The sequence below is a fragment of the Phoenix dactylifera genome, chromosome 3 (assembly GCF_009389715.1).
Source record: "Phoenix dactylifera cultivar Barhee BC4 chromosome 3, palm_55x_up_171113_PBpolish2nd_filt_p, whole genome shotgun sequence".
In the NCBI taxonomy this organism is placed as follows: Eukaryota; Viridiplantae; Streptophyta; class Magnoliopsida; order Arecales; family Arecaceae; genus Phoenix; species Phoenix dactylifera.
The window spans coordinates 674,952-747,040 of NC_052394.1; the positions used below are offsets into that span (position 1 = coordinate 674,952).

Sequence of the window (72,089 nt, forward strand, 5' to 3'; positions counted from 1 at the left end):
GTCAACCATGATAAGTCTCTGATTTCGGCCATACCTCCGACACCAATGCAATGATTCGCCTGGTAGCGTACTGGTTCGGGTCGTACGACGCCCTCACCGCCGACATCAGCACAATGATTCGCCTGACCGTGCGCCGACCTGAGCCACATGCCGAGCCGTACTATGGCCTCGCCCTGTTACATCACAGGTAAACCGACCCCCACCTATAAAAGGGAGCCTTAGCTTCTCAGGAGGGGGTTGGAAAATTCCGCGCCTTACAAGCACTGTTCATCTCCTCCTTACACTATCTGCCTCCTCCCTGACTTGAGCGTCGGAGGGCCGGCGCCGGAAAACCCGGCCACCGGTTTGTCTGCAGGCACCCAGACGGAGGACGCCGCCCGCTGACGGATCGCTGCCCCGCCGTGAGGACCCCAGCTCCCTCTCTCCGGCCACCCCAGACGAAGGACGCCACCCGCCGACTGGTCGCCGCCCCGCCGTGGTGACCCGCAGCTCCCTCTTCCTCGACCGAAGATTGTCCCCGGGTCCAATTTCCAGCAACAGCATCAAAGAAAGAGGAAACCTCCTGGCTCTTCAAGGCCGCAGCCAGAGATGGTTAGTTGGACATTTGACCCCACCCGCCCCCGCACCCCCCCCCCCCCCCCCCCCCCGCGCCGAATAAAGGCGTGATTCGCGACAAGAAAAACTTAGCGCGCACCTCCCCCCCCCGCGCCGAATAAAGGCATGATTCGCGACAAGAAAAACTTAGCGCGCACCTCAAGCCTCCACCTTCAAATCAATCTCGGCAACTCTGGTGCGGCCTGTTCCACCACAGAATCCAAGAATATTAAAGAAAATCTAAAACATGTAAATCATCAATATCAAAATCTATCACTCTCTGATACAATATAAAATTATAAAAATACAAACTATCACGGTCTAAAATCAATATAAAACGGTATACCATTCAATATAGATCAAATGTGCAGATCTAAAATCTAGAATAATCACCGACCTAATTAAGCAACAATGATGCAAGAAATTTTTTTTGAAAAATAAATTTATTTTAAAAAATAGAAGTCGAAGTAATAAGTTCACCTCCCCTCAAAAAACAAGTAATATTATCTCTCCAGAACACCTAAACCTTGGCAAAAAGGAATTCCCTCCTACGTTTTATATCTAAATTATATACAATTTTGAAGAGATTCCCATATGATTTTAATACGTGTTTCAACTTGCAGGCCTCGTTTAAGTGCTCCAAGATTTCGGTGTCCGAATCTGTACTATTTAATTGTCACGCAGCACAAATCACAACTCTTCCAGAGCGGAAAGCGGCTCAGATCAGCCGCTGCAAAGAAATAAGAGTGGGGTTATGATGTGATATTTTCTTCTAGATAAAACGGATAAATTAAACCATTCCAGCGCGGATACAATATTCATTCCACCAAGGGAAAAGAAGAAGAGAAAAAAGAAGAAGACTCTAGCAAAAAAAAAAAAAAAAAAAAAAAAAATCGTCAAAAAATCTTATATTGTAGTCCTGATAAGGTTGACCATACAAATACGAGGTGTGATATGCCTGCGGAAGCCGGATTGGGAAAAGTGTTACGAGGATCGCACTTTGGAGAGCTCTCTCGTTCCATTTCGGGCAGGGCGTCAATGGCCAATACCGTTACCCCCAGGTCATATGTAACTTCCTGTCTCTCTTATTCTCCTTGATAAATTAACGCATTACAGACAAAATGCTACAGAGAGGGAGAAATTAAGAGACCGAGCCAACCTCCGTTGCATGAGAGACCATGTCAGAGCGTCAAAACATCATCAATAGTTTAACCGGTGGTTCAGCCCCCATGCTGCAACAGTTTAAATTTGATGGAGCTTGTTGCTTCAGCTGCCGACCGATGATGATCATCCTAGGTACCAATATATTGCACCGAGATTCATGTGATATGCCCAAAAAGATTGACAATATTCCATTTAAATATGGAAATTACAAGCACTTCGTTCCGTTTCCATGATCTAGGAACGTTTCATAACACTTCATATATTTAGAGTTAGGTTGTGAGTCAATGCATGACAGATGCTTAGAGAATTAAGATGGGTGAATAAGATATTCCAAGTGTGGACAAAGGAAGAGACGGAGCAGCAGCTTGTGACAGGAATGCATGGTGACTGCTGTTTTCCAACAGCTGTTCAGAGAGAGATTCAAAGACCTTGCTGACTGATAATGATCATCCCTACATGCCAATTGCACCGAGATTCATGCGATATGGCCCAAAAGATTGGCAGTATTCCATTTAAATATGAAAATTACGACTGCCTGGATCAGTTTCATGACCCTGGAAAGCTTCATAACGCTTCATAGAGGTAGGCTTTGTGGCAATGTCAGACGCTAATCAGCCAATTAAGATGGGTGAATAAGATATTCCAAGTGCGGACAGTGGAAGAGACAAAGGGAGTGGTTTATTGAGCAGCAGCATGTGACATGAGTGCAGTTGGAGACAGTGACCGATAATTTAATGGCACCGAGAGGCATCAAAGAAAGAGGAAATCTCCTGGGCCATGAGACCGCAGTGAGAGATGGCGAGTTGGAGATGTGACCCCACCCAGCCACCCCCGCCGAGTAAAGGCATGATTCTTGGGAAGAAAAGCTTAGCGTACGCCTCAAGCCTCCACCTTCAAATCAATCTCAACAAATCTGGTGCGGCCTGTTCCACTATAAAATCCAAGAATATTAAGGAGAATCTCAAACATACAAATAACCAAATATCAAAAATCTATACATAGTAGCTTCAAAATTAACTTGCATACCAAAAATCTTGTCAAATACTAAGGTAGTACATAAATCAACCATACCAAGTAAATCTTTTTGCTGCTAGATCTATGATATTACTTCAAATTTAGTTGACTCTTCATCTTCATGGCTAGCTAAATCTCCACAAGAAATATTCATATGTTGGATAGCTTCAACGTCAGACTTTTTTTTGCATAATTTGACTCCTTAGCATGGATCTTTATAATTAGATCACCTGTATCATTCTTTGACTTTTGCTGAACAATTTCAAAATTAGTGGGTTATTCAATCATAATCTCTTCTTAAATTGATGCAGCATCTACTTGATCAAGCTCCTCTTGCTCTCAAATTTTTTCTTCACCTGATTGATCCTCGAGTACATCAACTTTGCCATGCTCTAAGTTTTTGAAACTTAATCCAAGCTCTAACTGATTAAACTCCTCCTACTTCAAATCTTCATCTTCGAACCAATTATGCCCTTCTTTCGCATTTTCAAGAAAGCCTAAAACCAAAAATACTTTTCAAGCAACTTTTGTTTGAGATGTCTTGCCCAGCTATATCTTGAGTGAATAGTTATAAGAATATCCTATGCTTTCTTCGGCTCCTTTATATTTTAAATATGGAGATAATTCTCTCTATCCATCATAGCTTGAAGAATCCACATCATCTTCTTAGATCTCATATTTTACTTTCTTCTCATAACCTCATTATTAAGAGTATCTATTGCTATCTTCTCTAACTCTTCCAATATATCCTACAAATTTTGTCCCTTCTGATAAAATTTGACCAAAAACTTCTAAATTGGACAATAAATATTATTCAAAAGTAACCATATTGACATTGGTGAAGTTAGTGAGGTAAGTAGTGGTATCAAAGTAGCCATATTGATGTTGGTGAAGTCGGCTATCACATTCTAAATATCAAACCATAATAGAGTTCTTATATTTGTCTACATGCACAGTGAATTACTAGAAGCTCTAGAACCAAACCTGACAATCATCTTTAAACCATCAACAATCAAGTCGCCGCTCGAAAGATTGTGCTTTAAAAAATCTAACAAAGCCGTACACTATGTTGCCACACTCTAACCTCACTCCAATATCATATAGAACCTCAAACACACAAAACTATCAATCTCCAAATCGATAGCTCTGATGCTATATAGAACTGCAAACAAGCGAACCACTAATCTCAAAGTCTATATCTTTGATACCATATAGAACAACATGCTACTCAGCATAAATCAAATACGTTGGCTCAGGATCCAAAACAACCACCAATTAAATCAAATAAATTAGTGGTTAAGAAAAAAATTTGAGAGAGAAAAATAAATTTATTCAAAAAAAATAAAGATCAAATCAATAAAGTTAGCTCCTCTCATAAAGAAGTCTCACCACTCTCTAATATGCCTCACCTTACTAAAAAGAATTCTCTCTTACTCACCGGCCACTCTCTCCCCCTCTTTATAAAACTATACACTCCGTTACTATAAGACAAACATAAATATATCATACTAAAAGCTCAATCTAATTATAATGCATAAGTGTTAAAAATAAACTATGTCAATTAGAATTGGAATAAAAAAAAAAAAAAAAAAACTAGGCATAGAATTCTAGTACAAGAAAAAACAATATACCATACTCTAGCAGCTGATCGTAGGCTCTTAAGCCTTACCCAACCAGTAACATAAATAAGATTTCCCTGACAAGTAATTGTATAAGGCGATGGAAGTAGCATATAACATAGCCTTCTTGGCATTTCCCCCTCAGTGAATACCACACCACCATCATCAAGTGTTTTGAGTCCATTGGTAGAGTAGCAGGTTCATGACCACACAAAAAATAAATAAATAAAGGAAGGAAGAGCGATGCTCTTCTAATTATCTCAACAACTCCTAAACAAATATCGATGGTTCATTTCCTATCCCGCGAAGGGAGAGTTTCATGGAGTGTTGTGGTACAGGAGGAGGACAAGCAATTGAGTAGTCACTTTCCCGTAATTGCAATCAGAGTCCTTGTCGCTGTCCCACCCTGCGCCCTATTCTCCCCGGTCCCACTCTATACTTCTGCTTCTCCTTGTCTGCGTCGCATTGTTTGAGCATCGGATTTCTCTCCCTACCGCCTTGAGGTTGAGGACCCCCTCCTGTACTCTGCAAGATGAGAAATTACACCCAACACTAGGTGCGCTACATTAGCAATGCACCATGCCGATCGGGATTCTTATTACTGTAGGCCTCATTCATACTGCGCCTTGTTTCGGATTGCCGCCCCCTCTCACCTTATCTTAGGTTGCTTCTTTCTCCATCTCGGTTCGGGCATGAAGCCTCACACTCTATAGTACCTCAAGTTGGATCTTTTTTTCCCAAGTTAAACCTATTTTCGGCCCTCTTAGCTTTCTTATTATATATTTGGGTGTCAGGTTATTACCTATGGGCTTTAATAGCTTTGAATAGGTTTGAGTAGCTTGCCCGATTGAACTTTTGAGGTTCAAGACGAAAAGAGATAAGCAACTCTGATACTCTTTATTAGTTTTTAAGCTTGTAAGTAGTCCATGTATTCTTTATTAGTTTTTAAAGTACCACTTGTTTTCAATACTTATGATTTATGAAAATGTGAAAATGATATTTAACACGGATGATGTCACCTTTTTCTTAAAGCAAGGATTGAGCATAAATATTATGAAAATTATATTTTAATATGGAAAGAATGGTTCCATAAATATTTGAATATTAATGACTTATTTGTAAACTATAAACTCTAAATTATAATTTTTTTTATTTTGTTATGAAAAGAAAAATTCTATGACTGCTACTGTTACTGATCAATCTACGAACTATGAACTCAATAATGCAATTTAGTGCATTTCAACCTATTTATGTTTGTATGATTGAAGAACATATGTTTTTCTTATTAGAAAAAATGAAACCGAGAAATCATGTATCCAGGGCAGGGGCTTGAAGCCTTTTCAGTTAATAGTGGATTTGTGGGTAAGAGAGCATTGGACAACTTAGGCTCTGTTTGGGAGAGCTGTTAGTAGTAGAGCTTTTGGAAGTAGAGCTATTGGAAGTAGAGCTGTTTGAAGCAGAGTGTTTATAAAAAGCTGTTTGCTGTTTGGTAACTACATTTCTAAAGTGCTGTGGCACTTTAACATGTGTTTGGTAAACAAACTGAGAAAGTACCTTTGTGTGACAAAATGACCATAAAGGACATTACCGGTATTATATAATAGAGCATAATAAAATATAATATATATTAATACATAAATATATGATATAGTATAATATTAATATAATGTAATATAATATTATTATAATATAGTACTATAACATTATGTATTATAGAATAATAATTTAATATAATATTAAATTATTAACATAATATATCAATGTATTATGATATAATATAATATAATATTATTTATATAGTATAATATAATAATAAATATATAAAATATTATAATTATTAGTTTAAATTAATTTTCATAATTCTAATGACCATTTATCTCTCTAACAAATAGAGAGAAAGGAAGAAGAAGATTGAGAGGGAAAGGGAGAAAGGAAGATGCGGGATAAGGGTTTTGGGAAAAAAAAGTGTAATTTAAATGGAAATATTTTGGTCCAAAAAACAGCTTTTCGACAAAACTGAAAACAGCATTTTCGGAAAGCTCCAAATTGGAGCTTCTCCCCAAAAGCTGTTTTCAGCTTTCCGCAAAAGCTGTAATAGCTTTCCGAAAATTTTACCAAACGCCATTTTTTATCTAAAAGTACTTTTGGAGAGCCAAAAAGTACTTTCTGGCCCTCCAAAAGCTCTCCCAAACAGGACCTTAGATTGGTTTCCATTATAGCTGCACAACATCAGAGCCAATTATGTAAGACCACCAAGCATATTCTTCTCTCCCTTTTTCTCGCCATCCTCGACCTTCCTCCACCCCTGTTTAAACACCCAGAGCCACCCTCCCCTTTTTTTCTTCTCCCTTTGTCTCTTTCTCTCTCTCTCCCCTTCCCTCCCTACATGTTTCAGTGGAGGAACCCATACTCTTCGATGGACACCCTAGTAAGGGGTCCTGAACTCATATTACCGTGACCCCCCCGCTGCGTCAGCTCCACTCTGGACCCCACCATTGACGACCCTGTCATGTTATCTCTGTCCTGATTGAACTCCAGTTCCTCGATCTGCCAAGTTGTCGCCAGATCAAATTGATTGACTCGGCTTGCTGGACCCCACCACCAAACCGCCCTTGTTCTTCCATATTTTTCCATCGTTATCCTTACTCTTTATGAAAACCTTCTTTAACCATTGGTCCTGATTTTGCGCAGAGGTGTAACCATGGAGACAAGAAAAAATCCAGTAAGGAGTTTTGCATGCTGGTCTTAAATCGAGGTAAAACTCTATCCTTTTTATTTATTTTAATTTTGAATTAGGTTAGGATAGAAAAATCTAGGTTTAAGGGTAATTCCAATATTAAAACTTTAAATGAGAAGATTAATTAATTAATTAATTAATTTTGCTCGTGGTTGATCTAGGATAAGTGCGTTTTGTACCGACGTTAAAATAATTTGACATCTTAAATGTACAAGTGGATTGACCAATACTGTACGGATCCCTATTTATGATCACTGCTATATTTATAGATTTTTTACATATACACGTACCATATATTATGATTAATATAAATAATTTGTAAGGATCCCATTTACACCACATCCTAATTTGGAGATCACCATACGTATGGCGGCTCTAATGTAGGACCAAATAGGGATCTCAAGCCTCGAGCCAAGGCTTAAAGTTGGTGCAATCATCTAGATGATTAGTAAAAATGATGTTTGATGGACCAAACTGTACAAAAGCAGTATAAAAGAAGTTGACCAAATCAGTCCAAAAATGCCTCAAAGCATAAAGAATCGTGTTATGGGCCAATTAAAGGGAGACGACTAAAACAAATTATTATAGGATAGGCTAAATGAAGGCTAATAACGAGTTGAGGCTGATTGAACACGACCATCAATTTGGCAGATGGTGCAGGACCAGGTTGTTCAATGAACATGAGTAGTAGGAAGACAACCAGCATCAGTTACTAGAACTACTAAAAGTAAAGGGCAGACGTAGATTGATATTGGGAGTAGGTAATTACATGTAATTATCTTTTAGCATAAATAAGTGACTTGTACTATCAGGGGAGGATCCCTTTCGATACATCAATGAATGTAATTTACCTTTAATTTTATTTGTCTTTATTTATTTTATACCAGTAGGACTCTACAAGTAATAGTAACAATAGACTACTTTAATCATAAACTCTATTTATCTTCTTTCAACAGGCGGTATGACGATAGCAGAAGTCTTTAAAAGTCAAGGCACTTACACCAATGCTATTCTAATTATCTAGATTCCTTTGATTATACTCTTTTTAGGCTAATTCGATGTTAATAGCATGCTCATGCATGTACCCCTAGCCATGAGACTTATTACAAGCTTCCTGGAATGCCCATTTCTCTTTCATGTTGAAAGGGAAAGCTAACATATCCCTATAAACGATCACTTGTGCACACACACACACATATATTAATTATTTATGTATTTATGTATTATGTGTCAATGATTTTGGTTTTATATGGAATATGATAGTTGCTTGTAATCATCTGTGTGTGTGCATATATATAATTTTGTTTTAAATGGAATATGACATCTGTTTGCATCGAATTTTCTAGGAATATAGTATTAGATTGAAATTTATTTGGCAAGCATGAAAATGAATATGTATAATTGGATGGTCAAGTGAGAGATATTTGGACTAACCATGTAAAATAGATTATTGTCGCAGGCTGAAGCATGGGTATAATAGATTGCAATCACGGGCCGAAGTATGATACTTTGGGTTGGCATCGCAGGTTTAAGCATGGCATTATGAATTGTTAGTCACGGAGTAAAGCATCACATTGTGGTTTGTCACCACAAGCTAAAATATAGTATTATAGATAACCAATTACTAGCCGAAGCATGGCACTTTGATTTGTCATCACAAAATGAAGCATTATATTATGGATTACCGGTCAGGGGCAAAGCATGAAACTATAATTTGCCGGCACAGACTAAACCATGGTATTATAGATATCCAGTTACGAGTAAAAGCGTGACATTATGGTTTGCCACCACCTCTGAAGCCTGGTGTTATATATTGCCTGTCATGGATAAAAGCATGAAACTTTGATTTATTAATCATAGGCTGAAACATGATCGTAGATAGTTCAAAACCAAAAACATAATTATTACCGAATCTGAATCTTCCTATTTAGAAAATGACAGGTAAATTATTATTTGATATATTATTGTTGAATAGAATTATTATTTTAAAGATATATAATATGTTATTTTTGAGTAGAATGGTTATTTGATAAAATATACTATGTACATGTATATACCAGTTTATTTGAGTAGTGCTAGATATGGAATTTCATGATATTTACATTTTTTTTCTGATATTGATTATTTACTTTTATACATATTCTCAGGAATGTTACCTTAGAAAGTATAGCCACGCCCAGCTCAAATACTAGGTTTGCCACAAGCAACTTCACAATTTAAAAGATGCAGTACAGCGGTGGATTATAGTTACAAGAAAGATTACCTAAAAACAATAGTCAATGGGGTTTGCAGATGGGTCAGACCCAAAGAAGTGCTAGGACAGGTTTGCAAGCTTTGTTACCATCTTCGAATTTTATCAAACCTCACAGCAGAAGAAAAATTTGAAGAATTATAGCCACAAGAATCAAAATTAATTGCATCATTAAAAGAGAAGGATTCCAGTCGGTCAATTACAAATTCTCATAAATGGCCTTATCTTGACCGAGATGGACGAAACAAAGGAAAGAGGCTTCATCGCCTCTTCCAACTACCCTCAGAACTATTCACATGTACACTGCACAATGATCAACCATATCCTCAAACAACATAGCCCTGTCAATCTGATGACAAGTTGCCACACTCTGACTGATTTCTGCGCTCATGAACTTCAACTCTTTGGCAGGCTGCAATTGTTGTCGCTGCTTTCTTCCTGATTCGCCGTCTTAGCACTGCCACCTTCATCAACAACCCCTTTCCCCAAGGGATACAACCCCACTGAGGAGGATACGCTGCTTCCAACAGTATCAATAGCTAGAGTCCTGTTACAAAGAAATGGACCACAACCAGCAGCTACTGCACCGTGTTTTTTTACCTTCGAAATACAAATCATATAAATCAGTGATGACTTGAAAACTACGGAGAAACCACTACCAATCCCAACTAAAATAATTATGTACATCAATAAGAAGGGTAAAGGACTTCCATATAAACTCACATCGGTGCAAGGAAAATTCTCATTCACACTGCTAAAGACTGCAGGCAGGACTGCAGGCAGTACGTTCATTAATTGAGGGGTCGTTGGTGTTGGTGCTGAGGCCATAAGCATTCGAAGTGTTTCCCTGGCGCTCTTCTCCGCCAGTGATTCACTGTCGCGTATGAGAGGATTTACAAGACTCGGACACAAAGGTGGAATGGCTGATGATATAGCAGGTCCAGCACTAACAAGGTAACCCTGTCCAGAGGAGCAAACATCAATTACTGGAATGTGCACAATGGGATCAGAGATGAATGGTGTAAAAGTAGGAATTTGTTGTGAATTTGGCAAGGTAACCAGTGAGGGCACAGGAAGTGGGAGGCCAACAAGCGGATCAGGGAAAAGAGCTGGGAAGTTCAACGAGGTAAGCTCAGCAGCATCCACAGACATTTTTGTTTGAACTGAAATTGGCAGTCCTGCAGCCGGCAACAATGAAGACAGAGGTGGCAGAGGTAAAGATTCAGTAGATACAGATGGCAGACACGGTGGGGTTACAGTATACTCTAGCGAAGAGGGGGAGGGGGGGCACCAGCAATAATAAGGTGTGAACAGAGAGCTTGGAATAGGAACCTGAGATGGAGGAAGATATATTGATAAAGGATTAAATGACGAGTGAGAGGAGGCTAAACAAGGCATATCAGGCGAGGAACGAGGCAAAGAGCCACAGCATCCACTGACACTGGAATTGTCATCTTCACATTGTTTGGTGGGTAGGGCATTGGCTGCACATGTGGGAATTGAAGGAACTTGTTGGATGTTGATGGCCGATAAGCTGAGATGGCTCTCCCCATGCTGCTTGAGTTTCTCTCCGGCCCCGCTCCTTATATAAGACAAGGTTCTCAGAATCCCATCCTTGAAAGTGCTTGATCTTGGACTAAGACTGCCTTGGTGAAAAGGATGCACCCTTGCCGTATGGGCTGCTCTCGGACGGAATTGGGAAGACTTGGAAACCATAGATGAGAACTGGGAATCAGACTCAAGTGGACTGGAAGTACTCAGCAAATTGTTTGATGAAGCAGTTGAATTAGCTTCTGCAATGGTTGACGATGCAAGAAGATATGCCCGAAGATGAGTTGCAAAAGAATTAATGCGAGACTCAGATATTCCAGTTAAATGGGATAAAGTGGGTTTCCTTCTTAGAAAGTCTTTCATCTGCAGCATAGATAAGACAAGACATGAGAATATCCCAGAAGACAACATTACAGAAATATCATCCTATCATACACTCCACAGATACAAACCAAGAAACAACCAACGGACTGACAATATTACAAGCAATGCTTAATGACTTCTTTCTGAGACAAGGGAAAGTTACATAAAACTACCAATCAGAAAAGAAGCAAAGTTCTTTCTACTCTACCAGAATGTTCAAAATGCTACATTATATCATTGTTTTGACATGTGCAAAGATTTTCAGGATCCAGATCATGGAACAAACCTTTGCAAGCAACTCCTTTCCATAGATCTCTGACTTCTCTGAGCACCAATAGTACAAGACTAGAGATCCTGGAAGCTTTACCAGGAAGCACCGACTAGAACTATCAGCAGATATTTCCTCAATTATCACATCTGAGCTGTCAGAGTCAATGCTCACTACAGCCAGCCTCTCAGTACAACCATCATCCCCAGTGAATGAGAAGTGCATTTTAGACGAAGGCAGGAGAGTAAGATTCAAACGTCCCCTGTGTGAAAAAGAAACAAATTAGAGCTTAGAAGCTTTCAACAACAAAATATAGAGTTCAATGGGTTGCTAAATTGCTAGCGTAAAACAAATATTGTATTTGGACAGTAAAAATTCTCAAAACCTCAACCACTTGCAAGAATAAAAATATGTAGGATGAAATAAAACATACAATTCAATGCATAAGACAAACTGAACACAAATATTTCTCTTAAATGTACATGGAAAAGAAAAAAAAGAAAATTCTCAATCAACCGTGCAAACATGTTCCTTGATGCACCCAGAATTATGACTCCCACTTATAAGGCAGTATTGTAACATGATGCTACTATTATCTCAAAAAAAGCAGGTTCAACGGAATGAATAACATAAATGCTGTAAAGAAAAAAAATCCAGCGTATTGCCTGAAAGAGGTTCTGAAGCTTTAGGACAACATTATATACAATCTCTTGCATTAGTTCTTCATTGAAATGCAACACCAACTATTAACATTGCATCATCACAGAAAGAACATTATCTAGATTGTGCTTAAATCAGCAGTTCATGCCATGATCATTATCTTTCTGAAATCATCAATCACTATGCATAATCCAGCTTGTAAATGCTGAACCAAGTTAGCCCATAGGATGGTAAAAAATCAATTAGAAAATTAGATACAAGAAATCAAATGTTTGTTCAAACTCAATTTCAGATTTCATAAAAATATGGGGAAAACCTGTGCAAGGAATGACCGTCCTCAATAAGCATAACAGAATCAACACTAATATGGTAACTACAGCAAAAATAGTAACTATTACAGATGCCTAGTAGGAAAGTTCACCCAGGAACAGCACAACAATATGTAACTCCCAATTAAGTCAAATGTAAGATCTTGGACACTGTAAAAAGATTCAAGTATAAAAAGGGTACACATTATATAGACAGATCCAATCATGAGAACTTTTTCTTGTCAAAAAAAAAAGAAAACAAAAAAAAAAATCAAATCCAAAACAAGAAAAGAAAAAAAAAGTAGAATAAGCACTCTGAGTTCGAAAAAACAAGAGGGAAGAGGAGGGGGGGGGGGGAGGGTCATTGAATAAAAAAGACCTGAAAAACACAAATAACATTAGAAACATAGAATAACCAAAATTATGAAAACCCATATCTGCAAAACTTGCAGAGTAATACCTCGAACTTGGCAAAAATTGATGCCCACTTTTCTCAGGAGTTAAGCAACCAATACTCAATTTGCCAAATTAAAATTCACCAATCAAATAACAAAGTAATATTAGATTACAAGATGAAAACTACAGACTAGATTGAACTTCATTAATCAGTCTGACCTCCAGAAGAAAAAGTTCATAAGAAGACATGTAAGAAAGACATGGTAGTGAATGCATCACACATTTACAAACTACCAAACAATGGAAAACATGGGACTTAGACCAAATGACTTCTAATAAGACATGTGAACCGACAACGAATAGAATGCCAATCAAGTTACAAATTAATTGTATATAGCAATGTAAAGATTGATGACGTGAGATTAATGCTATAATCCAAGTGAAACCGCTAAATAATGGTTCTTCCCACATGAATTATCAGATTAAAACAGCTTATTCAAATTATGTAAATAAAAAACATATAATGGAAAGACAATAGAAGCCCATCCAAGAAATGTCATATATTTCTCAGGTAACAAATAAGCTAGATAGTCCTCTATATAGAAGTAATGGATTAATTAATTTGAATATATGAATCCAAGAGTAGGATTTTTTCAAAGAAAATAATACACCAAATTCAGGTTTAAAATTGCATGAGAATAAAACCAACAAAAATTTGCATGCATGCATGAATGCATGCATCTGATAGTCAAAAAATTCTTTATATATACCATTGACAGTTATTTCATTTATGTTTGATAATGCAGAACGTAAACTAATCTGGATCATCTAAAAATATAACCATTTTCCTTTTCTATAAAATACACCACTGTTTACCCATTAAATATCTGCACGGAAAAAAGGCTTTTGCTTCTGGACAGCTCATAGGCATGATTGCAACATATAGAAGCCAGAATTTAAAGAGCTTAGACTAACCCGCTATAAGTGAGAAATTTTATTAATTGTACCTACATCCTTCAGCAAAAAAATGAACAAATTGAAAACAGACTAAGTTCACTAATCATTTGCCACAGGTATCTGCTTTAAAAACAACAGAACCACCAAGGATAAAAGGTGAAACTGATAGTTTGTTAGAATGAGTCCAACCACGAGAATCTGGCAATTGTTTAGAACAGAAAGCATTCTGCAACAATTAACTCATCACAGAGAAATAACGCTTAAGCACATTTGGAAGTTAATTCACACAAATACATAAGAATATGAACCATGTAAAAGATAAAAGGAAAAAAAAATCGATACTATAAAGGATACACCAATGCAATTGAAACAGCATATTTCATAAAAACAAAATGGCATACGTTTCTGAGCCTGTCTGAAAGTTAAGCAGGTAAAGCTTCTAAATAATTATTATATTTATAAGATATTAGCAAGGCTTGTCCCATCTAAACCATGAGGAGATGGGATAGGAATCATCATGCAAAGCAATATACCACAGAGCTATGAAAGAAACTACCTTCTTTTCCTCATAAATCAGAGATCTTAACAGAACATCACACACGCCCACTTTACCTACAAATCAAAAGATATATTTATTTGGAAGGATGAAAAGTGATGTCACTTATAAGCTGAAATATAGAATCCTGCAACCATTTGTAAACGACGACAAATACAGGATACATTTTCCAGCCATTTACAGTAATTTTGAACTAAAATTTGGTGAAAAAAGGTTCAACCAAATATTGCATCTTTATCAATAAGCTAGCTACAAGTAAATCCCATAAGTCTAATTAACTAACAGTCACACAAACAATAATTGCAGAGATCCATTGCTCGTAAAGGAATTATAATATTAAAGAAACTTCTCGAATGTCCTATCACACCAACTATTAATTTTCTAGGTAAGAATGAAAATGACACATCCAAATATAGAATCATGAACCTATCGCCGGCCAATATCATAGTACTGATTTCCGTCAATGTGGCATGGTGGCAAAGACCAGTTCCATCTTAAGTTTATGGTCATGTCCATCTAAAAAGTCCTACTTAATACAGTTCCAAAGGAAAACCTGGATAATGAAAATCTCATTCTAAAGAATATCGTCTCTATGCATCAAAGAAACATCATTTGACCATCTTATGGTTAATAAATTTATTCAAAATATAAGAGAAAGCAGGGTGAGGGGAGACAGAGGGAGGGGGAGAGGGGGACATAGAGAGAGAGAGAGAGAGAGAGCCCTTATATATGTGTGTGTGTGTGTATGCATACATATACATATGTGTATATATATACGTATGCATACATATATATACATATGTATGTATGTATGCACATATATATGCATATGTATGTATATGTGTATATATATATGTATAGATATATACATATACATATGTATGTATATATATGTGTGTGTGTGTGTATGTGTGTGTATGTGTATGTACATACACACATACACACACACACACACACACATATTGAAAAAGTTAGAATCAATCTTCACTGTTGCCTTGTGAGGGGGATAAAAGAAAAACAAGAAGAAATGGCTGATACCAGTTGCAAATTTATTGAAATTTTTATTTTGTAATCCCAGCTGTTGTGATAAAAGGTTTGGTCAGTCCCCAACATGTCCTGACGTGAATAAAAAATAAATAAGTTTGGTGGTGGATGTGTCCTAAAGTGAATATAAAAGAGATCCTTGCAACTGGCCAGTGCTTTAGCAGGACCGACTGGTTCCTCCTTTCTCCCTCGCCCTAGTCCTCTCCTCCACCCATTGATCCAATCTTCCTCCAATCCCTTCCCCTCCACCTTTCATGTCCACCCTGTTCATCATCACTGACATGATGTGGCATGGCAAGCATGGGGCATCTCAGCAATCTTTGTGGTTCAATGAAGATCGAGCAGTGCTTCCCCTTCCCAGAGAGTTGTTTGCCCCGCTACGTGTCTACTGCCACATCCTTGCGACCCTTCGACATTGCTGGACTTGATCTTAAAGACAGAGTTTGTCAATGCGGCAACGGCGGCGAAGGACACAATCTGGCGGATCCCCGATTCGATAGGCCAAATCCAATGCATCTCCTGGATGAGTAGGCGATAATGGGGGTCTGGAAACCATCAAGCTGGTGCCGCTGGACTCGATCTCGAGGACAATTTGATAGGATCACCATGAGATTCTACCTCGCCAACAGCAATCAACGTTGAGGGGGATGAAGGACCTTGATGACACCCCTTCACTTCAACAATATTACCACACAAATCATGAACGAAACCGCAGCAACCGGTTGCCGGTGGATAAATTCGATCCAACCAATTGGATCAAACGGCCATAAAAAAATCATAGGAAAAGAATCTGTAGATATTTAGAGTAGTGTAGCACTCCACTAACTGTAATTGGTTCTTACCAAATGTCAACTTCAAACCTATGAATTGTTTATACATGTTATAATTGTAATACTGGTGGATATACAAGGCGAAGCCCAAGTTGTATAAAATTATCATTTATGTCAAGATTTATATCAAGATGGAACAAAGAAAGGCAAAGGATAGAGGGCAACACCCATTTGCTTATTTACTTCTTTCTCCATACAGCTATGTGATGACTATATTCCTCAAAATGGAAAAATGTGATTAGAGTTCGCTAGCAAACAAAATGAGCAGTAGATTGAACTTGGAGTTAATAAGCTATGTATTTAAGCATGTTGAAGAGCCACATTGAATTAGACTAGTCAAAAAGAGTCTATCATAATCTAATGAAAGGAGAAAGCAATGGTACGTCATTTTAAGGATTTTTATAGCATCTGAGACTTCCCCGTAGCATGTCGCATAAGGCTTTGCATAAAGGATTTCAGATGCAATAGCGATAAGATGTTCTCACAAGAAGAATCATCAGTATTTCTTGTGAGTAGATAGATTATGAATATAGATCTATCTCATTGTCCTCTACAGGAAAGAGATGTTTGTTCCCTACAAGAAGAAATGTATCAACATTTTCGCAATAATTCACTAAAGAGATTATTAGTGTAGATAAACCAAAAAAATTTATGTTCAATGCTGCTATTTTTTTTATTGGGGTGAACTATACTTAAAATTTTTAGAAGGATTTAATTTCAAATCTCAACCAATTATTTAAATCCGGTGGAATGGGCCATCCCAGTTTTTTTGTTGAATGGGGCACACCAGATCCCAACAATTGGGATGGTGGATGTCCTGTCCTGTCTTGATCCCCATCCAATCTTGCCCTATCCTAACACTTGGGATAATGCCCCATCCCAACACGAAACTCGCCATCCCACTAGGAGTTGCTCTCAACTAGAAACAATCTTCTAGCCACCGAGCAATACATGGGGTTATCCATACAGCACAAGCAATCATCACTATGTTGAGAAATAGTATAGATGATATTGATTGACCCAAAATGCAACATAGGTGTCTATAATATAAAATATAGGATAGTTTGATGGTAAACAAGAACTCTCTCGTGGTCAGTTTTGCAATGACAATTTCATTTTGAATAGCACCCTAAATTAATGTCTCAAGGTATAGGAGCCAATTTAAGCAAAACTTGAGTTTGGGTACTTCATAAAGCAAAGCTAGGTGAAACCTACTCTAAGTACAAGGTGAAAATTGGCATGGAACAAACTTCATTAGATCTTTTCCTGCTTAGAAGACATCAAGTTAGAATCATATTAGCATTCATGGCATGATTGGTTAGAAAAAGTATTTAGCAAGTAAACTGACAATATCAATGGGTTTTCATTTCTCATCAGGATTAGCTGGTATTGCAATGGTAGAAAGAGTGAAGAAAGAGAATGAACTGATCACAGAAGAGAAGAATCTCAGCTTCTCATCTATCAATTAACTACACTTTGTGAGTTGCCATTAGGTAGCCCTCTTGTGGACCCCTATTGGTGCTTACTTTTCTTGTCTTGCTTGTGTCTAACACTACAGTTGAATCTTGATGACTGTTCTATGGTTAAAAAAAAAATCTCAAGAAAGTATAAAGTTTTAATTTATCTTTCAAAGATGTAATTGTCACTAATAATTTTGCTAGAATGTTACTAGAAAGATATAAATCGTTTCATGCAATTATCAATTCTAAGATGAGCTGTAAGATAGATAGAGAGTACCTCGCATAGGTTCAATCATTTTTAGGCTTGAAACTACGCAATTACCAAAATCTAGATCAAATATTTTTTTTTCCTTCTATTTTTCATGCATTTAAAGGGAGCATTAAATGATGTGCAGCATTATACAATAGAAGAACTGACCTGCATGGGAACATAAAAAACACTGCAAGAAAAGAGAGGATAAATGAAGTGATGCAAATATATAAATATTAAAATAATTTGATGCTCCATGTACAGAATAAATTATCAATATGCTACCATTTGTCTGTAAATTTGTTTGTAAACCTTTTTACAGATACTCATATAAGGCAATCTTTTGCCATCGGTTACTTATTTCTACTTCATGCAAGTAATATAATGTCTTATTCCTATGTACATATTATGCATATCGCCATGTGAAGTTGTGAACTGATTGATGAATAAGAGCTAGATGAACCCAAAAAAAGAAAGAAGCAGAAGCAGAAGAAGGAGGAACATGGACAAGTTTTGCAATAGTAGTAAAAAAAGTTCTTCATGAAACCATAAAACATGAAAATTAGCTTTAAACAATAGGATACAAGATGGATAAACAAGTCACTATAATAGAGTAACAAGTCACGAGATATGAGATGACTGCAATCGAGTAATGTCGATTACCTAGTTGAAGTTGGATATAGAAGGATCCCCTGTTTGTTAACCTTTCCTACACGAATAGAAACCAGTGGAGTGCACAAACACCTGGCTAGCATTCCAACTTCTGACACTTCAAAATGCTGGTCAGTATCAAGAAGTAAGTAATCAAAATACAATAGGACAACCAACAAACCCAAAAAAAAAAATACAGCATAATATATTCTATGATAGAGGCAAAGAATGAACTGCCAGAGTCTCGAGGTGAAAACAAAGGGGCGAAAAAGCGATCTGCAAATATTGCTCATCCGCATGTGGAAGCAAATAACAAGTCTTCTCACATTTTGCATATCTCAGAAAGTAAAGATGATGCTTTAGGTCAAAAATCAAAACGATAACCAACTCAAAAGAATACAATCATGAGCAGGCTTGAAAGATGATTATTCCAGGTGTTTACAATGAACCAGTCTAAACTAGAGTTTACTAATATGCCCATCAAAAACCATCATGACAAAAGTTGTTTTTTCCCACAAAAAAAAAGAAAAAAACAAACTAAGCCATCGCTAAAATACAGGGCATGTTTTAGCCCTTTTTGAATACATAAAAAATAAGCTAGAACGAGTACCTTAGCCTACCTTTTTCCTCCATATCCTATCTATCAGATGATGTTCCCGATATATTAAATACAATCCATTAACTTGTCGGTGTGATCAGATAACGAAAATTACGATTAGAATAAGATATGTAAATAAAAAAGCCAAAGCAAGATTCTTACGCGAAAAATAGTGAACAAAACAATTTACGAAAATATAGGTAGCACGAGAAAAACCAGACCTGGCTTAGCTGTGTAGTGATCCGGTCTTCAGCAGCGCCGGTCGAGACGTTGAGTTTCGGCAGGGGCCTGAGCCTCTCATCGGCACGGCAGGCACCAAGAACCTGGAGATCCAGAGCACGGAGCCACTGCAACACCCCGCTCTCCACATCCCTCCGCTCCAGCAACAGATCCCCATCCGATTCACCTCGGAGAACATCCCTCAACCTCTCGGTGAGACCACCAGGGGTTCTCTTTCTCCTTTGGGATCGGGATTCTTCGATTTCCACGAATTCATCGGAGGAGTCGCCGCCCAGGGGCCGATCCGAACCCTCGGCCCCCTCGGTCTTACCAAAACCCTCCTTCCGTCGTAGAGGAGCCATCGCCGAAAATTAACAAACAAAAGAAAACAAATTCGATCGCGAACCCTAGCCTAGCCTCGACTAGTGCAAGAAAAAGCGCCCAACGAGACTCTTGGAGATCAGCAAACCCCGGAGGCAGAGACAGAAAGCGAGCGAGCGAGCGAGGAGAAAGGCGGAGGGCCTTGGCCTTGGCGGCAGGGTGGGGTGGGGGAGGAGCGAGAGGAAACCCGATCGAGGTCAGGGAAAGAGCCGGGCAGGGGGAGATGGACAATCCAAGTGCGAGCCGTCCATAAAAATAGACGGGGTCCTTCGGATTTGAGGCAAGTTTATAGAATTAGGCTTTTATGCCGGTTCAGATCCGCACCGCGCCGTCGACCCCTGCCCTCGCCTTCGAACGTGAGCTCCGCGATTGGTTCTGGGCCCGGATGAACTTGCATCGCAACAGGAGCAATAGGATAGGGCAGGATGCTAGCTAACACCTGGTAGGTGTGGCTCTACCACTGTGCAAACGACCATGGAGTATATACATATATATATATATATATGTGTGTGTGTGGGGGTCTGTGTGTGTGTGTTTGTGACATCTCTTCTATTCAACATATGTGCAAAACTTCTACACAATATAAGTCATCTCTTCTTTCTTTTCTTTTTTTCTGCTGATCATAAGTTGTAGCTAATATCTCCTTTAACAACAGTGTAGCTTTGGAGATTCAAGCTATGTTTGGGGTAAAAATTCCAAAATTGTGAAGGAAGGTACAAAGAAGCATTAGCATATCTTCTTTAGTAGTTATAGTTTGATGAACTTGAAATCCTTCTAATGTTTTCTTAGTCTGATGACAATTTTGATTTCCCGAAGAACAAACTATGTGGTTCTCGAAATAGTTCACACTGTGCTGTTAATGGGCACACAATGTAATTGTTAGTACATGCCTCATGCACTTGATCATAAACTTTTGCTCAACTTCTAATGGAATCCAAAAACCGCAAAATTTAATAATGTTACTTTATTTTTTTCATGGGCAGGAAAAGTTTTCTGGAGATCCTCGCACGCGCGCGCACAGAGCGAGAGAGAGAGAGAGAGAGAGAGAGGGGCGCAAGCCTCACCTGTTTCATTGCAAATGTTTGTTGGGTTATAAAGTAGATAAAGGAATGTCATTATCAGGAATCTTAACATTTAAATTTCAGTCAATGATGGTGTATTGACCTGCAAAAAAAAAAAAAAGAGGGCGAGAGTACTCTGACAAACACCAAGTTTCAAAGGACTTACGAGAACTTTTGCAAGGAGAAACCAGGTGTAAATTCTTCGACTCTAATAGTTTTATATTTGTTAGCATCACTTATAACATTCCTTGCTATCAAATTTCTCTTTTGACCTTCTACAACCTGGCTGCCATACCAAAGCTTCAACCACTCAGAAATGCTTGTAACATCAAAAGAGCATTAGCCTTATCCCCTAATTTAGGGCCTCGTACTCATACTCCCCAAGCTCTCTGATCCGGGATACAAAGCCTTCCAGCCTAGTTTTGCGGAGTAGCAAACAAATGGGAGTGGGCTCTGAATACCTAGGATCTGAGATGATTGGGTGAGAGGAAATTGATGTTTATCAAGACCTCAATATATCCTGGTTCAATCTTACATCTCTTCCATTTGTTCTATCTATTTCTTATACTCTCTCTCTCTCTCTCTCTCTCTAATTGTTTAAATCGAGTCCTTGAAGACTAGTTGCTGGGTTTTTTTTGGTAATTAGAGAGGGCGAACCCCATTAAATTCTAAACTTAATTGTCTCATGGGCATCGGCTTTAGTCAGGTACAAGAGATCAGGAGGGATCCTCTCCTCATTACAGCAGATCATGGAGAAAGCTCAGAATAATGAGCAGAACAAAGAACAGTTGAAAGGTGAACTGGTACTGTTCTAATGAGTTGCGTGGCTCCTTCTAGCAAACTTTTATAATATCTGTGTTTCTTATGGTTTTCATTCTTATGACGTGATCCTCATTTTGAGTGTTTTTCATCTTGTGATCTGAGTGTGCAGGACTAATGAAGTTATTAGACTTGTACCTTATCATTTAAGGATGACAAATTGGGTGGTCATAAGTGATAACTACAAATCATTACAACTTTGCAGAAAGAAAAAAGTAATTGTTTGGCTTTGTCGAATTAAAATAAGATGGCTGTGGTTAGCAGTCCTAAATTCTTTGCATGGTTATATCTGATAATACAAACATATTAAATGAGTAATTCGTTCACCTTCTTGGACTTGGAAAAGCTGAATGATAAGCAAACTGGCACTTATTGTCATCTTGCTACATCTGTTTGATAGAGATGGATGCTTGAATATGGAAGTTGGCTAACAGATTATAGCAACTGTGCTGGGACTATATTAGCCAATCAAAATGTATCTTTATGATATTGAAGTTTGCTTTTCTATTTTGTAAACCAAAGGACCTTTATCGAGGGAAAGGCGGAGAAGGAGAGGACCGGGAGGACGGCCAGCTCGGACCAGGCTCGAGGGAGAAAGGCAGAGAGACGGCAGCCAGGAAGATCGAGGAGGAGGAGGAGGGGGAGAGGGAGATGGATGGCAGCATTTTCGTCTTCCTTCCCTCTTTTATTATTATTATTATTATTATTATTATTATTATTATTTTAATCCAGGACTCCATGCTTGTTTGGTTTTTTTTTTTTTTTGGAAGAGGAGGGAAGAGTGAAGGACCGAAGGAGGAAGAGTAAAAAATGCAACTACAGACAACGACTTGATTGTGGAAGAAAATGATTATTTGATCAATAATAAAATGGGCTTATTTCCTACATCATTCATATACATTTTGTTTTAAATGCTATAAAGTGCACCAGCTAAATGTTGGATAACTATAAACCAAATATATGATTCTTTACACCTGGAGAACCGAATAAGGTGCCGGATATTGTCCTGGACTCATAATCAATCCCCAGTCTTGCATTCCCGTCAGAGCGATCGCACCCCAGAACCTCAGCTAGTAGGCTAAGCAATCAGCTATAAATTCACCTTGCACATTAGCCGATTTTCACTGCAATGCAACGCACATCTGGATCTCTTCCTCAATTTCATTACATTCCTACATTTATGAGTTTTCTTTACCTTTCTTTATTTTATTTAATGTTGTATAAGAAGATCTATGGAATTAGCATATTCGTTGTGTTCTCGTCAAGGGATGACCGGAAATCACGAATGAGACAACCGGTACTTGGCTGTAGCCTTGCTGAAAGAAATGGAATGGAGCCAGCAGACAGAAATCCTCTTAATGAAATAAACCAGCAAGAAAGAAGCCGTGCAGAAACTGAAGTGTGTTTTTAATCTCAATGTTTCACTATGCTTCTCCATCCTAAGATTTTCTGATTTCTAGGAACTCAATTACAATCAATCACGTAATCATGTAACGCCACAGGAAGCAAATTTATTTTGTTTGCCTCTTTATTGAGGGCTCATCACAGTCATTGATTTTCTTGTAATAGAACTTTGGCTGAAAAATGGCTCCCCTTGGCTGCTATTTGAAAATGCAAAAAGAGAAAAAGTAAGCAAAACTACGAACGTGCCTTTGATCTTGAATTGTTGATCGATCTGAGTTCTCCAGTCACCAGAAAACGAGCTGCCTTCACCAGCTCCTCCTTAACCATAAACAGGACAGCTGCAGCAAAAACGCTCTGCACAACTTTTGTGTTCATTCCTTTATAAAAACCTGACAGGCCTTCATAGCGGATCATCTTTGTGATTGCATCAAATGTACCTGCATGCCCTCCACCCAGCCCCCCAAAAATAAAATAAATAAATAAAAATAAAAAGAAAAATCAGAATGTAATACTCGACACGAACAAAAAAAAATGAGAATCATTTTGTAGTGATGAAACTAAGACAAGTAAGATTCTGAAAAAGTTTAACTGGTTCTTTTGGCATATAGCGGACGCAAGAAAATGTTAATTCATCACTTAATTTAAAAGGTTGTATTCTTGAGATGGTATAAGACCTTTATACTGATGTCTCTTGTCATCATCATGTCCTTGTTTCATCTGAAGCCTTGACTGAAATAAAACAACATATCATAATACTGAAACTGAAACTCCAACAAGGTGGAATGATTCTCAAGCTATAGCAATATACTTGGCATAGGAAACAAAAAGAACTGGGATTAGTCAATCTACAAATCAGCAAAATTAAAGATAGGTCACCTTCACCACTAAGAGGGGATATGTAACAACAGTAGCTCCAAGTTTGGCAACAGCTCCAAGAAGAAAAATCTGGACATGGCTAATTGTATTATCATGACATTCATACGCTTAACAAGCAAACAGGCTCCTTAAATGTAAAGTAACCATAAAGACTTCTATTGCAATGCAATGAATAGCCAATCAAACTCTTCCAACAAGGGATCTTCATAAACCAAAAAAAAAATCAACCCAGCTTTACATTATATCATTGAGAAATATTTAAGCATTTTCAAGTTCTTTTGATGAATTAGTGGCTAACAACATATTCTAACGACAAACTGACGTCTACCTCGAGAGCAGTAAATCCATCAGTGCCTTTCCCATTTGAGGCTCGTTTTATCTTCATCTTCTTCAAGAGGGTCTCATACAGCATGAACTGGATAGAAGGATTGCTGACCTGAAGGATATTCAAAGTTACGATCTAACCCGGTTACCACTTTAAACAAATTCTCTTACCAACCATTATCAGTGTAGGAACTACACCCTTCCAGAAACCCCATAGTCCTGCTTCATCATAGAGTTCTTGAACCTGTTTGAGTTAATTTAATTCAGCCTACACAGCTGATTTAACTAAATGAAAGAGGAAAGCAGGCTAGAACCACACATGATGCAATTGGTGCTAACATTTCAATTTCAAAAACGAAAAAAAAAAAAAAATTGTATCATACAGACTTCGCAAGGGCATTTTAAGCAAATAGTTGTTAAATTCACAAGAGAGAAGTATCTTTTCTATTACAAAGTCCTAGTTACTTTCCAGCTCATTTACCAATCACAAAGGCCATATGCACATTGCACTTATTGAGCATGTCAATTGATGTTACAACGACTCTCCTATCCATAAAAGTCAACAAGAAACTTGATAAAGAGATGAGAGGTTCTTTTTTCCATACAAACAGCAATCTAATATATAAATAACATGGCTATGAAGATATACCACATGGCCAGTTCTGTAAGATGGAGGCTCAATAATTGCAGCCTGAATTGCTTCATCTGGAACACAAGGCAAAGCACGAGTAACATGTTTTTTGTCTGTCTTCTTGTGTGTCTGCAGGGTGCCAAGAGATATTAACAGCAAAAACCAAGCAAAACAGTTTTCCACAAACATTTCTACCAATAACATAATCAGGGAGTACATGACAGTTCTGAAAAGGATTAAGAAAGTATCAAAGATGCGATAAGTAACTGTAATGTTAAGCTGGTCTCTCACCTGCATCCTTGTAACTACTACCCATATAGGGTTTGTCAGTAGCACATTTACACATCTGCACCCAGGAAAATATGAAGCAACTTAGCAAATCACATGTGACATGATTGACTAATAAAGGAAAAAGTCACATTCAATGATGGTGCCAAGCTCAAAAGTGGTCTTTCGGCTCCCCATGGATCTGATCCAAACATGTATGAATTTGCAGCCAACAAATCCACCATTTATGAAGCAAGTATTTGGGTATTTGCAGAATGGTTGAATTACTAACATCCAACTCCAGGCGCAAGACTGATATTATAAATAAGAAATCCATGTGTAGTTAATCACCCGGAAAATGCAGCAACAACAAGTGATTTGAACATGCCAACAGATCCATCTCCAATTCCTTTCTTCCAACGATCACGAGCAGCAGTTTCTGCCCTATTTCTAAATATTTGATAGAAATAGTAATATACACCCTGTGCCAAAATAATGATGGTTCAATAAGAAAGCCTTGAATAGAAACCTGTATATTAGCATTGTGCAGTTTCAGGTAACAAACCAGTGCAAAAACAAGCACTTCATAAGGATGTATTACATGCAAAGAGTAGGGAAGAGAGCATAACCATGCATAACGGCTGATCGAAAGTCTTGATTTAAAGAATGATGAATGAATATCAGTCGATAAGTTAAAATGACATATAAATAGCCCATTCATAAATTTATCAATATTTTGCTGCACTAAATATTGTAATCAGATCAAGTCTAAAACCACAAAGGAATGAGACAAATTTAGTCAAGACAGTCAGGTCATGTGATAAACCATTTAATCAGAGCAAGATTGCTATGAAGTACTCTTTTCAGGTTTCCTCTCGATTTATTGAGGCTTACTTGTATATCTTTATTAATCAAAGCTCTGGATCAACTAGTCTAGTATTTTAGCCAAAAAGAAAAAAAAAAGCTGTCATTCAAGGGCATGAAATAATCTTTAGGTTTACTCCATAATAAGAGTGCCCCAAAGACTTCGCTCTAAAAGTGCTGAAATTAGATGCTCCAGCGGATGTAATGTCGTCACTGGAGCTTCCCAAAAGTGTACACTGTGGTGAAAATAAGAGGCATGAGCTTTCCGATACCATACATCTGGCTCTTCCCATGGAAACTCAGTACCAACAATCACTAAAACTGAGTGGTGTAGAAAGAGAATGCAATTTCCAGTGGCCTGAATAATGATAATTTATGCATATTCAATATGTATCAGGTCTTAAGTTTGGGATAACTCAGTTCTGCTGTTAAAGTTCTGCCACCTTGAGTTTTGTAAATATGATAAGTATCAACCAGTAACTTCAACAGCCTCCAGCTTGGTTTGATTTCCCATCAAACAGCTGTTGTAGAATGTGAATTTACCTTCAACCTACATCTTCTGCAATATCACCCTTTCTCAAAGTTCCTGCTCAATTAATTGACTGTAAAATAGTAAAGGCATCCACTTGGTCATTATGTATGTTACATTCATTGTCAATACAGGCATTTGAATGTCCTGTCATACAGAACCTGAAACTTGTAACAAATATCAATGCACTTCATTCTTTCATAAACTACTAAAATCACTGAATAATAATGGCACCATGTCATGGCGCAATATACCACTATCTTGAAAGATTCTGCATTCTCAACTAATCTTCTCCACCATATAGGTTGCTTTGCAGCTTCTACATTGCTATGTAGTCATTTGTTAATTGAAAGCTTGTTTATGAAGCAGAGATCCACATCGACCAGACCTACTGCAACAGGAAACATATTACTTATACAAGACTATCTAACTTCCTGCTAAACCAGAAATTTATGTTAACTTACAACAGTATCTCTTCTTAACTAGTTTCTCCTCTTATATCAACTCTAGTTTGTTCAACTTGTACCAGAAAAGCATACATCTCAAGCCAAGTTTGCTCAGAAAGACATGCTATGATTTCCTAATCTTTGGACATGGCTATGCATCAGAATAACTTGAGATAGGAAGAGATAAAAGTCCATCATTCTTCATATATCTGATTTTGTGAGAGTCTAGCTTCCCTAATTCAAAAAATCTTTTCTCATTTTCTGAGGGCAGCACTCATCAAAACCTCTTTTAACTCCAACCACAGTCTCATTCCTTCACCATCCTTTTGTTGGCTTTTCTACATTATGGACTCAACTTAATAGGACAAAGCAAGCAGAGCACTTATTGTCTGAAAGTAGAATGAACTTAACAAGGTAACCACTGAGAAAAGAATATATATATATATATATATATATATATATATATATATATATATATATATATATATATATATAACTGAAAAGAATCTATCCTCTTTTCTTTTCTCTATCTTGATTTCTAGCAGAACAATTATAAAAATGATTTTCTATTAAAACAAAACCTCACTGTTTGAAAGTTGTATCTCATAATCAATGCGTAATAAGTTTTAGAATCCTACCTTTTTTTTTTTTGGTGCATCAGCTGCTCATACTGCTCTAACATGAGCACAGCCAGCTACATCAGAAGCAAAAAGACGAATCCTACCCTGTTAACTAGTAACAAAAGGTAGCCCATGTGCCAGAACAACAATTGTGCGATGCCATTCTTAGCTTGTAAAAGGTTAATTACCGAACATGATTTCACTCAATTAACACCTAATGGGCGCACAGTTGTGGTAGAGAAATTCAAGATTACATGATCAAGATCACACTTCGCAAGCAACACTGGCAACAAGCCGAACCCTGTGCCTGCCCAACATCTAAAAATGCATATTATTTCCTTCTAAGCCATATGCCAAAGGGGATCAACTTGGTTCCGCAGTTACCAAGATAGCACATAAATAATCACAGCAGTGACAACGTGTATCATTGAAGAAGGTAGGTGAGGTGTAAAGATTGACAGAAACGGACCCCACTCCCTGCCGTTCGGGCAGGGTGGAGTGGGAGGAGATTAATATTTGACCTTTTTTTTTGGTCAAAATAAGAACCATGGCAGAAAGGAAGAGTCAGACTCTAAAAACTAACTATGCGCAACAAATCCACACCACGTGAGTCGCTCACTCGCAGCGACGGGGGAGGACACACGGCACGAGAGAGAGAGAGAGAGAGAGAGAGAGAGGACTCCTCAACAAAAGGGGGCGCATGTTAGCCTAGGCAGGGGAAGCTAGTCACCTGGGAGGCCGCCGTACCGACCAGCGACGGCGCGAGGCCGCCGTAGAGACGCCCCCATCCCTCGTGCTTCACCACCTAAATTAACCACGAGTCCCCAAAATTTAGAACAAAAATATCAGTAATCATGGGAAATGGAGAAGGCAAGGGGAGGGAGATGGTAGATACCTGGTACATCTGGCGTACGGTTCCATCCCGGGCGCTGGACTCGGATGGATCGCGTTCGGTCTGCTGGCGAGTGTTGACCTGAGATTCCAAATTATCGCGTTTAAGTCTCTACCTACTGATCCAAGAACTTAGCCTAGTTGTTTCTTTTTCCCTTTTTTTTTTTTTTGTGAATCGATGGGGAAAGAAGAATCTAACAGATCGAGATGAGAAGAGAAGAGGGAAATCGAGAGAGACACAGAGAGAGAAAGAGAGAGGGGTACGGTTTGCAAAGGGTAAGTGAGAAGCTGGGCGATGATCCCTCCGCCGGCGCCGGCCAACCCACTGATCAGAGCATCCGACATCCCTCGCGGTTCTTACACGCGAGGAACAGCGACAAAAAGGAAGGAGAGAGAGAGAGAGAGAGAGAGAGAGAGAGAGAGAGAGAGATCGGATCACATTCACAGCAAAGGTAATAAGAGGAGAGGAGAGGGAAAGAACCGATCTTTGATACTTTTGATGAAGAATAGGTTTATATCCTCATGAGAGCAAGAGGGGGGAGTTGGAAGTTGGCAAGATGGAGACGAAAAGGCGAGTCGATTGCTAGGTCAACAAACCCGTACGAGTTGGAAGGTGGCAAGATGGAGACGGTAAAGGTGAGTCTTGATTGCTAGTTCAACAAACCCATAACGGGCCGGGCCGGCCCGGTCCGTCTAATTTGGCACGGCTCGTTTTATATAGTTTTCACGCCACAGCGTATTTTGCTCAAAAAAAAGTTTCGTAATTCCAGCGAAAAGCAAATAATTGATTATCAATAAAGGATCGGCCGTCTACGATGTATATTAAAAAAATCCATATAGAATTGCCTCTCTTTATCTCTTCGTTGGTTGAACAGAGGGATTTGTCTAGATGCTTTGCTCTCTCCTGCAAGGTTTTTACCCTAGAAGAGAGCCCAAGGCAAAGAGCCGGTTTTAACCATACAAAAGAAGATTAAGCTTAAACAAGTTGTAGTGGGTTGAGATTGTGTAAAAATATTAGCCCCTTTTCTATTCTTCTTTATTGACCTCCACCTCCCCTTCGTCCAGCAGGTTATTCTAGAAAGAGGCTTTGCAAGCAGTTTGACTTGGTTTATTACATTAGCTTCTGAACTACTATTTCAGCTCTTGATCTATTATATCAGTTTCTAGATACGTTTGTGATTTTTGTTAGCATGGTCTTGTTAGAGTAATTTTAAGGATCGCATAATAACTTATATCAGTCAATAATATTTTTCTTTATTACCATGATCCTATGCCTTCCTATATTATTTTTTTTATATGGAATCTGTACACGAGTATGTATAACCCTTGAGATGTATCAAAAATGATGGAACAGAAAAATAAAATTATTTTTCTCTCTCTGTTTCAATTGTTTCTCCTTCTTCAGCAAATTTTTTTATAGAGATGCTTCTTAGACCATTCATTGGTCAAGAAGCCAAAGACACTTCATGGTCATGGCTAACGGTAAAGCTATAGCATCTGATGGTTTGAATCGTTTGATGTTGAATTTTATAAGAAATACCGAGATAACGTTGGCACCGATCTTTGGAATGCAGTTTTCTATTTTCATGCTACGAATGTGCTTCCTAAGGCATGGATTCCTGCGAAACAACACCTACAAAAAATGCAAGACTGCATGCTTATTTCCTTCGGTAGTGTTTGTTATAGACTGCGAGCTAAGCTATTAGTTTATCACCTTGAGCCGTTTCTCCCTATGTTGTTGGGAAAAGATCAGGATGCTTTTATTGCTGGGAGGGATATTAGTGAGCAAATTTTCCTTGTCCGGGAGATTTTGCATTCTATGTGGTTATCAAATGATTGAACAACCGGAATCAATTTACTTACGATACTTAGTTGACATTCAAAAAAAGTATCTAATGAATTATGAGTTCAATAGATCCTGTTTAGCAGAAAGACAGATATTCCTTGCTCATTGTCAGACAATCACTTATTCACAAACCTCGTGTGGGGCTAATAGTTTTCATTTCCCATCTCATGGAAAACCCTTTTTGCTCCGCTTAGCCCTATCCCCTTCTAGGGGTATTTTAGTAATATGTTCTATAAAAACTGGATGATCCTATTTAGTCAAATACCTAACGACAAACTCCAATGTTCCTTTCATTGACACAGGAGGCTTTGATGCTTCTTAAAATTGTCATAGAGGATATCTTCTTTGCTTTCTCATGGATTTGTTTGGTTACAACTAATATTTACAGTTATGATATGACACACTCTCGACTTTCTCTAACTCATCCTCTCTGAAACTACCAATTCTTTTAATAAAGTCTTGAGTGGCTTTTGCCTCCCTTAGTATCGGAAAAAAAAAAAGATTGTCATAGATGAGGCCTATGGTAGGCTCAGTTGACGGTCTCTTATCCAAGTTCTTACTGGCAAGAATTTTTCCTCTACCAGGTTTAATTGGAATTGGGCTTGTATCTGACAAGTTTTTTTTTCTTTTATTACTGATGGATGTGTCTAATTTTGTTTCTGCATATAGAGGTATTTGAAAGATGGTCCCTTTTTTTTTTTTTGCTAAATGGATGATTCATACAATTTCAGTACAAATACATCCAAAAAAGTCGAAGAACAACAAGTCTCGGAGGGCTCTAGGTAACCCTCTCTTTCCAACCCACAGAGCCTTTCTGGAGTGATCAACCACATGCGAGGCTATCCAATCTGCGGCCCCGTTGGTCTCTTTATAAATATGCTTGGCCTGAAAAGCCACGCCCCCACTAATTATGGTCTGAATATCTCGAAGCAAGAGATGGTATCCATCCACACCATCGGTGCCCAAAGATGGTCCTCTTTCAAGGTATCTGTTTTATACTCTGTTCTCATATATTTCACTGCATTGATTAATTCTCAAATGCAGGAGAGCACCCTTACCGGTCTTGCTTTGGAGAATCATACTAGATTTTGTCACGTGTTTTTATGTTGTGGTTGTTTTACTTTTCTCTATGGCTTCTTTGGATGGCTGCGACGCAACAACCCATGTTTTAGAATTTTATCAAGCAATCACAAATAAGAAAGTTAATTTTGAGAAATCTATGCTGCTGTAGCCACAATTTTTTTATCATAGACTCTAGAGGATGGTAAGTGCATCATTGGACCTTCATATGCATGATGGCTCTTTCAGGTACTTGGATGCTATCATTTCATCTAAATGTATCTTTGTCTATGCCACATCCTTACTCAAGATGACATATAAGAAGCACATGCTTGGTCAATCGCATGATGAGTTAAGAACATAATGGATGTAACAGAGTGAGTTAAAAACATGATAGATGGAACGGAGTCTCGGGAGAATATCCTAAGAGCCAAGGCCAAAGTAACAGGGGCCATATGGAAGTTGACCAAATTGACTGGGGAGTTGACTGAAAGATATCATACTGGAGGCCGAATATGCACAAATACAAAATGGGCCGAACGGAGATTGAACAAAGGCTTGGAACGATTAAACCTGACTATTAGTCTGATGGGTGACATATTGTTTGATTGTTCCAACGGATATGAAGTAGTGAGAAGACATCCTGTGTTGGTTGCCAAAATCATCATAAGTGGAAGAGGAAATGTGAGCCACCAACATAATGGGTAGTTAATATAAAATAGAAAAGTCATGAGAAAGGACTTTTGACACACCATTCAATCCTATTTTGTTTTTATTTATCTTTGCATTAAATTTATTTTATTTTGCATTTTATTTACCAGTAGAATTTTATCTTAGGAGTATTATTAACTTTGATTTCTCCTGCCGTAGCCGATGCTACGTCCTATCCCAACCTATCTTCTTTCGACCGGTGATGGTATGATGGTAGCAGAAATCATTGAAAATTAATGCATCTAGATCCATGCATATTCCTTGTTATTTTCCATTCAATTATTCTCTTTTCAGCTGCTTTAATATTTTAGAAATATTTACAAAGTTGTGAAATTAGGGTTCTAAACCTTTTTTATTTCTTTCATTATTGAATAATAGAATCAATTGGATCATAATCAGAAGTTTCCAAGCATTCTCAATGTCGTCCAAAAAGGCTGTAGTAAAATCAAGGCACCTAATTAAAAATTTTTAAATTATAAGAACTATTTAAAACTATTTGTAAGACTTAGAGAGCTAAAAATATAATTTATAATATATGGAAGATGATGTAAAATATAATTTATGATATGTGTGTGACGTGGATAATAATGCATTACTCAACATTAGATATTTTTGAGAAAATTTTTTTATTGCAGTACATACGATGTGCCACAACATCATCCATATATCACACTATCAAAATAAAAATATTTATTCGTTATGCCACGACATTATCTATATGATCAAGGAAATGAATGTTATATGTGGACCTTGTGCAATTTTTTGGTACTGAAAATTGATCGGAAGTGCCACTGAGGTGGTAGCTCAGTGGCACGGGGTCTTACTTCCAACCAAGTAGTTCCGAGTTCGAAACGCGCGGACGTCGATTAGATTGTGGAGACCGGATGCTCCCTGCTCGGATACGGGGTTTGGGAGGGTTACTGATTCGCTGGTAGCCTCGGTGGGGCGAGATGTAACGTACTCATACGGAAGGTTCGTGCCGGAGCCCAAAGAAATCACCGAGCTAGGCCCATGGGTGTGGAGGGTATGAGTAAAACTGGCCGAGGTGCCCAACATACGGTTATTTCTACCCGCATCGAATATTGTCTTGGTGGGATGGAGGCTCAGTGGGAACTGTTATACGGGGGTGAGCCTGTTCCTTCCTCCCCTTTTCCCATTTTGATTCAGCAAAAATAAAAAAAAAATCAAATTGGAAGTAGATATTTTTGAGGATAAAAAATTATTATTTTGAGGATTAAAAAAGAATCGATCCTGTTTATTAGAAGGTGAGGCCCCGGGAGTCTGGCCTAACAAGGGGGCACGGCGATTAAAACCCTAGCAATACCCACGTGGTTGGGCATCTGTCCCCCCTTGCCTGCCTCCCCCGTCCCGCTCCGTTGTCCTCTGAAATTACTCTTCCGCTTCAAGCAAGATTAACTCGCCAAGAAGGGAAGCGAGTTTTTTTAGCAAAAAAAAAAAAAAGAAAAAAAGGAGAAGCGATTTAGCAGCCGCCGCCGCCTCGGCGCAACATCGAGAGGATGCGGACGAAGCCCCCCGTAACCATCGAGTTCAGAGAACGCAGCATCTCTTTTCCTGCTGCTGCACTCCCCACTCCCCTTCCCATTTTGCTCCTTCTCCGCCCTCATCGACATCAAATCAAATTAAGCAAATTGGATTAAATGATTTCCGATATTAGCGAGGAGTAGGATATCGCTCGCTGCAGTTATGGCAGCGTATTATTCTTATTATTATTAGTATCCATTACTGTTATGCTCTATCCGCATTATATACCTCCTCGTCCTCTTTTATCAGCCCAACCCCTCGCCTCGCTCCATCCGATTCCTTTCGCTCTCCGCCGCCGCCGATTTGATTGATTCGCTGCTGCTGCTGCTGCTGCTGGGATAGTGAGAAGGGGAGTCCTCCCGCAATCGCAGCCACGATCATGATGCAAGCCCTCGTCGTCCCGTCTTGCTCCGCCCCGTCAAGCGTCCGACGCCCGGTCTCCCTCTCCTGCACCCGGACAAGTGGGGCCTCCTCCCTCCGTTACCCCCGGAGCCACCGGTCCTCCTCCTCCGCCTCCAGATGCTGCGCCGTCTATTCTCCCTCCGTCGCCGCCCGAGGTAGTCGTAGTATCTCTCTGGAACAAGATTAGGAAGAAAGTATCCGAAAAAGAGATTCTAATCCGATGATCATTTCCAGGTGGTGAGAAAGAGGAGGTCTTCAAGTTTACGGAGGCCGCCAAGAGGGGGAACTTGCTGCCCCTCTACCAGACAATATTCTGCGATCACCTGACGCCGGTGCTCGCCTACCGCTGTCTCGTTAAGGAGGACGACCGGGCAGCCCCGAGCTTCCTCTTCGAGTCGGTGGAGCAAGGCTCCAGTGGAAGCAATGTGGTCAGCTCTCTTTTCCATAGTTCTTCCGACTTTGCCTTTTTCTTTTTCTAAATAATGCATTTCTTTCCATCTTTTCGATTTTTCGATTCCCCTTTCTGAGAGAACAAATCCGGTGGCCAGGGCCGTTACAGTGTGGTGGGAGCGCAGCCGGCCATAGAGATTGTGGCCAAGGAAAACATGGTCACGGTTATGGACCATGAGTCAGGGCGGAGAACGGAGGAGTTCGTTGAGGATCCCATGCAAATCCCCAGGAAGATCATGGAGGGCTGGAAGCCACAGCTCATCGACGAGCTTCCAAATGTGTTTTGTGGTATCTCTTTTGTTCCTCTGTTTCACATCTCTTCAGTATCATGTGTTATTTCTTGAATTTTCACTTGTTTATTAGTTTCATCTGCTACTCTATTGAAACAGGCTTTGTGTTCTTGTGGTTCGACATTGGCTGTTTGTATTATGAGCTCTTGTGGTTCGATTTCCTCTCAAACAAGATAAAATCCTAGAAAAGAAATTGATGTTAGCTTCGAATCTTTATTATGTTTCTTCTTTCAAATGACATGAAATATTCTATATCTATAGGATAATTATCATGATTTCTCATTTGAATTCTGTGTATATTTGATAATTATGATTCATCCATGGCAGTTAAATGCAATGAATTACACAGGTATGTTAGATACTGTTTTGGAAATTCAAAAAAACTATATGTGAAACTTTCTTGGCAGGTGGATGGGTGGGATATTTTTCATACGACACCATGCGATATGTAGAAACAAAGAAGCTTCCATTCTCCAATGCTCCGGAAGATGATAGAAACCTTCCTGACGTTCACTTAGGTCTCTACAATGATGTCATAGTGTTTGATCATGTGGAAAAGGTATCTTTCTTTTCACCTTGATAACTGCATGCAAGCTTCACTAGGTAACATGTTCTAATTTACTTTGATACTTTTCAAGATGACTCTGGGTTTTAGGGCATCAACCATGCTAGCACATCACAAGCCCGTCCCTTTTTCCATGTTATCTTTTATCAAAGTGGCAATTTGATATAAATTTAAAAAAATACCACTAGGATAATCAACTCTGATTGTTTACAAGTAACTAATGATGAAGAAGCACATGCACCAATAGATGCACGCATAAATTAGACGTGACTCTATATTAGTTGTTGAATTATGTGTTAGATTCTTGCTTCAGTGGTAACATCCATTGATACATGAAAACATATTATTCTATTAAAAAAAGCATAACAGCCATTTAGTTAAAAAAAAAGGTTAAAGAAGCTTTAGGAGAAAGTTTGGAACAATTCTTGAAAGGCATCGCCTAGATAAGTGGATATCATTGGAATATCTTCTTCACAGTGTTTATGCTTATATAATCTACATCAATATTAAGTATACATTTGCAGAATTGTGTTTCAATTTGGTTCATTTGCTTATTGTTTGTGACTTAAAGATGAAGGCATTTCCCTTAACAACCATGCACTTACTTTCTGTAGACCCTACCATATTTAGTGTCCTGAGGGTTGCTCTTTGGTTCCATGAGCTTGATATGCATGACCAGCCATGTAGATTTCCTAACCTGCTAACTCCACTTCTAAGTAATATGGAAGGCCCTCATCTTTGGCAATATTTACCTCAATTGGGAACTTAGCTTCACTTCTTGCAGCACTGCTGTCTGGTTGAGAGTCATCTCTCAAAGCTCAATGTGTTCTAACTTGATTTATAAAGCTAACCTCATCTAATCGGAATGGATTTTTGATAAAATATATGCTTTTCAAAAGCTTTTAAGCATGAAATTATCTTATTCTATCATGCGTGGTGCTGAATTTAATGAACGATTGATCGCTCCAAGTGAAGTGGAAAAGCTCTTAGGTCCATCTTTTAATGCATTGGGCTATTTTTAGGAGGTTGACGTGGTAGGCATGCCCTCCACAGCTTATTCTCATAACCGTTGGATGTCCATTAGAAGTTGGGAGGGCAAGACTTCATTTTTTATTTGGATGTTCGTTAGGAAGTTGGGAGGGCAAGACTTTATTTTTATTTGAGTTAGATCCTTAACAAAGTCTAGCAACGGGCAGGTGGCAACTGAAAGGAAATAATAGTTGACAGACCAAGTTTAACGTATGCAAGATCCATGAAAGAAAAATATGATGGGCAATGCAAGAAGATATAATAATGTAAATAACAATATGAGCACCAGCTAAACCAGAGGGAAAAAAAATGACAGAAGAAGATGAGGCATGTAGAAAATGTGTGGCTTTTCCACTGATCTAGGTTGCTAGACAACTTTCAACTGAATAGTATGCGCTTGGATGTTTTAAAAAATAAGATATCAATGGTTGATTTCAATTCTTAAATGTACCCATGCCTAACCCTGCTGTCAGATTATGCTAAATTTCTTCTTACATGTCAAACAAATATCACTTGCCTCAGATGAGACGTGATTGATTGCTACAGCCAGTGCTATGTTTTTCAAGTTACATCACCTTAATTTGGGATCATATGCTATTGCATATTTGCATCGGTAAACTTCTGAGAATGCATGCATCGTGTATCATATTATGATAGATTTAGTAAGGTACAAATTTTAGAAATACTGATCTGGAATGAGCCATCAATATTTCTGATCTAGGTTACTAGACAACTTTCAAATGAATAGTATGTGATTGGATGTTTGGAAAATAAGATATCAATGTTTGTTTTCGATTCTTACACGTACCCAAGCCTAACCTTGCTCTCAGATAATGTTAAATTTCTTCAAACAAATATCATCTGCCTCAGATGGGACATGATTGTATGAGTGGTACAGCCGGTTGCTATTTTTTTCAAGTTACAGCACCTTGATTTGGGATCATATGCTATTGCTTTTTTGCATCGGTAAACTCCTGAGAATGCATGCATTGTATATCCTAATGATAGATTTAGTAAGGTACAAATTTTAGAAATACTGATCTGGAATGAGCAGTCAATATTTCTGACATGTTGCCAATGACACACTTTCTACTTTCCAAGGTCTCTTCACTTTCATGAACTAGTTTGCTCAACCATATTCTCACTTTTCACAGCATGTATCCACCACAAGCTGCTTGTTCAGTTTAGCAGACATTGTTTTCTGTAGTTTTACCTTGTATCGTGTGCTTATATTGTACTATTGTAACCTAGCTATTAGAGGAGTTACCCATACTTTGATCACTTGAATGTTCTATATTTTTTAAGCTTTGGTGATATAATTAACCATACCATAACTTTTGACCTCAGAAAGCATATGTTATTCATTGGGTGCATCTAGATCAGTACTCTTCCATTGAGAAGGCCTATGAAGATGGAGGAATCGTTTGGGCATTTTGCTGTCTAGGGTACACAATGTTGATGTGTGAGTAACAAATACTGTATTTATTTTTTCAGGTCTGACTGTTCTTATTGCCTCTCTAACTTGGTGTCTTTTCTTTGCAGGCCTAGGCTTACTGCTGGGTCTGTGAAATTATATACTCGTCAGTTTGGTACTCCATTAAAGAAGTCATCCATGACAAGTGAAGAATATAAAACGGCTGTCATTCAGGCAAAAGAGCATATCCTCGCAGGAGATATTTTTCAGATTGTCTTGAGCCAGAGATTTGAGAGGCGAACATTTGCAGACCCATTTGAAGTGTATCGAGCATTGAGAATTGTGAATCCAAGTCCAAATATGGCCTATTTGCAAGTGAGTCATGTCTCTACGGCAACTTTTTTTTTTCTTGGTTTCTTTGCTGATAAGTGGCTTATATATTCCACATCATGCCATGTTTTTCTAAATATTCTTCTCTCTCTCTCTATCTCTCTCTCTCTCTCTATATATATATATATATGTATATCTTTTTTTTCAGGCAAGAGGATGTATTCTTGTAGCATCAAGCCCCGAAATTCTTACTCGTGTAAACAAGGTATTTTAATTTCATTTATTATATTTAAGGATTTGGAATATTCCTAACTGATGTTTTCCACTTCTTTTCTCAACTTTCTCTCTCTTATTGAGTGAAGATGTTGTTGATATGGGCTTTCAATTATTAGAAATTAAATTAGATTTTGTCTTGCATGGATGGTTCCTATATGATTTCCTGTTTTGTAAATCTAAAGCTAATGTTAGTTGATCTCCTAGGAAGCATGGGTAGTTCATCACATGCCATGTCAGTATCACATGCATACTGGATGTTGATACTTGTAGTATACTTCTTGGATACGTGTCGATTACTTGTATGAAGTATCCTGTTTTTCCTGGATACACTCGAGATACTTTGTTGATTTCTCCAAATATTTGGGGGGGGGGGAAGGGAATTTGCTTTCATTCTTTAATGTTAACCTTTTAATGTTGAATAAGTTAGTTTTGTGGTCTATAAATTTAATTTTAAAATACAAAGTATGGAGTGGGATCTGTAAGTGATGGGTGACTAAATTGTGAGCTTGTAAAGGTTGATCATATCGACCAAAGTATGAACTATATTATTTTGATAGCCTACTATGCTTTATGAGTGCTTTCTTATATATATTTTACATATACATTTGTTGACATATCCTAGCCATATTATATCCTACTTCTTCAAGGTTTGCCATATCGATATATCCTTATTGTTTCTTATTTGTATATGATATCCATGTCCGTGCTTCATGTATGACTTCATATCTTCTTTCCGTACTTATTTCACTTCCATTTAATCATTTTAAAACTCCTATCCTTTATGGTATACTATCCTTCTTATCACTAAACAGACAAAACTGAACTGGTGTTCAGTCCGTTTCCATTTATTCTGTAATCCTGTCGATTATTGTCTCATCAAGAAAAGTCAGAAAACTTGAAAATGTAGGCACATAGTTTTTGGCTTGTAAATGAAGTTAGTAAATATATTAATTCTACTGTCCTAATTTCTAGACCTTTCCATATTTCTTTGTTGTGTGTGAGATCTTAAGCCCATGATTACACTTCCGTCTTCCATGATATTCTTGAACTTTAAACTTCTTAAAAGACAGAAACACTTAATTTGCATTATATACTTTTTAACATGACTTTCAGAGCAGCTAGTTTTAACTATAAGGAACATGTTCTCGTTTAATAGATTTTCATGTATATAAACACAAAAACCGAGATCTTGCTAATTACTAAAAGTGAAACCAAGCTTGTATGGTAATTGGTAAAAAAGTTGAATGAGAAACATAATAGTGAAGCATGAAGAAAGACATACGAAATATATGCCCGTGTTACTGTCTTAATTGAAATCTTTTTTTTTTCAAACTTGGGCCTTCCAAATTTGAGATCTATTTGGATTTCCGTGGATGCTTAAAGTTGTTGGACATTCATGTTACTACTGTTTAGTGTTCACCAGCATTTTTTATTCATGTCTGATTTGCATACAGTCCATGGACCTCCATGCAAAGCCACTTTTGAGACTCAAAATGTGTTCTCCAGAGTATTTATCATAAAAAGAAAATCCCCACTTTTCTCTTTACAGACAAAGATTATCAACCGACCACTTGCTGGCACTGCTAGAAGAGGCAAGACAGACAAGGAGGATAAGTTGCTAGAAGAACAACTACTAAATGATGAAAAGCAATGCGCTGAACACATTATGCTAGTTGATTTGGGGCGGAATGATGTTGGAAAGGTTTGTTTTTTCTTCTTGATATTTTGCTAATTGTCTTATTTACTAATTTCTAAGTTAGGGTACATTTTGTTGCAATTCAATATCATATTATGATTTTACATGTAGTTTGAATTAGATGTTTGATGTGTTAGAATCTGAGAAAATTTTGGAAAATCCATTCTGCTGTTGAGCTGGGGGTTTAGTGTGTTGGCCTGTATTACTTACGTGGTTGTCTATCTTTGTGGCCTGTGTTGATGCTGCATTCCCCTCAACAGTTCTGTTGTATGAATTACAGTCAAGGAAAGTAGCTGATTATTTCTCTTTCGCATGAACGAGCTAAGCTTAAAGACATAATTTTGACTTCTTTCAACATGTTTTTTCTTCACATTCTCCCCCTTCTCAACAATCTTCATTTGGTACAAAATGGCCGAAGTTCCCAATATGTTATTCACCTTGGGTATGACAGGGAAGGTAGGAAGGTGCTAAAGAGACCTGTATCATGGCTTTGCATTTTGTTATGTAGAGAGTAGATTTATGCAGTATTATGTGTCTAAGGAGATTTGGCTTACTAGAAGCATGGTATGTTGGCTATCGCTTTGTTATGGAATTCATTTCACTATTGCATCATTCTATATTGTAACTCTAACTATATAACTGTCAATTATGTATGGTGTAATTTCATGTACTGAATACCTATGGTTTATGTGTATATTCATTTTTGTATTGCAAACTTTTTATGGTTTATTTTTCCTTTCCAGATTCCAAGGTAGTTTTCTTCTACTTGCTGATGTTTGAACATCAATTGTTACAGGTCTCGAAGCCTGGTTCTGTAAAGGTAGAAAAGCTAATGAATATTGAAAGATACTCTCACGTGATGCACATCAGCTCCACGGTCAGGCCCTTGTTTTGTTATATACAATGGACGGATGGCTTTATGTATTTATTGGTTTGATTCAATTGAGATAGTTACATAATTGTCAGCAGATGTTTGTTGCCTATTTGTATGAAACATGCATAATATGCACCTCCTGGCCTCTTTATTCCCCTCCTTTCTAGGCATGTCTGATGCTTTGTGTCAATGCTATACTGGTCTGCATTGCTATATTAAAGGGAAAAGCAATTCTATTATGTTCTTTTATTATTATTTTTTATTTATATTTGTATGGATGCATGTGTTCTATGCTATATTCTGCTGTAAGGATTCATTTGCATTTTGTTCTATTACCCCAAATTTCAGTGTTAATTTCCATTTGGATCATTCCATGTTTTGTTCATCATTGTGTGGATACAGTAATAGTGTAGTATATTCATGAAAAATTAAGCTTTGCTCTAGGTCTAATTGGAAACTCTTCATTTGGGTGATCATATATGACTAACCATGCAAATAAATGATCGTCTGTACTAGGTTGTGAGCCAGTGAAGTAGTTCTGATTCCTCTTCTGTTTGCACATGACATCCAGCGCCTTCTTGTTTTGCTCCTTGGAGTTAAGTTGAAGTGCTTGATTCAGCTGCTGATGTCTATATTTCTGCTCTTTCCTGAGAAAGGGAGGTGGCAACGAATCTCTAAGTTTTTTCCTGTCATGCTGGATGGAATGGTTTTGGTTGTCACTGGGAATTGGGTTCAGAGTTAAAGAGCATGATAACAATGTAAAAACACCAATCTTGACCCCCACATGCTGTCATTTGAGTATGATTACCTTCAACCGTGCCACAATTTGTTGAACAGGCCGCTGATTATAATACCAATATATCTGAGTTTTTTCCCTTTTTTTTGTCAAAAGGCTCAAACAATTTGCATTCTGTGGTTTCAAGCTTTTTTTTGTTGTTGGGGAGGGGGGTTGTTGATTTGATAGCTCTTTCTTTTTTTATATATATATATTGTTCTGGTGTATGCCCACATGAACACACACACACACACACGCTTAAAAGTCCTGAAATTGATTTTTGTTTCCCCCTGTATTCAGATAGTTACATATTGCTTATTATTTTCTTTTGGAATGTGAAGTTCTTTACATGACATGTTTATAAATGACGTGTGACAGATGAACCAAGCTTGACACCAATTCTTAATACTACCGTTACAATTTTCTAGATTCCTAATCTGATAACCAGTCCTTCATAATGGATCCTACAAAGAAGCGTGGTTTGATATTCATATTGTTATAAACCTTTGCAGGTTACTGGAGAGTTGTTTGATCATCTCACTTGCTGGGATGCTTTACGAGCTGCATTGCCAGTTGGAACAGTCAGCGGAGCTCCAAAGGTTCTGTTTGATACTATATTCCTGTTTACATTATTATTTTTCCTATTAGTTATTTCTGGCAAGTATTTTGGCAGACTTAACCTCAACATATCCATTTTTTCTTAATGTCTTTGCAATGGCAATCTATGTACTCGCAGGTTGAATCATCTATTCCATTTACTTCCTGAAGAATGAATTAACATGTCTTTTAGGCATCCATTGCAAAGAACCTATTGCAGCTAATACCAACAAGTCTTCCCAACCGAGAGTATAAATAGGGGTAGCCCAATGCATAAGGCTCCTGTCAATGCCGCCTTACAATTTTGCCAAGACTTACCCTCTTCCCTGCTGACAGTGTGCCTTCCCTTAATTTCTCCGTTTTATGCTTGACCTTTTCCATAACTATCATTTTCAATATTAACATTATTGTTGGATATGCCTCACCATTTCCATAGCCTTAATTTTTTATATTTATTGTCAACTAGTTTATGAACAATTGGTCCTTGTGGCTTCTATTATGGTGCCTTCTGGTAAATCAAAATAGTGTAGTCACTCTCCTTGTAGACTGCGATAACCGTTTAATGAATATCTCATGACCTTTAATATGTTTTTAGTTTTTTAGTTGGCTGTAGCCCTTTATAGAGCATTAACTCCATGCAGATTCCGTCAAGATTAAATGATTGGATGCTCATATATTCATCTGTATCCAATGATGTTCCAATGACCTAACCTATATATTTCCTAATCTTTCTTATATTCTTGTTCAGCATTAAAAAGCTGTTCTGCACAACAAGCATTTTATTTGGATCATTCTGTTGTTGCCTGGTGGTCGCCAGCTGAATTACAACGGCTTTTTCCTCTCCTATTTTGTTCCATTGTTACCTATTACATTGCTTCTGTTTTGAGTCAGGTCAGAGCCATGGAATTAATTGATCAATTAGAAGTCAAAAGGCGCGGACCATATAGTGGTGGTTTTGGAGCTGTCTCATTTTCTGGTGATATGGATGTTTCCCTTGCTCTCCGGACAATTGTATTTCCAACAGGGAGCCGCAATGACACGATGTATTCGTACAAGGAAATGAACAAGCGCCAGGAATGGGTAGCACAGCTTCAGGCTGGAGCTGGTATTGTGGCAGATAGCGTGCCACATGATGAGCAAAGAGAGTGCGAGAACAAGGCAGCAGCTCTTGCTAGAGCTATTGATCTTGCCGAGTCGACATTTACAGAATAGTTGCTTATTAATTTTCATTTTTCAGTGATATTGTCTTTTTCCTGTAAAGAAAATTTAAAGGATATCAGATCTCTGTTCTTTAGTAAAATTCATTAGATGACAAAACCTTTACTATGAGGGATTCATGATTGCGTTTTTTTAATTTTTTTATTTTTTGAAACAAATACGGATATTGGGTCATGGGGATGTTTAAATGGATCTTGACCCTGCTACTGCATAGGAGGCGTGTTTTCTCAGTATATTTCCTCTCGGTTGTTACGTGTTCAAACTTTAATTTCAGATTTAATATCCTCTCACTTGTTATGGATTCAAACTTTAATTTCGGATTCCATGTTAATATCTATTTCTTTGCAAGAATTGGACATACGTGCAATTGTAGTTGTTCTCTATTGTAATTGTTTATTGAAAGCAGGGAAGGGGAAGCATTTTAGTTGTTTTACCAGGATTATTGAAAGTTGGAGAAATGAGGCCATTCAGATGCTCGGATTATCTTATACTTATGGAAATAACTGTTAGTTTGGACATAAATATTGTGTATCATATGCATACTATGTTGCTGCAATGGATAAACATTTATTTGGAAAAAAAATAGATAAGGTCTCACTTGTGCTTATTTGGCTTATCACATCTGAATGGACATAAATGATAGAATCTTCGAGGACAAGAGGGCACCCCTGAGGACTGTTGTGGAAAGGACACTCTGTCAGGCCTCTGAAGTTACTGAGGCTATTGTGGCTGCTTCATCTAGGATGGCTAGGGATATCTGGGACTCCTCTGCTGCTATAGCGCTCAGGTCTGCCCTTGTTTTTTGGGAGCCTCTACTTCTTAGTCATCTCAAGGTGAACTTCGACAAAAGTTTGCCCATTTGTGAAGACAGAGCCGGAGCTGCATTTGTGATCAGGGACCAAGACTCTAGGTTGATTGCTGCGGAAGGGTTGGGGGGGAGGGGGACGCATTTTCGAGGCTTCAGCTTTTGGGGCGGAACTCAGGACAATGTGGTGGGGAATCTCCCATGCGAGATGGGTGTTAGGGGTTAGGAGTATCATCATTGAGGGGGACTTAGCTATGGTGATTGAGTGGATACTAAAGGAGGGGCGGAAGGGGCAGAACACTCGCTACTAGGCGACATCCATTGGTTGGTGAGGAAATGTAGTGCCTTCAAGGCCGTGCATGTGTACCGAGGGCGAACAGAGCAGCTGACTAGGTCGCTTCCTTTGCTGCCCAACACTCCGGAGAGATCCTCTGGACTCGTCAAGTATCTGTTCCTCCTCCAATGAGCCACCCAGAGATGAGAGGAAGAGGCTCAGTATCCACTGGTTTCAGTAGTAGGAGTTGCCTACAGAGGGACGAGGGCTCTCTCTCTCCACTTCACCACCGGATACTGTAGGGAAAAAAACTAAAGATTTCTTATCCCGAACTTAGGACTTCTTCTTTTCCGTGACTTTGTTGGCTGTACTTGTGCGAAATTAGCATGAGCAGCTGGTGTACCAAAAAAAAAAAAAAATCATAAAATTTTGGAGTTAAGTCTGTCAAGCTGCTCCTCATGGTTGATTTTATAATTGAGGAGTTAAATGAAAATACATTCTGAAGTGCACTCTCCTGTTGTTATGAATCAACAAATATATAAAAACAGAAAGGTTGATGAAGATATTTGCATAGAATTGGAGATTTGTAGTTGATGTGAACGATTTGTTCTCTTTGTTGACTTTGTGCTGTATGAAAGTTTTAACAGAATGCCAATATGCTCAACAATTCTGTTTGCATTGGCTGTTTAGATGGGATATCAGGTGACAACGAAGGGTTCACATGCTGGATGCATGGTGAATCTAGGAGGAGTAACGTTGTAAGCAAAACAAAATTTTCCTGGGAGTTAACACCCCCCGAAAATGAAGCGATGACAAGCTTTTTGGGATGACATGATCATATGCCGCATGAATGATGAGTTGCAGGAGAAACTCACAACCGCTACGCTAGTTTAAGGAAGAATAAGCAAGTATCTTGAAAGAGGGTAACAAAGGAAATATGGATGTAATCAGCAGGTTTAAAAAAAGAGTTTTCATGGTTCAGGTCATTTTCAAGGATGCTGGGAAGAATACATGGCATAATTTCCTTATAATAGAAAGCATGTAGGGGATATACATCCTTTTTGGAACTAGCATTTTGTTATTAAGGAATGGTTCATGGCACGTAGAGACAATGATAGTCATTATTTTACATGATTAAGCCTTTGTATTGCTAGTTTGTTCTTACCAGTTGTGTCAATAAGACAAGTGAGAGTATGAAATTCCTTATTGCCAGCTTCCCTCCTAGGCCTTATAACCTGCCTTGTCTCTATTTTATTGGCCCCTAATTTCTGCTACTTGAACTTTCAAAAAAAAAAGAAAAAAAAAGAAAAGCTTTTTTGAGTCCTTCTAGCATGAAGAAAGAACTTCATGAGCTGTTAGATTACAGAAGAAAAAGATGAGGGTACATATGCGAGGTTTGATCAAGAAGCCCCCCAAAAAATAGGATCAGGCAGATAATTGCTATCAGAAAATTTTTTGCCCTTCATCTTCTTAGTCAACTTTGTTATCATCATCTGGTTTTTCTTCGGTCTCAAGTTGCTTGTTTTCTACGTCCGGGCATAACGTAGTAGCGTGCCAGAGTTGATGAAAGCAGGTGGTATGTTTCTTCTAAGATTATTTGAGATGGAGCATATTTCACTGGCCATGCATCTCAAGGATTATAGTGGGTCACCTGTAACCAAACCTATATTGCTTTGCAAAGTGATTCTGATGACAGACATCAGCATCCGAAATTTTTGTTGCCCATAAAGACAGTGGAAAGTACATCTGGTGAGTATCATCGCTGAAGCAGCTTCCCGGAGCGACTGATGAATCTACAAAGAAGCAACTAAAAGCAGGATGCTTCTGAGAAGGAAAAGGTCATTTGGGGCCTTCCCATGTTTTAGCATGTGGAGATGCCATGGCTTGCGGTTGTGGTGGAGGTAACCAAGATTGAAGATTGTGATCTGTGGTAATCTGTTCTATCAGAAGTCAGCAAATTTTTAGTCATATTTATCCTTTCTTTCTTATTGTTATATATGAATTTGAAAAAAAAAATCGTAGGTACTCTGAAATGTTGGGGAAAAAAAGACTATGGGTGTAAAATGCTTCCTTTCAAAGTATCAATTTGCTGCTGTACATGCAGTGTGCTTTGTTTCTCATCTCTAAGTATTCCAAGTTTTTCTTCAGGACTGAAGAATGATGAATCTCCATAGTTTGTCAGATGTCTATTTTATAAAGATCAGCAGATAATTATAGCAAAAGATGTCAGTGCCAACTTCATTCTTGCTGACATTCTAATGTTACGTTACTTTACCTCTATTAGTTTCATGTTGTCTTTTTAAGAAAAAAAAGAGGGAGTTATCTGCACAATGCTAGTTATTGGTGGGTGATATTTCAATCTATAGTCGTGGAATCCCCACGTGGTTGGGCCTCTGTCCCCCTTGCCTGCCTCCCCCATCCCGCTCCGTTGTCCTCTGAAATTACTCTTCCGCTTCAAGCAAGATTAACTCGCCAAGCTATGGGGCCGCAGGCCCTGTTGGCTCCGGGCCTTGGGGCTGGCCCGGGGGCCCAGGCGACCCAAGGCCTGGCTGGTGGGGGCCCACGAGACTCTGCCCAGCCAGCCTTGGGTCCCGGGGATCTGCTTGACCCAGTTCCCTTGGCTCAGGACGAGCTGACCATGGCTGGGGGACCTGAGGCACCAGCAGGGCCCTTCCAGTTTAGCCCACCACGCCAGGAGCTGGCGGTGGGTCTGGGGCTCCCGCAGGCCGACGGCCAGGACCACCCCATGGTGGGTGCGCCGAGCGAGCCGTGACTGTGGGATGCTTTCGTGGACCCTGGGGGTGGCCCGGATGGAGTCTTCCGCTTTGGCCCACCCCCCCTCCCCCTCCGGCTGCGGGGGTGTGGGAGGACGCTACCCCAGGTAGGTGCGCTACCCCACCCCACACGCGGAGGGGAGCATGGCCGAGGCACCGCCATTAGGAGGGGGTACGGACCATTCTACTGCCGTGCAGCGCGTCAGGGCAGCAGTCATGGGGGTCGTATCCGTAGCTGGTGGCGAGGAGGAGGGGCGAGACTGCCGGGGCGCCGAGCCTGAGGATGGCCTCGCGACTCTAGGAGAGGATAAGTCTGAGGCCGACTATGTGGACTGTGACCCATGATGATACTTGCTTGGAATTGTAGGGGGGCGGCCAAGCCGTCCTTCATGTCTGCCTTCAAACGACTAGTGCAGGTCCATAGTCCGGAGATCTATTTCCTATGTGAGACCCGATTATCTAGCGACGGGCTCAGCCGCTTGAGACGACGCATGGAGAGGGATTGGGAGACCTATGCAGTCGACTCCCAGGGGCTGTCGGGAGGCATCTTGGTTCTATGGAGGCGGGGTGTGGCGACAGTCGATGTTTTCCATAACTGCTCCCAACAAGTTATCATGATCGTATCACGACCCGACGCTGCTCCATGGATACTGTGTGGTGTGTATGCTAGTACGGACCACCGGGCCAGGAGAGTCCTCTGGCAGGAGATCACCAACCTGACCGCCCAGGGCATCCCGGCGGTAGCGATTGGTGATTTCAACTGTATCCAGAGTGAGGATGAGAAGCGGGGGGGCGCTGCCTTCACGGATCGAGTGGACAGGAGAGAGTTTCGGGATTTTGTGTCGCGGAACGGCCTGGTAGACTTGGGTTTCACGGGACCACAGTTTACCTGGTGCAATAATCAGTTGGGCAGTGCTAGGGTTTGGGAGCGATTAGATAGGGCCCTTGCGTCCCCTGATTGGATCCTCCGTTTCCCTACAGGCCGGGTTAGTCACTTGCCTCGGATTGCCTCGGACCACTGCCCACTGCTACTGTCCACCTCATCAGGTCCTACGCACCGCAGCCCCTTCCGCTTTGAGAAGGTTTGGCTATCGTACCCCAGTCCTGGGATATTGTTCGCGACGCGTGGCGGGCCCCGGTGCACGGCGATGCCATGCAACGGGTCTCACGCAAACTTGAGCTGACTAAACGGCGCCTTCGCCGATGGAACCGTGAGGTTGTGGGCAATATCTTCCGGCGACTGGAGGGGGTTGAGACTTCGATCGCTGAGCTGCAGAGGAAGGAAGACTTAGGAGGCATGCTTCCGGAGGACGATATGGCCGATCTCCGGGGACTTCTTGCGACTCACCACTCGCTACTACGATATCATGAGATATTTTGGCGACAGAAATCTCGGGTGCAGTGGGTAAGCGAAGGTGATCGTAACACCAGGTTCTTTCATCGGTCGACGGTTATCCGGAGACAAAGGAGCATGATCCACTCTCTGCGAGCTGGGTCTGGACATCGAGTGGAGGGTGAGCCTGCCATCCGACAGGTCTTACTCGATTTTTTTCGTACTAGATGGATGGAGGATGAGGAGGCCAGTGATGGGGACCCCCCTCTGACGGCGGACGTGGGTATTTGTGATGCTGAGAGTGTATCCCTGACCCGGCCGGTGTCGGCACAGGAGGTACAGGAGGCAGTATGGGCCTTGGCCGCAGACAAGGCCCCGGGATCTGATGGTTTCCCCCCTTCTTCTTTCGGCAGTATTGGGGTATTATCCGACTAGCGGCGGTGGAGGCTATCCGGTGTTTTTTTGCCCAGGCAGCTATGCCTGAGGACTGGAAGGCCACCTTCATCACGCTAATACCTAAAGCCAAAATGCGGCTGAACCTTGTCACTTTAGGCCCATCAGCTTGTGCATAACCCTATACAAGGTTGTGGCAAGAATTATGGTGGGCAGAATGAAGCCCCTCCTGCTTGGTATCATTAGCCAGGAGCAGGGGGCTTTTGTGACCGGCAGAAATATTTCCCATAATGTTATGTTGGCCCAGAAAATGATGTGGGATCTCCGACGAGCATCGAAGCGGCACAGCCTGATGGCAGTCAAGCTGGATATGGAGCGGGCTTACGACAGGATCAGGTGGAGCTTTCTTCAGCGGGCGTTGGAGGCGTACGGCTTCCCCAGGCAGTGGATCAGCTGGGTTATGGGGTGTGTTCGGGGGCCAAGGTTTTCAATCTTGGTCAACGACACACCATCACCTTACTTCGAGTCCTCCATAGGGCTACGGCAGGGATGTTCCTTATCTCCTTACTTGTTTATTATCTGTGCTGATATTTTATCTCGGTCTTTGCAGAGAGTGTGCGCCAGCCGGGAGCTGGAGGCCTATACCCCAGCCACGGGGGCTCGCCCTATCACCCATTTACTTTTTGCTGACGACTGTCTTCTTCTGGCCAGGGCACGGACTACAGAGGCTCGGGTCCTTCGCAGGGTGGTGGCGGCCTACTGCGCGGCATCCGGCTAGAGAGTGAATTTTTTTAAATCTACCATCTCTTTCAGCCCCAGCATAGAGAGCGGAGTCAGACAGGAGATCAGAGGGATCCTCCAGATACCAGAGCAGGAAGGGACGCTTACCTACCTAGGCGTGCCTATTACTGGCCAGAGGCTATGGGTGGCAGAGTGCTCCGGTTTGGTGCAGCGGGTCCAGAGCAGGCTGGAGGGATGGAGGGCGTCCTCCTTATCCATGATGGGGAGAGTGACACTGGTCAGGGCAGTGCTGGGATCTATACCGGTGTATCTCATGGCCAACAGAGTGGTTCCCAAGACGATCCTGTTGAGGATCGAGCGCCTTCTTCGGAACTTCCTGTGGGGGTCATACGGTGGAGGTCACGGAGTGCACCTGGTAGCTTGGGAGCAGGTTTGCCATCCCACTAGTGAGGGTGGTCTGGGAGTGCAGTCCCTTATTGAGAGGCGCGAGGCATTCATCGCTCGGCATGCGGCTCGGTTCATATTAGAGCCACACGGCCTCTGGAGTCAGGTGATGGCAGCCAGATATGGCCGAGGGGCTTCAGAGGTGGCACAGAGGGGTCGCCGAGTCTCCTTCATGTGGCGTGAGATCGGGAGGTACCTGCCGTCAGTATCAGCACACATCAGGGTTTTGATTGGCGACGGCCGGAGTATTGATGTGACCAGTGACTCATGGGTGGACTCCTTGTCCCTGAGCTGTTGGCCGACTATGTTTGACACAGAGGCAGTTGAGGGGCTACGGGTGTGCGACCTCCTTGCACCAGGAGGGGCAGTATGGGATGAGGCCAGACTCAGGCTATTTTTCGGGGTACACCTAGCTGCGAGGATTCGATCCCTCCCGTTACCAGGATGCGGGGGGCCAGATGTCAGGGTGTGGGGCACCTCGAGCCGGGCCAGTGTCAGGCTGGGAGACCTCACGCGCGCCATTCAGCCAGGGTACGAGCCGGGGCCGGATTGCACTTGGATTTGGAGGTCCGGACTTCACCCGAGGGTAGCTCTCTTTCTATGGAAGGTGTTCTGGAACCGACTTCCTACGAGAGCAGAGCTGAGTAGGCGAGGTTGGGGGGTCCCGGCTGAGTGCGGGACGTGCGGAGCTGAGGAGTCCGTGGACCACGTGCTCTTCCAGTGTACATGGGCGAGGTCGACATGGCAGTGGGCTGAGATCCCGCAGGGGGCCCGGAGTGAGCGGCTACAGTTTCTCAGGGCGATACGGCAGTGGTTAGCCAGTTTATGGACCCACGAGGAGGGCATTAGAGTTACTTGCACAGCACTTCAGATCTGGCTGGCAAGGAATACCCGCACTCTCGGTGAGCGCATGGTGTCACCGAGGTTTGCGGCAGAGCTTGCTCGAGCACAGGCCTCGGAGATCAGACCCGCCCCTCATACAGACAGACCTTTGACAGCTCGGGACACCTGGGGTTCCCTCCTGCTTCGGCAGCTTCTCAGTTGGTGTTTTTCACCTGGGAGCCCCCACCCCCGAGCTTCCTCAAGGTCAACTTCGATAGGTCGGTTTTGGATGGCGGCACGCGAGGCGGTGCAGGCTTTGTCATAGGGGCCCGCATTCCAGGGTAGTGGCTGCAGGTGGCTGTCAGTTATTTGATGCATCGGTTCCTGGAGCAGAGCTGCGTACAGCCTGGGCAGGCCTTCGACATGCGCGGGTAGTACTGCGGGCCAGCTCGATTATTTTGGAGGGTGACTCGGCCACTGTCGTCCGGTGGATTCAGAGAGGATTGGGGGGTGAGGGCACAGGCCATCCTTGATTCGCGATATTGTGATGATGAGTGAGGGGGGGCATTCTGGCCAAGCATGTATTCAGGGAGGCTAATGGGGCAGCCGATTGGGTGACTGGCCATGCGGCCCACCGCTCGGGGTATGCCTTCTGGTCGGGGGAGGCGGAGCTGTCATTGGCACTCCGTGAGGTATTGTATTTTGATCTTATTGGGTGTAGTCGTACCCGTACTGTATGAAGTATCTGTTTTCGGCGGAAAAAAAAAAAAGAAAAGAAAAAAGAAGGAGAAGCGAGTTTTTTTAGCGAAAAAAAAGAAAAAGAAAAAAAAAGGAGAAGCGAGTTGGCTGTATCTTCTCAATGTAATGGGTCTTAGCAGCCGCCGCCGCCTCGGCGCAACATCGAGAGGATGCGGACGAAGCCCCCCGTAACCATCGAGTTCAGAGAACGCAGCATCTCTTTTCCTGCTGCTGCACTCCCCACTCCCCTTCCCATTTTGCTCCTTCTCCGCCCTCATCGACATCAAATCAAATTAAGCAAATTGGATTAAATGATTTCCGATATTAGCGAGGAGTAGGATATCGCTCGCTGCAGTTATGGCAGCGTATTATTCTTATTATTATTAGTATCCATTACTGTTATGCTCTATCCGCATTATATACCTCCTCGTCCTCTTTTATCAGCCCAACCCCTCGCCTCGCTCCATCCGATTCCTTTCGCTCTCCGCCGCCGCCGATTTGATTGATTCGCTGCTGCTGCTGCTGCTGCTGGGATAGTGAGAAGGGGAGTCCTCCCGCAATCGCAGCCACGATCATGATGCAAGCCCTCGTCGTCCCGTCTTGCTCCGCCCCGTCAAGCGTCCGACGCCCGGTCTCCCTCTCCTGCACCCGGACAAGTGGGGCCTCCTCCCTCCGTTACCCCCGGAGCCACCGGTCCTCCTCCTCCGCCTCCAGATGCTGCGCCGTCTATTCTCCCTCCGTCGCCGCCCGAGGTAGTCGTAGTATCTCTCTGGAACAAGATTAGGAAGAAAGTATCCGAAAAAGAGATTCTAATCCGATGATCATTTCCAGGTGGTGAGAAAGAGGAGGTCTTCAAGTTTACGGAGGCCGCCAAGAGGGGGAACTTGCTGCCCCTCTACCAGACAATATTCTGCGATCACCTGACGCCGGTGCTCGCCTACCGCTGTCTCGTTAAGGAGGACGACCGGGCAGCCCCGAGCTTCCTCTTCGAGTCGGTGGAGCAAGGCTCCAGTGGAAGCAATGTGGTCAGCTCTCTTTTCCATAGTTCTTCCGACTTTGCCTTTTTCTTTTTCTAAATAATGCATTTCTTTCCATCTTTTCGATTTTTCGATTCCCCTTTCTGAGAGAACAAATCCGGTGGCCAGGGCCGTTACAGTGTGGTGGGAGCGCAGCCGGCCATAGAGATTGTGGCCAAGGAAAACATGGTCACGGTTATGGACCATGAGTCAGGGCGGAGAACGGAGGAGTTCGTTGAGGATCCCATGCAAATCCCCAGGAAGATCATGGAGGGCTGGAAGCCACAGCTCATCGACGAGCTTCCAAATGTGTTTTGTGGTATCTCTTTTGTTCCTCTGTTTCACATCTCTTCAGTATCATGTGTTATTTCTTGAATTTTCACTTGTTTATTAGTTTCATCTGCTACTCTATTGAAACAGGCTTTGTGTTCTTGTGGTTCGACATTGGCTGTTTGTATTATGAGCTCTTGTGGTTCGATTTCCTCTCAAACAAGATAAAATCCTAGAAAAGAAATTGATGTTAGCTTCGAATCTTTATTATGTTTCTTCTTTCAAATGACATGAAATATTCTATATCTATAGGATAATTATCATGATTTCTCATTTGAATTCTGTGTATATTTGATAATTATGATTCATCCATGGCAGTTAAATGCAATGAATTACACAGGTATGTTAGATACTGTTTTGGAAATTCAAAAAACTATATGTGAAACTTTCTTGGCAGGTGGATGGGTGGGATATTTTTCATACGACACCATGCGATATGTAGAAACAAAGAAGCTTCCATTCTCCAATGCTCCGGAAGATGATAGAAACCTTCCTGACGTTCACTTAGGTCTCTACAATGATGTCATAGTGTTTGATCATGTGGAAAAGGTATCTTTCTTTTCACCTTGATAACTGCATGCAAGCTTCACTAGGTAACATGTTCTAATTTACTTTGATACTTTTCAAGATGACTCTGGGTTTTAGGGCATCAACCATGCTAGCACATCACAAGCCCGTCCCTTTTTCCATGTTATCTTTTATCAAAGTGGCAATTTGATATAAATTTAAAAAATACCACTAGGATAATCAACTCTGATTGTTTACAAGTAACTAATGATGAAGAAGCACATGCACCAATAGATGCACGCATAAATTAGACGTGACTCTATATTAGTTGTTGAATTATGTGTTAGATTCTTGCTTTCAGTGGTAACATCCATTGATACATGAAAACATATTATTCTATTAAAAAAAGCATAACAGCCATTTAGTTAAAAAAAAAGGTTAAAGAAGCTTTAGGAGAAAGTTTGGAACAATTCTTGAAAGGCATCGCCTAGATAAGTGGATATCATTGGAATATCTTCTTCACAGTGTTTATGCTAATATAATTTACATCAATATTAAGTATACATTTGCAGAATTGTGTTTCAATTTGGTTCATTTGCTTATTGTTTGTGACTTAAAGATGAAGGCATTTCCCTTAACAGCCATGCACCTATCTTTCTGTAGACCCTACCATATTTAGTGTCCTGAGGGTTGCTCTTTGGTTCCATGAGCTTGATATGCATGACCAGCCATGTAGATTTCCTAACCTGCTAACTCCACTTCTAAGTAATATGGAAGGCCCTCATCTTTGGCAATATTTACCTCAATTGGGAACTTAGCTTCACTTCTTGCAGCACTGCTGTCTGGTTGAGAGTCATCTCTCAAAGCTCAATGTGTTCTAACTTGATTTATAAAGCTAACCTCATCTAATCAGAATGGATTTTTGATAAAATATATGCTTTTCAAAAGCTTTTAAGCATGAAATTATCTTATTCTATCATGTGTGGTGCTGAATTTAATGAACGATTGATCGCTCCAAGTGAAGTGGAAAAGCTCTTAGGTCCATCTTTTAATGCATTGGGCTATTTTTAGGAGGTTGACGTGGTAGGCATGCCCTCCACAGCTTATTCTCATAACCGTTGGATGTCCATTAGGAAGTTGGGAGGGCAAGACTTCATTTTTATTTGGATGTCCATTAGGAAGTTGGGAGGGCAAGACTTTATTTTTATTTGAGCTAGATCCTTAACAAAGTCTAGCAACGGGCAGGTGGCAACTGAAAGGAAATAATAGTTGACAGACCAAGTTTAACGTATGCAAGATCCATGAAAGAAAAATATGATGGGCAATGCAAGAAGATATAATAATGTAAATAACAATATGAGCACCAGCTAAACCAGGGGGAAAAAAATGACAGAAGAAGATGAGGCATGTAGAAAATGTGTGGCTTTTCCACTGATCTAGGTTGCTAGACAACTTTCAACTGAATAGTATGCGCTTGGATGTTTTAAAAAATAAGATATCAATGGTTGATTTCAATTCTTAAATGTACCCATGCCTAACCCTGCTGTCAGATTATGCTAAATTTCTTCTTACATGTCAAACAAATATCACTTGCCTCAGATGAGACGTGATTGATTGCTACAGCCAGTGCTATGTTTTTCAAGTTACAGCACCTTAATTTGGGATCATATGCTATTGCATATTTGCATCGGTAAACTTCTGAGAATGCATGCATCGTGTATCATATTATGATAGATTTAGTAAGGTACAAATTTTAGAAATACTGATCTGGAATGAGCCATCAATATTTCTGATCTAGGTTACTAGACAACTTTCAAATGAATAGTATGTGATTGGATGTTTGGAAAATAAGATATCAATGTCTGTTTTCGATTCTTACACGTACCCAAGCCTAACCTTGCTCTCAGATAATGTTAAATTTCTTCAAACAAATATCATCTGCCTCAGATGGGACATGATTGTATGAGTGGTACAGCCAGTTGCTATTTTTTTTCAAGTTACAGCACCTTGATTTGGGATCATATGCTATTGCTTTTTTGCATCGGTAAACTCCTGAGAATGCATGCATTGTATATCCTAATGATAGATTTAGTAAGGTACAAATTTTAGAAATACTGATCTGGAATCAGCAGTCAATATTTCTGACATGTTGCCAATGACACACTTTCTACTTTCCAAGGTCTCTTCACTTTCATGAACTAGTTTGCTCAACCATATTCTCACTTTCACAGCATGTATCCACCACAAGCTGCTTGTTCAGTTTATTAGCAGACATTGTTTTCTGTAGTTTTTACCTTGTATCGTGTGCTTATATTCTACTATTGTAACCTAGCTATGAGAAGAGTTACCCATACTTTGATCACTTGAATGTTCTATATTTTTTAAGCTTTGGTGATATAATTAACCATACCATAACTTTTGACCTCAGAAAGCATATGTTATTCATTGGGTGCATCTGGATCAGTACTCTTCCATTGAGAAGGCCTATGAAGATGGGAGGAATCGTTTGGGCATTTTGCTGTCTAGGGTACACAATGTTGATGTGTGAGTAACAAATACTGTATTTATTTTTTCAGGTCTGACTGTTCTTATTGCCTCTCTAACTTAGTGTCTTTTCTTTGTAGGCCTAGGCTTACTGCTGGGTCTGTGAAATTATATACTCGTCAGTTTGGTACTCCATTAAAGAAGTCATCCATGACAAGTGAAGAATATAAAAAGGCTGTCATTCAGGCAAAAGAACATATCCTCGCAGGAGATATTTTTCAGATTGTCTTGAGCCAGAGATTTGAGAGGCGAACATTTGCAGACCCATTTGAAGTGTATCGAGCATTGAGAATTGTGAATCCAAGTCCAAATATGGCCTATTTGCAAGTGAGTCATGTCTCTGCGGCAACTTTTTTTTTCTTGGTTTCTTTGCTGATGAGTGGCTTATATATTCCACATCATGCCATGTTTTTCTAAATATTCTTCTCTCTCTCTCTCTCTGTCTCTCTCTCTCTCTCTATATATATATATATTTCTTTTTTTTCAGGCAAGAGGATGTATTCTTGTAGCATCAAGCCCCGAAATTCTTACTCGTGTAAACAAGGTATTTTAATTTCATTTATTATATTTAAGGATTTGGAATATTCCTAACTGATGTTTTCCACTTCTTTTCTCAACTTTCTCTCTCTTATTGAGTGAAGATGTTGTTGATATGGGCTTTCAATTATTAGAAATTAAATTAGATTTTGTCTTGCATGGATGGTTCCTATATGATTTCCTGTTTTGTAAATCTAAAGCTAATGTTAGTTGATCTCCTAGGAAGCATGGGTACTTCATCACATGCCATGTCAGTATCACATGAATACTGGATATTGATACTTGTAGTATACTTCTTGGATACGTGTCGATTACTTGTATGAAGTATCCTGTTTTTCCTGGATACACTCGAGATACTTTGTTGATTTCTCCAAATATGGGGGGTGGGGGGTGGGGAAGGAATTTGCTTTCATTCTTTAATGTTAACCTTTTAATGTTGAATAAGTTAGTTTTGTAGTCTATAAATTTAATTTTAAAATACAAAATATGGAGTGGGATCTGTAAGTGATGGGTGACTAAATTGTGAGCTTGTAAAGGTTGATCATATCGACCAAAGTATGAACTATATTATTTTGATAGCCTACTATGCTTTATGAGTGCTTTCTTACATATATTTTACATATACATTTGTTGACATATCCTAGCCATATTATATCCTACTTCTTCAAGGTTTGCCATATCGATATATCCTTCTTGTTTCTTTTTTGTATATGATATCCCATGTCCGTGCTTCATGTATGACTTCATATCTTATTTCCGTACTTATTTCACTTCCATTTAATCATTTTAAAACTCCTATCCTTTATGGTATACTATCCTTGTTATCACTAAACAGAAAAAACTGAACTGGTGTTCAGTCCATTTCCATTTATTCTGTAATCCTGTCGATTATTGTCTCATCAAGAAAAGTTAGAAAACTTGAAAATGTAGGCACATAGTTTTTGGCTTGTAAATGAAGTTAGTAAAATATATTTAATTCTACTGTCCTAATTTCTAGACCTTTCCATATTTTCTTTGTTGTGTGTGCGATCTTAATCCCATGATTACACTTCCGTCTTCCATGATATTCTTGAACTTTAAACTTCTTAAAAGACAGAAACACTTAATTTGCATTATATACTTTTTAACATGACTTTCAGAGCAGCTAGTTTTAACTATAAGGAACATGTTCTCATTTAATAGATTTTCATGTATATAAACACAAAAACCGAGATCTTGCTAATTACTAAAAGTGAAACCAAGCTTGTATGGTAATTGGTAAAAAAGTTGAATGAAAACATAATAGTGAAGCATGAAGAAAGACATACGAAATATATGCCCGTGTTACTGTCTTAATTGAAATCTTTTTTTTTTTTCAAACTTGGGCCTTCCAAATTTGAGATCTATTTGGATTTCCGTGGATGCTTAAAGTTGTTGGACATTCATGTTACTACTGTTTAGTGTTCACCAGCATTTTTATTCATGTCTGATTTGCATACAGTCCATGGACCTCCATGCAAAGCCACTTTTGAGACTCAAAATGTGTTCTCCAGAGTATTTATCATAAAAGAAAATCCCCACTTTTCTCTTTACAGACAAAGATTATCAACCGACCGCTTGCTGGCACTGCTAGAAGAGGCAAGACAGACAAGGAGATAAGTTGCTAGAAGAACAACTACTAAATGATGAAAAGCAATGCGCTGAACACATTATGCTAGTTGATTTGGGGCGGAATGATGTTGGAAAGGTTTGTTTTTTCTTCTTGATATTTTGCTAAGTGTCTTATTTACTAATTTCTAAGTTAGGGTACATTTTGTTGCAATTCAATATCATATTATGATTTTACATGTAGTTTGAATTAGATGTTTGATGTGTTAGAATCTGAGGAAAATTTTGGAAAATCCATTCTGCTGTTGAGCTGGGGTTTAGTGTGTTGGCCTTGTATTACTTACGTGGTTGTCTATCTTTGTGGCCTGTGTTTGATGCTGCATTCCCCTCAACAGTTCTGTTGTATGAATTACAGTCAAGGAAGGTAGCTGATTATTTCTCTTTCGCATGAACGAGCTAAGCTTAAAGACATAATTTTGACTTCTTTCAACATGTTTTTTCTTCACATTCTCCCCCTTCTCAACAATCTTCATTTTGGTACAAAATGGCCGAAGTTCCCCAATATGTTATTCCACCTTGGGTATGACAGGGAAGGTAGGAAGGTGCTAAAGAGACCTGTATCATGGCTTTGCATTTTGTTATGTAGAGAGTAGATTTATGCAGTATTATGTGTCTAAGGAGATTGGCTTACTAGAAGCATGGTATGTTGGCTATCGTCTTTGTTATGGAATTCATTTCACTATGCATCATTCTATATTGTAACTCTAACTATTATAACTGTCAATTATGTATGGTGTAATTTCATGTACTGAATACCTATGGTTTATGTGTATATTCATTTTGTATTGCAAACTTTTTATGGTTTATTTTTCCTTTCCAGATTCCAAGGTAGTTTTCTTCTACTTGCTGATGGTTTGACATCAATTGTTACAGGTCTCGAAGCCTGGTTCTGTAAAGGTAGAAAAGCTAATGAATATTGAAAGATACTCTCACGTTGATGCACATCAGCTCCACGGTCAGGCCCTTGTTTGTTATATACAATGGACGGATGGCTTTATGTATTTATTGGTTTGATTCAATTGAGATAGTTACATAATTGTCAGCAGATGTTTGTTGCCTATTTGTATGAAACATGCATAATATGCACCTCCTGGCCTCTTTTTCCCCTCCTTTCTAGGCATGTCTGATGCTTTGTGTCAATGCTATACTGGTCTGCATTGCTATATTAAAGGGAAAAGCAATTCTGTTATGTTCTTTTATTATTATTTTTTATTTATATTTGTATGGATGCATGTGTTCTATGCTATATTCTGCTGTAAGGATTCATTTGCATTTTGTTCTATTACCCCAAATTTCAGTGTTAATTTCCATTTGGATCATTCCATGTTTTGTTCATCATTGTGTGGATACAGTAATAGTGTAGTATATTCATGAAAAATTAAGCTTTGCTCTAGGTCTAATTGGAAACTCTTCATATGGGTGATTATATGTGACTAACCATGCAAACAAATGATCGTCTGTACTAGGTTGTGAGCCAGTGAAGTAGTTCTGATTCCTCTTCTGTTTGCACATAACATCCAGCGCCTTCTTGTTTTGCTCCTTGGAGTTAAGTTGAAGTGCTTGATTCAGCTGCTGATGTCTATATTTCTGCTCTTTCCTGAGAAAGGGAGGTGGCAACGAATCTCTAAGTTTTTCCTGTCATGCTGGATGGAATGGTTTTGGTTGTCACTGGGAATTGGGTTCAGAGTTAAAGAGCATGATAACAATGTAAAAACACCAATCTTGACCCCCACATGCTGTCATTTGAGTATGATTACCTTCAACCGTGCCACAATTTGTTGAACAGGCCGCTGATTATAATACCAATATATCTGAGTTTTTTCCCTTTTTTTTGTCAAAAGGCTCAAACAAGTTGCATTCTGTGGTTTCAAGCTTTTTTTTTTTGTTGGGGAGGGGGGTTGTTGATTTGATAGCTCTTTCTTTTTTTATATATATATTGTTCTGGTGTATGCCCACATGAACACACACACACACACACGCTTAAAAAGTCCTGAAATTGATTTTTGTTTCCCCCTGTATTCAGATAGTTACATATTGCTTATTATTTTCTTTTGGAATGTGAAGTTCTTTACATGACATGTTTATAAATGACGTGTGACAGATGAACCAAGCTTGACACCAATTCTTAATACTACCGTTACAATTTTCTAGATTCCTAATCTGATAACCAGTCCTTCATAATGGATCCTACAAAGAAGCGTGGTTTGATATTCATATTGTTATAAACCTTGCAGGTTACTGGAGAGTTGTTTGATCATCTCACTTGCTGGGATGCTTTACGAGCTGCATTGCCAGTTGGAACAGTCAGCGGAGCTCCAAAGGTTCTGTTTGATACTATATTCCTGTTTACATTATTATTTTTCCTATTAGTTATTTCTGGCAAGTATTTTGGTAGACTTAACCTCAACATATCATTTTTTCTTAATGTCTTTGCAATGGCAATCTATGTACTCGCAGATTGAATCATCTATTCCATTTACTCCCTGAAGAATGAATTAACATGTCTTTTAGGCATCCATTGCAAAGAACCTATTGCAGCTAATACCAACAAGTCTTCCCAACCGAGAGTATAAATAGGGGTAGCCCAATGCATAAGGCTCCTGTCAATGCCGCCTTACAATTTTGCCAAGACTTACCCTCTTCCCTGCTGACAGTGTGCCTTCCCTTAATTTTCTCCGTTTTATGCTTGACCTTTTCCATAACTATCATTTTTCAATATTAACATTATTGTTGGATATGCCTCACCATTTCCATAGCCTTAATTTTTTATATTTATTGTCAACTAGTTTATGAACAATTGGTCCTTGTGGCTTTCTATTATGGTGCCTTCTGGTAAATCAAAATAGTGTAGTCACTCTCCTTGTAGACTGCGATAACCGTTTAATTAAGGATATGAATATCTCATGACCTTTATATGTTTTTAGTTTTTTAGTTGGCTGTAGCCCTTTATAGAGCATTAACTCCATGCAGATTCCGTCAAGATTAAATGATTGGATGCTCATATATTCATCTGTATCCAATGATGTTCCAATGACCTAACCTATATATTTCCTAATCTTTCTTATATTCTTGTTCAGCATTAAAAAGCTGTTCTGCACAACAAGCATTTTATTTGGATCATTCTGTTTCTGCCTGGTGGTCGCCAGCTGAATTACAACGGCTTTTTCCTCTCCTGTTTTGTTCCATTGTTACCTATAACATTGCTTCTGTTTTGAGTCAGGTCAGAGCCATGGAATTAATTGATCAATTAGAAGTCAAAAGGCGCGGACCATATAGTGGTGGTTTTGGAGCTGTCTCATTTTTCTTGGTGAATGGATGTTTCCCTTGCTCTCCGGACAATTGTATTTCCAACAGGGAGCCGCAATGACACGATGTATTCGTACAAGGAAATGAACAAGCGCCAGGAATGGGTAGCACAGCTTCAGGCTGGAGCTGGTATTGTGGCAGATAGCGTGCCACATGATGAGCAAAGAGAGTGCGAGAACAAGGCAGCAGCTCTTGCTAGAGCTATTGATCTTGCCGAGTCGACATTTACAGAATAGTTGCTTATTAATTTTCATTTTTCAGTGATATTGTCTTTTTCCTGTAAAGAAAATTTAAAGGATATCAGATCTCTGTTCTTTAGTAAAATTCATTAGATGACAAAACCTTTACTATGAGGGATTCATGATTGCGTTTTTTTAATTTTTTTATTTTTTGAAACAAATACGGATATTGGGTCATGGGGATGTTTAAATGGATCTTGACCCTGCTACTGCATAGGAGGCGTGTTTTCTCAGTATATTTCCTCTCGGTTGTTACGTGTTCAAACTTTAATTTCAGATTTAATATCCTCTCACTTGTTATGGATTCAAACTTTAATTTCGGATTCCATGTTAATATCTATTTCTTTGCAAGAATTGGACATACGTGCAATTGTAGTTGTTCTCTATTGTAATTGTTTATTGAAAGCAGGGAAGGGGAAGCATTTTAGTTGTTTTACCAGGATTATTGAAAGTTGGAGAAATGAGGCCATTCAGATGCTCGGATTATCTTATACTTATGGAAATAACTGTTAGTTTGGACATAAATATTGTGTATCATATGCATACTATGTTGCTGCAATGGATAAACATTTATTTGGAAAAAAAATAGATAAGGTCTCACTTGTGCTTATTTGGCTTATCACATCTGAATGGACATAAATGATAGAATCTTCGAGGACAAGAGGGCACCCCTGAGGACTGTTGTGGAAAGGACACTCTGTCAGGCCTCTGAAGTTACTGAGGCTATTGTGGCTGCTTCATCTAGGATGGCTAGGGATATCTGGGACTCCTCTGCTGCTATAGCGCTCAGGTCTGCCCTTGTTTTTTGGGAGCCTCTACTTCTTAGTCATCTCAAGGTGAACTTCGACAAAAGTTTGCCCATTTGTGAAGACAGAGCCGGAGCTGCATTTGTGATCAGGGACCAAGACTCTAGGTTGATTGCTGCGGAAGGGTTGGGGGGAGGGGGACGCATTTTCGAGGCTTCAGCTTTTGGGGCGGAACTCAGGACAATGTGGTGGGGAATCTCCCATGCGAGATGGGTGTTAGGGGTTAGGAGTATCATCATTGAGGGGGACTTAGCTATGGTGATTGAGTGGATACTAAAGGAGGGGCGGAAGGGGCAGAACACTCGCTACTAGGCGACATCCATTGGTTGGTGAGGAAATGTAGTGCCTTCAAGGCCGTGCATGTGTACCGAGGGCGAACAGAGCAGCTGACTAGGTCGCTTCCTTTGCTGCCAACACTCCGGAGAGATCCTCTGGACTCGTCAAGTATCTGTTCCTCCTCCAATGAGCCACCCAGAGATGAGAGGAAGAGGCTCAGTATCCACTGGTTTCAGTAGTAGGAGTTGCCTACAGAGGGACGAGGGCTCTCTCTCTCCACTTCACCACCGGATACTGTAGGGAAAAAACTAAAGATTTCTTATCCCGAACTTAGGACTTCTTCTTTTTCCGTGACTTTGTTGGCTGTACTTGTGCGAAATTAGCATGAGCAGCTGGTGTAACCAAAAAAAAAAAAAATCATAAAATTTTGGAGTTAAGTCTGTCAAGCTGCTCCTCATGGTTGATTTTATAATTGAGGAGTTAAATGAAAATACATTCTGAAGTGCACTCTCCTGTTGTTATGAATCAACAAATATATATAAAACAGAAAGGTTGATGAAGATATTTGCATAGAATTGGAGATTTGTAGTTGATGTGAACGATTTGTTCTCTTTGTTGACTTTGTGCTGTATGAAAGTTTTAACAGAATGAATGCAATATGCTCAACAATTCTGTTTGCATTGGCTGTTTAGATGGGATATCAGGTGACAACGAAGGGTTCACATGCTGGATGCATGGTGAATCTAGGAGGAGTAACGTTGTAAGCAAAACAAAATTTTCCTGGGAGTTAACACCCCCGAAAATGAAGCGATGACAAGCTTTTTGGGATGACATGATCATATGCCGCATGAATGATGAGTTGCAGGAGAAACTCACAACCGCTACGCTAGTTTAAGGAAGAATAAGCAAGTATCTTGAAAGAGGGTAACAAAGGAAATATGGATGTAATCAGCAGGTTTAAAAAAAGAGTTTTCATGGTTCAGGTCATTTTCAAGGATGCTGGGAAGAATACATGGCATAATTTCCTTATAATAGAAAGCATGTAGGGGATATACATCCTTTTTGGAACTAGCATTTTGTTATTAAGGAATGGTTCATGGCACGTAGAGACAATGATAGTCATTATTTTACATGATTAAGCCTTTGTATTGCTAGTTTGTTCTTACCAGTTGTGTCAATAAGACAAGTGAGAGTATGAAATTCCTTATTGCCAGCTTCCCTCCTAGGCCTTATAACCTGCCTTGTCTCTATTTTATTGGCCCCTAATTTCTGCTACTTGAACTTTCAAAAAAAAAAAAAAAAAAGAAAAGCTTTTTTGAGTCCTTCTAGCATGAAGAAAGAACTTCATGAGCTGTTAGATTACAGAAGAAAAAGATGAGGGTACATATGCGAGGTTTGATCAAGAAGCCCCCAAAAATAGGATCAGGCAGATAATTGCTATCAGAAAATTTTTTGCCCTTCATCTTCTTAGTCAACTTTGTTATCATCATCTGGTTTTTCTTCGGTCTCAAGTTGCTTGTTTTCTACGTCCGGGCATAACGTAGTAGCGTGCCAGAGTTGATGAAAGCAGGTGGTATGTTTTTCTAAGATTATTTGAGATGGAGCATATTTCACTGGCCATGCATCTCAAGGATTATAGTGGGTCACCTGTAACCAAACCTATATTGCTTTGCAAAGTGATTCTGATGACAGACATCAGCATCCGAAATTTTTGTTGCCCATAAAGACAGTGGAAAGTACATCTGGTGAGTATCATCGCTGAAGCAGCTTCCCGGAGCGACTGATGAATCTACAAAGAAGCAACTAAAAGCAGGATGCTTCTGAGAAGGAAAAGGTCATTTGGGGCCTTCCCATGTTTTAGCATGTGGAGATGCCATGGCTTGCGGTTGTGGTGGAGGTAACCAAGATTGAAGATTGTGATCTGTGGTAATCTGTTCTATCAGAAGTCAGCAAATTTTTAGTCATATTTATCCTTTCTTTCTTATTGTTATATATGAATTTGAAAAAAAAAATCGTAGGTACTCTGAAATGTTGGGGAAAAAAAGACTATGGGTGTAAAATGCTTCCTTTCAAAGTATCAATTTGCTGCTGTACATGCAGTGTGCTTTGTTTCTCATCTCTAAGTATTCCAAGTTTTTCTTCAGGACTGAAGAATGATGAATCTCCATAGTTTGTCAGATGTCTATTTTATAAAGATCAGCAGATAATTATAGCAAAAGATGTCAGTGCCAACTTCATTCTTGCTGACATTCTAATGTTACGTTACTTTACCTCTATTAGTTTCATGTTGTCTTTTTAAGAAAAAAAAGAGGGAGTTATCTGCACAATGCTAGTTATTGGTGGGTGATATTTCAATCTATAGTCGTGGAATCCCCACGTGGTTGGGCCTCTGTCCCCCTTGCCTGCCTCCCCCATCCCGCTCCGTTGTCCTCTGAAATTACTCTTCCGCTTCAAGCAAGATTAACTCGCCAAGCTATGGGGGCAGGCCCTGTTGGCTCCGGGCCTTGGGGCTGGCCCGGGGGCCCAGGCGACCCAAGGCCTGGCTGGTGGGGGCCCACGAGACTCTGCCCAGCCAGCCTTGGGTCCGGGGATCTGCTTGACCCAGTTCCCTTGGCTCAGGACGAGCTGACCATGGCTGGGGGACCTGAGGCACCAGCAGGGCCCTTCCAGTTTAGCCCACCACGCCAGGAGCTGGCGGTGGGTCTGGGGCTCCCGCAGGCCGACGGCCAGGACCACCCCATGGTGGGTGCGCCGAGCGAGCCGTGACTGTGGGATGCTTTCGTGGACCCTGGGGGTGGCCCGGATGGAGTCTTCCGCTTTGGCCCACCCCCCCCTCGGCTGCGGGGGTGTGGGAGGACGCTACCCCAGGTAGGTGCGCTACCCCCCCCACACGCGGAGGGGAGCATGGCCGAGGCACCGCCATTAGGAGGGGGTACGGACCATTCTACTGCCGTGCAGCGCGTCAGGGCAGCAGTCATGGGGGTCGTATCCGTAGCTGGTGGCGAGGAGGAGGGGCGAGACTGCCGGGGCGCCGAGCCGAGGATGGCCCGCGACTCTAGGAGAGGATAAGTCTGAGGCCGACTATGTGGACTGTGACCCATGATGATACTTGCTTGGAATTGTAGGGGGGGGCGCCAAGCCGTCCTTCATGTCTGCCTTCAAACGACTAGTGCAGGTCCATAGTCCGGAGATCTATTTCCTATGTGAGACCCGATTATCTAGGCGACGGGCTCAGCCGCTTGAGACGACGCATGGAGAGGGATTGGGAGACCTATGCAGTCGACTCCCAGGGGCTGTCGGGAGGCATCTTGGTTCTATGGAGGCGGGGTGTGGCGACAGTCGATGTTTTCCATAACTGCTCCCAACAAGTATCATGATCGTATCACGACCCGACGCTGCTCCATGGATACTGTGTGGTGTGTATGCTAGTACGGACCACCGGGCCAGGAGAGTCCTCTGGCAGGAGATCACCAACCTGACGCCCAGGGCATCCCGGCGGTAGCGATTGGTGATTTCAACTGTATCCAGAGTGAGGATGAGAAGCGGGGGGGCGCTGCCTTCACGGATCGAGTGGACAGGAGAGAGTTTCGGGATTTTGTGTCGCGGAACGGCCTGGTAGACTTGGGTTTCACGGGACCAAGTTTACCTAGGTGCAATAATCAGTTGGGCAGTGCTAGGGTTTGGGAGCGATTAGATAGGGCCCTTGCGTCCCCTGATTGGATCCTCCGTTTCCCTACAGGCCGGGTTAGTCACTTGCCTCGGATTGCCTCGGACCACTGCCCACTGCTACTGTCCACCTCATCAGGTCCTACGCACCGCAGCCCCTTCCGCTTTGAGAAGGTTTGGCTGTCGTACCCCCAGTCCTGGGATATTGTTCGCGACGACGTGGCGGGCCCCGGTGCACGGCGATGCCATGCAACGGGTCTCACGCAAACTTGAGCTGACTAAACGGCGCCTTCGCCGATGGAACCGTGAGGTTGTGGGCAATATCTTCCGGCGACTGGAGGGGGTTGAGACTTCGATCGCTGAGCTGCAGAGGAAGGAAGACTTAGGAGGCATGCTTCCGGAGGACGATATGGCCGATCTCCGGGGACTTCTTGCGACTCACGCTACTCGCTACGACGATATCATGAGATATTTTGGCGACAGAAATCTCGGGTGCAGTAGGTAAGCGAAGGTGATCGTAACACCAGGTTCTTTCATCGGTCGATGGTTATCCGGAGACAGAGGAGCATGATCCACTCTCTGCGAGCTGGGTCTGGACATCGAGTGGAGGGTGAGCCTGCCATCCGACAGGTCTTACTCGATTTTTTTCGTACTAGATGGACGGAGGATGAGGAGGCCAGTGATGGGGACCCCCCTCTGACGGCGGACGTGGGTATTTGTGATGCTGAGAGTGTATCCCTGACCCGGCCGGTGTCGGCACAGGAGGTACAGGAGGCAGTATGGGCCTTGGCCGCAGACAAGGCCCCGGGACCTGATGGTTTCCCCCCTTTCTTCTTTCGGCAGTATTGGGGTATTATCCGACTAGCGGCGGTGGAGGCTATCCGGTGTTTTTTTGCCCAGGCAGCTATGCCTGAGGACTGGAAGGCCACCTTCATCACGCTAATACCTAAACGTCAAAATGCGGCTGAACCTTGTCACTTTAGGCCCATCAGCTTGTGCATAACCCTATACAAGGTTGTGGCAAGAATTATGGTGGGCAGAATGAAGCCCCTCCTGCTGGTATCATTAGCCAGGAGCAGGGGGCCTTTGTGACCGGCAGAAATATTTCCCATAATGTTATGTTGGCCCAGAAAATGATGTGGGATCTCCGACGAGCATCGAAGCGGCACAGCCTGATGGCAGTCAAGCTGGATATGGAGCGGGCTTACGACAGGATCAGGTGGAGCTTTCTTCAGTGGGCGTTGGAGGCGTACGGCTTTCCCAGGCAGTGGATCAGCTGGGTTATGGGGTGTGTTCGGGGGCCAAAGTTTTCAATCTTGGTCAACGACACACCATCACCTTACTTCGAGTCCTCCATAGGGCTACGCAGGGATGTCCCTTATCCCCTTACTTATTTATTATCTGTGCTGATATTTTATCTCGGTCTTTGCAGAGAGTGTGCGCCAGCCGGGAGCTGAGGCCTATACCCCAGCCATGGGGGCTCGCCCTATCACCCATTTACTTTTTGCTGACGACTGTCTTCTTCTGGCCAGGGCACGGACTACAGAGGCTCGGGTCCTTCGCAGGGTGGTGGCGGCCTACTGCGCGGTCCGGCCAGAGAGTGAATTTTTTTAAATCTACCATCTCTTTCAGCCCAGCATAGAGAGCGGAGTCAAACAGGAGATCAGAGGGATCCTCCAGATACCGGAGCAGGAAGGGACGCTTACCTACCTAGGCGTGCCTATTACTGGCCAGAGGCTACGGGTGGCAGAGTGCTCCGGTTTGGTGCAGCGGGTCCAGAGCAGGCTGGAGGGATGGAGGGCGTCCTCCTTATCCATGATGGGGAGAGTGACACTGGTCAGGGCAGTGCTGGGATCTATACCGGTGTATCTCATGGCCAACAGAGTGGTTCCCAAGACGATCCTGTTGAGGATCGAGCGCCTTCTTCGGAACTTCCTGTGGGGGTCATACGGTGGAGGTCACGGAGTGCACCTGGTAGCTTGGGAGCAGGTTTGCCATCCCACTAGTGAGGGTGGTCTGGGAGTGCAGTCCTTTATTGAGAGGCGCGAGGCATTCATCGCTCGGCATGCGGCTCGGTTCATATTAGAGCCACACGGCCTCTGGAGTCAGGTGATGGCAGCCAGATATGGCGAGGGGCTTCAGAGGTGGCACAGAGGGGTCGCCGAGTCTCCTTCATGTGGCGTGAGATCGGGAGATACCTGCCGTCAGTATCAGCACACATCAGGGTTTTGATTGGCGACGGCCGAGTATTGATGTGACCAGTGACTCATGGGTGGACTCTTGTCCCTGAGCTGTTGGCCGACTATGTTTGACACAGAGGCAGTTGAGGGGCTACGGGTGTGCGACCTCCTTGCACCAGGGGGGGCAGTATGGGATGAGGCCAGACTCAGGCTATTGTTCGGGGTACACCTAGCTGCGAGGATTCGATCCCTCCCGTTACCAGGATGCGGGGGGCCAGATGTCAGGGTGTGGGGCACCTCGAGCCAGGCCAGAGTCAGGCTGGGAGACCTCACGCGCATCGTTCAGCCAGGGTACGAGCCGGGGCCGGATTGCACTTGGATTTGGAGGTCCGGACTTCACCCGAGGGTAGCTCTCTTTCTGTGGAAGGTGTTCTGGAACCGACTTCCTACGAGAGCAGAGCTGAGTAGGCGAGGTTGGGGGGTCCCGGCTGAGTGCGGGACGTGCGGAGCTGAGGAGTCCGTGGACCACGTGCTCTTCCAGTGTACATGGGCGAGATCGACATGGCAGTGGGCTGAGATCCCGCAGGGGGCCCGGAGTGAGCGGCTACAGTTTCTCAGGGCGATACGGCAGTGGTTAGCCAGTTTATGGACCCACGAGGAGGGCATTAGAGTTACTTGCACAGCACTCAGATCTGGCTGGCAAGGAATGCCTGCACTCTCGGTGAGCGCAGGGTGTCACCGAGGTTTGCGGCAGAGCTTGCTCGAGCACAGGCCTCGGAGATCAGACCCGCCCCTCATACAGACAGACCTTTGACAGCTCGGGACGCCTGGGGTTCCCCTGCTTCGGCAGCTTCTTAGTTGGTGTTTTTCACCTGGGAGCCCCCACCCCCGAGCTTCCTCAAGGTCAACTTCGATGGGTCGGTTTTGGATGGCGGCACGCGAGGCTGTGCAGGCTTTGTCATACGGGGCCCGCATTCCAGGGTAGTGGCCGCAGGTGGCTGTCAGTTATTTGATACATCGGTTCCAGGAGCAGAGCTGCGTGCAGCCTGGGCAGCCTTCGACATGCGCGGGTAGTACTGCGGGCCAGCTCGATTATTTTGGAGGGTGACTCGGCCACTGTCGTCCGGTGGATTCAGAGAGGATTGGGGGGTGAGGGCACAGGCCATCCTTGATTCGCGATATTGTGATGATGAGTGGGGGGGGCATTCTGGCCAAGCATGTATTCAGGGAAGGCTAATGGGGCAGCCGATTGGGTGGCTGCCATGCAGCCCACCACTCGGGGTATGCCTTCTGGTCGGGGGAGGCGGAGCTGTCATTGGCACTCCGTGAGGTATTGTATTTTGATCTTATTGGGTGTATTTGTACCCGTACTGTATGAAGCGTCCGTTTTCAGGAAAAAAAAAAAGAAAAGAAAAAAGAAGGAGAAGCGGGTTTTTTTAGCGAAAGAAAAAGAAAAAAAAAAAAAAAAAAAAGAGAAGCGAGTTGGCTGTATCTTCTCAATGTAATGGGTCTTAGCAGCCGCCGCCGCCTCGGCGCAACATCGAGAGGATGCGGACGAAGCCCCCGTAACCATCGAGTTCAGAGAACGCAGCATCTCTTTTCCTGCTGCTGCACTCCCCACTCCCCTTCCCATTTTGCTCCTTCTCCGCCCTCATCGACATCAAATCAAATTAAGCAAATTGGATTAAATGATTTCCGATATTAGCGAGGAGTAGGATATCGCTCGCTGCAGTTATGGCAGCGTATTATTCTTATTATTATTAGTATCCATTACTGTTATGCTCTATCCCCATTATAAACCTCCTCGTCCTCTTTTATCAGCCCAACCCCTCGCCTCGCTCCATCCGATTCCTTTCGCTCTCCGCCGCCGCCGATTTGATTGATTCGCTGCTGCTGCTGCTGCTGCTGCTGGGATAGTGAGAAGGGGAGTCCTCCCGCAATCGCAGCCACGATCATGATGCAAGCCCTCGTCGTCCCGTCTTGCTCCGCCCCGTCAAGCGTCCGACGCCCGGTCTCCCTCTCCTGCACCCGGACAAGTGGGGCCTCCTCCCTCCGTTACCCCCGGAGCCACCGGTCCTCCTCCTCCGCCTCCAGATGCTGCGCCGTCTATTCTCCCTCCGTCGCCGCCCGAGGTAGTCGTAGTATCTCTCTGGAACAAGATTAGGAAGAAAGTATCCGAAAAAGAGATTCTAATCCGATGATCATTTCCAGGTGGTGAGAAAGAGGAGGTCTTCAAGTTTACGGAGGCCGCCAAGAGGGGGAACTTGCTGCCCCTCTACCAGACAATATTCTGCGATCACCTGACGCCGGTGCTCGCTTACCGCTGTCTCGTTAAGGAGGACGACCGGGCAGCCCCGAGCTTCCTCTTCGAGTCGGTGGAGCAAGGCTCCAGTGGAAGCAATGTGGTCAGCTCTCTTTTCCATAGTTCTTCCGACTTTGCCTTTTTCTTTTTCTAAATAATGCATTTCTTTCCATCTTTTCGATTTTTCGATTCCCCTTTCTGAGAGAACAAATCCGGTGGCCAGGGCCGTTACAGTGTGGTGGGAGCGCAGCCGGCCATAGAGATTGTGGCCAAGGAAAACATGGTCACGGTTATGGACCATGAGTCAGGGCGGAGAACGGAGGAGTTCGTTGAGGATCCCATGCAAATCCCCAGGAAGATCATGGAGGGCTGGAAGCCACAGCTCATCGACGAGCTTCCAAATGTGTTTTGTGGTATCTCTTTTGTTCCTCTGTTTCACATCTCTTCAGTATCATGTGTTATTTCTTGAATTTTCACTTGTTTATTAGTTTCATCTGCTACTCTATTGAAACAGGCTTTGTGTTCTTGTGGTTCGACATTGGCTGTTTGTATTATGAGCTCTTGTGGTTCGATTTCCTCTCAAACAAGATAAAATCCTAGAAAAGAAATTGATGTTAGCTTCGAATCTTTATTATGTTTCTTCTTTCAAATGACATGAAATATTCTATATCTATAGGATAATTATCATGATTTCTCATTTGAATTCTGTGTATATTTGATAATTATGATTCA

At 41.2% G+C, this 72,089-nt stretch overlaps 3 protein-coding genes and 2 pseudogenes across 4 annotated transcripts; 3 read left to right on the plus strand and 2 right to left on the minus strand.

The window, feature by feature from the left end:
* Window positions 1-9,517: 9,517 nt before the first annotated feature.
* Window positions 9,518-20,107, minus strand: LOC103723670. The gene is made up of 5 exons (XM_039124136.1): window positions 19,493-20,107; window positions 18,686-18,801; window positions 11,580-11,823; window positions 10,103-11,293; window positions 9,518-9,979 (listed from the first exon to the last, which is right to left on the minus strand). The coding sequence occupies exons 1-5, from the start codon at window positions 19,850-19,852 to the stop codon at window positions 9,776-9,778; spliced, it is 2,115 nt and encodes a 704-aa protein (XP_038980064.1). The 5' UTR covers window positions 19,853-20,107; the 3' UTR covers window positions 9,518-9,775.
* A 3,009-nt stretch (window positions 20,108-23,116) lies between these two features.
* Window positions 23,117-29,187, minus strand: LOC103723679 (peroxisomal nicotinamide adenine dinucleotide carrier). Of its 2 annotated transcripts, XM_039124137.1 has the most exons (11): window positions 28,868-29,183; window positions 28,608-28,685; window positions 28,443-28,517; window positions 25,605-25,735; window positions 25,278-25,332; window positions 25,005-25,115; window positions 24,531-24,599; window positions 24,360-24,467; window positions 24,032-24,100; window positions 23,830-23,884; window positions 23,117-23,592 (listed from the first exon to the last, which is right to left on the minus strand). In XM_039124137.1, the coding sequence occupies exons 1-11, from the start codon at window positions 28,946-28,948 to the stop codon at window positions 23,390-23,392; spliced, it is 1,035 nt and encodes a 344-aa protein (XP_038980065.1). In that variant the 5' UTR covers window positions 28,949-29,183; the 3' UTR covers window positions 23,117-23,389. The 2 variants fall into 2 exon arrangements, with proteins under 2 accessions (XP_038980065.1, XP_038980066.1); XM_039124138.1 differs by lacking the exon at window positions 24,032-24,100 and having other exon boundaries at window positions 28,868-29,187.
* A 4,379-nt stretch (window positions 29,188-33,566) lies between these two features.
* On the plus strand, window positions 33,567-43,908 carry LOC103699711 (anthranilate synthase alpha subunit 1, chloroplastic-like). Its single transcript, XM_039124139.1, is given in 12 exon segments — window positions 33,567-34,318; window positions 34,398-34,591; window positions 34,712-34,901; window positions 35,311-35,462; window positions 37,845-37,911; window positions 37,914-37,959; window positions 38,040-38,286; window positions 38,450-38,506; window positions 40,067-40,219; window positions 41,010-41,090; window positions 42,375-42,461; window positions 43,351-43,908. Coding segments are annotated over 12 exon segments (1,773 nt in total). The 5' UTR covers window positions 33,567-34,140; the 3' UTR covers window positions 43,672-43,908.
* An 8,209-nt stretch (window positions 43,909-52,117) lies between these two features.
* LOC120110145 lies at window positions 52,118-62,361 on the plus strand (annotated as a pseudogene).
* An 8,240-nt stretch (window positions 62,362-70,601) lies between these two features.
* LOC103699176 overlaps window positions 70,602-72,089 on the plus strand; it is a 10,230-nt pseudogene continuing 8,742 nt past the window's right edge.

Coding starts and splice junctions, on each gene's coding strand:
- LOC103723670 (XM_039124136.1), bottom strand. CDS start 19,852: ATGGCTCCTCTACGACGGAAGGAGGGTTTTGGTAAGACCGAGGGGGCC. Junction 11,294..11,579: donor GAAAGGAGTTGCTTGCAAAG/GTTTGTTCCATG, acceptor TCTATGCTGCAG/ATGAAAGACTTTCTAAGAAG. Junction 9,980..10,102: donor AGAATTTTCCTTGCACCGAT/GTGAGTTTATAT, acceptor TGTATTTCGAAG/GTAAAAAAACACGGTGCAGT.
- LOC103723679 (XM_039124137.1), bottom strand. CDS start 28,948: ATGTCGGATGCTCTGATCAGTGGGTTGGCCGGCGCCGGCGGAGGGATC. Junction 28,518..28,607: donor CCGTACGCCAGATGTACCAG/GTATCTACCATC, acceptor TGGTTAATTTAG/GTGGTGAAGCACGAGGGATG. Junction 23,593..23,829: donor CAAGAGACATCAGTATAAAG/GTCTTATACCAT, acceptor GAGGGCATGCAG/GTACATTTGATGCAATCACA.